Source organism: Carassius gibelio, chromosome B19 (assembly GCF_023724105.1).
Source record: "Carassius gibelio isolate Cgi1373 ecotype wild population from Czech Republic chromosome B19, carGib1.2-hapl.c, whole genome shotgun sequence".
NCBI classification, from domain to species: Eukaryota; Metazoa; Chordata; class Actinopteri; order Cypriniformes; family Cyprinidae; genus Carassius; species Carassius gibelio.
The window spans coordinates 14,288,358-14,355,559 of NC_068414.1; the positions used below are offsets into that span (position 1 = coordinate 14,288,358).

The window sequence follows — 67,202 nt, forward strand, 5'->3', positions numbered from 1 at the left end:
AACCCTTTAAGCTCCATCCCTTTGGTGACAGTTTTAATTTCAATGCTATTTTCAGCCCTGCATGGTCTGGAATGAAACGTGAGATCGCAAGCCATTTTTATCTGCCTGGTTTCATTCGGTTGGAGCGTGACGAATGTAAATCAACACGCTAATGCTTATTTTCTGTGTTCGCAGGAAGCGCAGAGGTGCAATAAACAGCAAGCAGCTGACGTATCTAGAGAAATATCGGCCCAAACAGAGACTGCGCTACAAACACCCGCACATTTTCAAGAACAAGTGCTGCATCATGTGACTGCCGTTCTGAACCGAGCTGAACCTGGCGGACTGGGCCACAACTGATGCACTTTGCTGATTTGCTATTAAAATACGAACTGATTCGGTCTGGATGAAAACCCCACTGGTGCCTAAAGTCCTCCTCACGCGGACTGTGGTGCGGATACTGCCATGGCTTTTCTAAAGTCTAAACGGCTAGATAAGACGAAGGCAACCTCTGACCTTTGACCCTGCACCGGGACTGACACCCTAATCTTGCCTCAAATGATCGTGATTGTCTGAAAGAGCCAGACGGTGTGATAATGTGAATCGTGGACAAAATTTGTGCTCTTTCTCACTCTCTTTTCTGTCCACCGCTTTCCTGCTCTGCTTGGCCAAGAGTGCGATTTTTAGACGACTGCGGTTCCTTTAACACGTTCAGTTTTCAGCACAAATCTTTTTACTGGTGACCTTTTCCATGATGCTTTTATGTCTTGTGAGCAAACGACGGTTAAATTGTACTAATGAAGGGCTCACGTGAAAGATATTTCTATTCGGGTGAGTGCCAGACACTGAACGGTTTCAACATGAAGTCTGATGGATTTAACAATGGAAATGCTTACTATGCGTGTTTATGTGCTTAAACTCAAACCTTGTGTTTGCTGAAATGATTTTAAGATGTAAGGACTGCAGGGCTCCCTGGAGGCGATATGTCTGATACTTGTCCATTCAGGTCAACAGAGATAAGATGGTGAAAAAAAATGGCTATATATAAATGAATAATGAGATGAGACTGTGGTTTAAAGTTGTTTTTCTCTGTTTTTTAAGAACACACCTCCAGCTGCATAATACAAATAAAGGCTGTTGCAATCATGTATCAGGACTGTTTTTGTCATGCGGTGACCTCATAATGTGTAACGAGTTCACTGTTCATATCAAAATATTGCCACATTGCCCTCTGCAGGACAGAGACTCAAACTGAATATTTCTACATGATTTCAATGACTAACATTTTTCTCGCACAGACAAAAGATAGTAAGACCTAAAATTATTAATATCAAGAGTAAAAAAAAAAAAAAATTAAATCTGAAACCGGGAGTTACATATTTTGTCTAAATGTTCTTCAAAAGCGCCAGCAGATGGCAATATTAAACCAGACTTGTCGAGCATTATCAGACTTACACACATTTTCCCAGATGTACACGTGCTCTATTTTTTGTTTTAATGTTTATGATACACAGACATAAGCATTGGAATATAATACATTTTTATTACAGGCCATAAAACACAACCAAATCTACTCAGTGGTGTGCTTCGATCAACTGATCAAAATACTTAAGTGCCCAACAATAAAGAGAGATTCATATCTTTATTTATCATTTTTATTATTCATATTTTTATTCATATATTTATTACAATATAAGCTTAAACAAAAATATACACTGATTAAGACATAGCTCTTCCTTAATATAACATTGGCTATTTGACTCTGGCGAAGCTTGAAATCACTAATATGGGTTAACCAATCTTTATATTTATATTCATCTTCCTATGTCTACAGGCCGGTGCTTCTGTTTTTCCAGAGTCTGTTCCTGATGCGTCCTCGCTTTTGTTTTAATTTTGTGACATTTCAATAATCTGTTCTTGGGTTCAGATACAAGCCATTATGTTGACACTGGCCATCATTATTGAATGTGACTGATCTTCAGGAAACTGCCTGGTGTGTTCCTGGTCGTGTGGTGCAGAGGTTTGGGGTGGATTTGAGGATGGCGTGCTGGACTGGCTCTGCTGGGTGAAGTTCGTGGTCCACGAGGAGGAGATGGACACAAATTGGAGCTGAACCGCACGGGTGTCACAGTGAGCAGAGGCAGTGATACATGCCTTTGCACAAATGATATGCCTGTCAGATGTAGGCCATGCACCGCGTTCACCTGAAGGCAGGACAACAACATGTTTTATATTATTATTTACATCAGCCATATAATTAATGTTGTTAACATTTTTACAACATGACAAACTAGTCTTAGACTCAATATCAATGCTTTAATGCCCCCTTGTCTAATTCCTACTGACCTGCTGGTATAAATGGGCCGTCCGTGCGATGCAGAGTTCTCGCGTCTCATCAGTGGAGGCTTGCTTGGCGTCCCAGATTTTGTTCACACTCTGCTGGAAACGGTCAAACTTGCAGAGCTGAGAATGGACTTTTTTGAACTCCAGTCCATCCCTTAAATTTCTGGTGGCCTTGAAATTTCCATCGAGCGTCTTCCTGTATAACAGATTAAAGATGCAATGAGCCAAAATTAGAATTTTTTAAGGGGAAAATTGTAAAATGATTTACCACAAAATATATAATCAAATAAACCATTAGCCAATGGAAGTTTTTCTAACCTTAATTGCTTCATTTGGACATGTTTGATGTATCTCCGTAAAAGACATCCAAGACGCAGCTCAACACTCTTAAGTGTCTGATTGACGGTTCCTCTGCACAGGTTGTACATTTCAGAGGAAATGTTGTTATTTTGAAAAGCTCGATCCAGCTGCTGGAGGTTGTTTTCTTGAGCTTTGATGTCAATTATGAACGATGGGTCTTTCATGCTAGCATGAAGCAGTTTGTCTCCGTCCTCCTCGCTGTTCTTCATGTACTGCTCCTCAATGCTGCCCGAGACTGCAGAATCATATTTGTGAGTCTCAGGTTTCTCAGACTTCTGAAGTGACGGCTTTACTTGAGTCTGAATTTTGGGCAGTTTCACAGACGAGGAAGGATGGGTGTGGACAGAAGACAGACTTTGACGTTCTACCGCTGACATAGCACAAACTTTTGTCTCCTCTACAGACTGTGAAATCTGAGGAAGAGCAAAAGATCTGACAAGGGATGGATGATGGAAGCTAGGAGGAAATGGACACTGAAGGTTTTTCTGAGCCATCGTCTCTTCAAATGATGTCTCTGTTCTCTCCATCGTCTCTGCATCAGCTTGTGTCTCTTCAGATGATTTGACATTTGCCTTTTGCTCTGTGGAAACTTTTGTCTCCTCGACAGATCGTGTGATCTTGGGGAAAGCAAAAGTCCTGGCAAGGCCAGGAGGAGACGGGTCATCAGCAGACGGACTCTGGAAGTCTTTTGGAGCTGTGTCTAATGTTATCACTGGTCTATCTAGTGGCAACACTTCAACATTTGTCTCCCGTACAAGCTCTTTGACCTGAGGGAAACCAAAATCATCTGCCTTGGGTTTCACAGGAAAGGCAGGCAATTTTTTCACCTTCTGCTGCTGACCTGCAGATCCACTTTGGTGCACAGGAGAAACTAAGACGTCTCTGTTCACATCTTGAACCACCTTTCTCGCTTTCTGAGGTGTCTTGAGAGTCTTAATTTCCAAGCAGTGATCTTGAAATGCCTTGTTGAGGTTTTCAATGGTCGCTGCTGATAGTTTTAGTGCCTTGCTTGTGGCTGGACTGCAGGAGGATGATTTGGTGATGCTATTCAAGGCGATGATCAGATTTGATGAGTACGTTGATGCAGCGGTTGAATTTGCCTTCAATTCTGCTACCGTGGGACAAGTCGGCAGAGACTGAATGCTTTTAACTACTTTGGCATCCAGATCTTTTCCTGGTTTACCTGAAAACCAACACATTTTACACTGTAAGCTACCTTGACACAGCATTTTAGATCACACTGCAACCAAAGTGATTTAGATATGCTTTTTAATGAATGATGGTGTGTGTGTACATTAACTTACATTTTGCCTTCACGGTCAGAACTTTTTTCGAGGCAACCTCCTGCATTTTTCTGAAGCTCTCTCGAAGGCGGCTCACATTGTTTGCCATATTGGCCTGGAACTCATCAATGATCTTCTGCAAGTCCTCCAGCCACTCCATGCTGAACATGGATTTCTCCACTTTTTCAATCTCCCATTCTAGCGATTCCTCTGCAAGAAGTAAAACATAAGTACCGTTAACTGTTAAGTAAAGTTAGATTATATTAAAAAGCAGATCAATATATGGCTTAGGGTTGCACAGTTTATCAAAATTAAACTGGAATCATTAAATGGCTTGTTGTCACTGTCAAATCTCTGTGATTTAAGGCTGTGATTTAATTAAATATATGCGCTGCTTGTCTCAAAGTCAAGTGCAGATCTCATCTCTGCATCTGATCCCAATTTGGGGCTTTAGAGTAAATCTGTAAATGCATTAGGCATCATTAATTTTTCCTGAAATGCTTGTCAACAAAAGAGAAGTTTTAAGGGCTTTCTACAGTTCTCCGTCAAAAAAAATAAGGTTAAGGGTCGATTGTTTAATGTTTGAAAATTAAGAAAAAAAGCCATGAATATTATAATTGATTTTATAGTTTTAAACACAAAAATTATGAATATTTCTTCTATTATTTTTATTTTATTATCAATTTTAAAATGTTACTTTTACTGGTTAATCAGTTTGTAATGCATTTAGGTACAACTGAATACCAATACATGCCTAAATATGAGTGTCTGATTCATTTGTATTCTTTTTTTATTATTTGAAGTTCTAGTTTTTTGTGAGGGCTTGAAGAATCAGGCCAATTAAAGACCATTAACTTGACCACTCTATTCGACTCATTGGTCTGAGTAGGCTACTGAACTACATGTGTATAAGTGTATAACTAAAACCAGATTACTAACGTATATAGTTAAATCGCTCCAGCAGTGACTGAAACTCCTCCTGGCGCTCTCGGGCTCTGTACTGAAGGTCCAGGAATTTGTTCATCAGCAGTTGATGTTTCACAAGCCTGTCAGTACAGTGACTGGAGGAAACATCCTCATCGGATGAGTCCAGAGATGTGTTCCTCAGCGACATCTCTGACATTTCATCCACAACTGAGGACGATGAAGATGATGATGAAAAAGATGTATTCTTGTTAAAAGTCATCTCTGATCCTAAAGGAGAACTCTTGTTCTACAGAGATTTTCAACAGTTCTCGTTTACACAGTTCTGAGAGAGATCGCTCTTGAGCCGTTTGATATTTTCAAACTGAATTTCTGGTCTTTTTTGAAAAGACGATTAAGCAAGATTTTCGTACTCGTTCAGACAGATATTCACTCAGTGATATTACTCGCATAACAAGCGACGATGAAATAAAATTTTCCAATTCCAAATCAGCTTTTATAGCGGCCCAAAGTGACGTCATCCACGAACATTCCATAGTGACGTGTCAGAGTTGCCCTGGCAACCATTGATTGCTCTTGAGTAAACATTAAATGTCTCCCCGCAGCCATTTTTGGGATTTTAAATTAATAGGAAAGTCTCTTTGTATTGTACGTTACACTTACAACGCAAACTTCATGAACAGCCAGGTAAATTAGTTCTTTTTACCTGTTTAATTTAAAGCGTGAAATAATTATGTTAATCTTAATGAGCAAGCATTAGACATCAGCGGACAGACGAGACATTATTAATATTGCAAATGTCGTTTTGAAATCTGAATACAGGGGCTTTATATGAGCATGATATAATTCGCTTTGTGTTATAACATGATTATGTTGTGTGCTAAATGTTATAATATACTTTGTTATTAGCATTAGCTACTATAACTTAATGTGCATCATTCAGAGCTAACAAAATTAAACAGTCTTTGAACTTTAATTAACACGTGACGCAACATTATAAAGAACGTAATTCCTATCCAAATGTAACGCTTTAGCTGTTGTTTCTCAGATTCTCCTGTGTGTGGACCTAAATATGAATTATTGCAATACTTGTTGTATAGGCCTTATTGTATTCGAATCGCATCTGTTAATAATCCCAGATATATGTCCATGGTTAACGTTTCATGCCAACAGAAATATTTTGTGTTAAGTAAATACCTGTGTCGTCTGTGTGCACACTTCGTTTACGACTCCCGCATCGCTTGTCCGCAAAAAGACATTATGCATAACGCGCGAACTCCGCGAAGAAACAATAATTTGCAGTCATATTTTCAAAAATATCCCTTCCCGCCTGTTTCGTGTCATTTTTGGTAAAGTTATCTGACGTTTGGAAAGTGTACAGTCGTGTTATTTGACTGAAGAGAACGGGCTGAATGCGCTCATGTGGCTGGGGCGAAATTACTTGACTCGAACCATGCGAACAGAACAGACGTTAGGTATTTTATATAAAGGTTTTATATAAGATATAGATGCAGTAGGCTATGCAACTGAAATATTTTATTTAGTTTTATTCCTTACATCAATTCTCATGTTGTCCAGCCGGCATTTCAACGTTGAAACAACGTCAGTACCAGGGTTGAATCAACGTTGAATTACCTTTCGATTCTGCAAATTGGATCAACGTTGAAATCGCGACGCTATTTCACCGCCTTAGCTGCATTACGGGTGAATGAGGGTCGTTCTGCAGACCTCGGATAAAAGCTGAAAGAGGTGTTGATTTTTAAGTTAATCAACGTGGATAACACGACGTTGTTTCACCGTCGTACCTTGCACCAGGTATAAAGACACAATTGTATGTTCAATTAGATCCTGGTTGGCATTTAGATCAACACGGTACAGGCAAGGCTAAAAATCAAAGGACTGGCAGCAATGGCTTTACAGTCAACTTAAAAAAAACTACCACATGCTCAAAATTGTAAAACCGCAAGTTTTATTTTGGAAACATACTGTATAAAACAGATGAAAATTATCCCAAACTTTATTATGCAGAGTATACATGGATGTATTGTTAAAAACATGTAGAACAATCCAAATACAATATTTAAGGGTTTTTGTAAAATGTTTTTGCATATAAATGCATATTTTTTGCAGCACTTGTAAAACACGTTTTAGTAATGTGTCTCATTACAAGAGACTTGTACATTTGTGCAGTGAAAATGTGCTGCAGTTTGAGAAGGGAACCTTCAACCAGTTGATTTCTAAAGGGAACCCCCCCCCCCCGACTATGTCTTCTTTACCGTGGGGAATGCAGAATGAGATTTCTACCGCAGGGGACTCTAAAATGTTAGAACCAGCAGCCTCGTGCATACAGTGTGGTTGTGCTTTGGGTGATCCTTGAAAGTGTCCCAGTGCTAGGTCCTTTCTGACGCTGTCCTCTCCACTCTCTCCCACTTGTGCACTTTCTGTACCGTCCTGTATGAACATTTACATTTAATCATTTAACAGATGATTTTATCCAAAGCGACTTACAAATGAGAACAATTGAAGCAATCAGGTCAACAAGAGAACAACAACAGGATAGAAGTGCCATGACAAGTCTCAGTTAGTCTAGTACAGAACGCATAGCCAGTTTTTATATATATATATATATATTAGGGGTGGTTAATCTGTCTGATTTCCCGATTCGATTCGATTACGATTATTGAAGTCCCGATTCGATTACAGTCGATTTTCGATTATTAACGATTCTCGATTAACGATTATTGATTTTCCATTTCACAACAGTAAGTAGTAAACAAACTGTGTAAATCATTACTAATAAATGGTAGAAACAAACCGAATGCATGTAGCGGTTGGGATTTTCAGTTTACTACATGCAGCAGGCACTCTGATTCCATGTATGGGGCACATATATATTATTCATATGACACACAAACACAAGTAGACAAGACCTTTTTAGTTCAAAATCTATGCCCCGTGTCACATCGCCTCTGCTTCTGCTATGAGCAGCGCGGCCAGATCTGCCTCGCGCACGCGCCGAGTGTGCACAGCTCGGACTACTGTCAGGGTCATTGCGACTCCCCACCTTGCCTCCTAACTGTCCTATGAATACTTCGACCTCGTCTAACATACCCAGAGGCATTAGACAAAGTTTCCACAACAATACTGTCACCGCGATTGCGGAGAGGTGCGGTCAGAAGACAAATATACATGTCTAGCGCGGAAAAAATCTCCCGCTTCGTCCCCGCAACACTAACACGCCTGCTAATTTCGCAATGAACACTCCGACCCCTGCAAACATTGTTCACACCTCTGACATTTGGCAAAGGACCATTTACATTGGGCAAAGGATTCACCGTTTGTGCTTGGTGTACTTTCACTTTCAATATCACCGTCATCTTCTGGATACAGATATTCCCCTTCAGAATCAGTGTCCGCGAATAGAAGTCCCAACACTTCATTGCGGGTTTATTGAAGCCTTATTGATGCCATTAGATAATAATAAAAATAATAATGATAATAATAATAATGTAATGCCAATACTCGCTGACGTTGACAACATTGGTCAGATAAAATGGCTCACTCTCACAGTAGCTCCGCTTTTTTTTCGCACTGATTCAATGCGCTCTCGAATATTTTGTTAAGGAGCATTACGTTTTTGTTGAGTCAGAGATTAAGTATTACATGTCTGCTATCTGGTGCAGGGGAGGTCGCGTGAAATGTGACACCCTATTTGACAAAATCGGCCGTTTTATTCAGTGCCGCATCTTGTCGAGTAAACTCGACCATGGCGCCAAGAGGGTTAGAGCTCCTGCCATGAAAACCAAAATAAATCCACACGCTTGCTTTGAGCCCAGACGGAGCTGGGTGGTTCGGTTGGTTGCTCGCTCCTGGTTTTTCCATTTTACACAACTTGCTAACTGGAACTGGGCGCGTTCGTGACGTTCAACTCCCGGTATAATTTTTTTTTACAAAATAAAATAATGCAAAAAAAAAAAAAAAAAAAAAAAAAAAAATCGATTTTTGAAAATGTAATAATCGATTCATACTCGTCCATAACATACTCGCGATTAATCAATAATCGATTTTTTTCACCACCCCTAATATATATATATATATATATATATATATATATATATATATATATATATATATATGAAAGACAAGAAAACAAGGAAAAGTGCTAGTATTAGTTGGTTAAGTTCTGGTGAAGAAGATGAGTCTTTAGATGTTTCTTGAAAATGAGTAAAGAGTCAAAGCTGTACAAATTGAGATTGGGAGGTCATTCAGCCAGTTGGGCACAATCCAGGAAAAGGTCCTTGAGAGTGATTTTGAACTTCTTTGGGATGGCACCACAAGGCGTCGTTCACTTGCAGAATGCAAACTTCTGGAGGGCAGATAAGATTGAACTAGTGAGTTTAGGTATGTTCACAATGTTTCACAATAACTTTGATATTGTGAAATATATTTAACTGAAAACTAAATACAAAATAAATCACACAATATTTTCACTTTACAGTTCAGCAACAGTGAGGTTGCAAACAAAGTGGACAACACTATTCATTAAACACTTATTTAATGTATTCAGATGAAAATGTACAATATTAACAAATTATTCACAAGCAGTGTTTTCAGAGCCCCCAGTTACACTGTTTTAATCAGAACACTAGCAATACAGTCATAGTAAAATAAGCAGTATTGGGAACTTTACTTTAAAAAAGTATAGTTATAGTTACTCACTACTTGTTCCAAAAAGTAACTGAGTTAGTAACTGGATTACTCTATAATAAAAGTAACTCGTTACCAGGGAAAGTAACTATTTGCGTTAGTGTAAAAAAAATAAAGTTGCTACATGTCAGAGAATTTGTACTTTTTTTTTTTTTTGCAGTTTTCACAAGTAAGTTGAAATGAGTAGAACAGACAGGTACATAACTTTCAATATTTATTGCACGTCAACAGACAGCAAGAGTTTTATCCTGCACTTAAAGCATTATCTTTGTAAGAAAAGTGTTTTTGGCCACTAGCTTTGTAGATGCGTGTCACACATTACATGTACACATTACATACACATTCTTGCCTTTGACCACAGTGAATTTGAAGTAGTGCTTATATCTTCACCTTGAAAATGCCAACTTTTCATCAGATTGCTCCTGACTCGCCATTTCGCCATCTCTGCTGCGAATCTCTGTGTAGCTGTTGCGTGTGTTGTGTGTGTGTGTTTGGCGCCGCTGGCGCAGCCGCGTGTGCCGGCATGTGTGTAAAAACACTGGCTCTGATTGGCTACCATGAAACACATGACTCTGCCTTAGCCAATCACAACTGCTTATCTCGTCATTAACCCACCTGCTCACTCGCTGTGTGAGCCAGGGGTCCGTTCGGATTGCATAGTTTATTAAATCAATGCATAGTAACGCACCGCATTTAACGTTCAGTAATGTTAACGGCGTTGTAACAACGGGAAAAGTAATTAGTTAGATTACCCCGTTACAGAAAAAATAACGTCGTTACCTAACGCCGTTCTTTTAAACGCCGTTATTCCAACACCGAAAATAAGTAAAATCAAATTCAGTAAATTTTTATTAAACTAAGCACAATCAAAAACCTATCACAAAAGATTAATGAATCTCTACCAGAAGTGACAGTGCAATGTAGCAGATGAACAATTTCTTACCAATGTTTCAAGAACAAGCTGGATCCTTGATGACTCTACAAGGGGAAAGAAGAACTCTACTGAAAAGTTCTTAAAAAGCAGGATTTCATATTATACCATTTCTTTAAACCATTGGTTCTCAAACTTTTTATACCAAATATCACTTCAGAAAATATTTGTTATTAAATACTAAGTTCCACCATAATGACCAACATTACATTTCAGCAGCTTAGTAGGCCTAACTATTCAGCTACAGCTCTACAGTTAAAAAAATTGGCAATTTTATTTATTCTATACACTTTGGTAAAGTGTCTGACAACAATTAATATAATTGTTGTCAGACACTTTACCAAAGTGTATAGAAGCCCAAGAAGCGAAACTCTGTTGTGTTATGGGTAACAGTCTGTAGATGGCGCTGCGGAGGCGCGGCCGCCATTATGGACTGAAAGCTGCTGAAATCGTTACACAATCAAACTGTGAAGAAGATGAGCAAGTGGTCAAAACGCAAGCAGTGTTCAGCAATCAGTTGCAAAAATGTAGCAGTCCACCAGAAGCGATCTGCCATTTCATCGATTTCCAAAGGATGCACAAAGGTAATAACTCATATAAGTGGAAATATTTTAATGATGTTGTGATTTAACTTGAATGTTGAACGTGAATGACAGCATTGTAAGCGTTGGTAAATCTGAATGAATGTTAGGCTAGGCTAGTGCATCTCTGTCAAGTTTGCCTTATAAACTAATGATTGACGTATTATTCGATCGCATTTATTTTGTAACAGAAGTTAATGCTATGATCTTCAATGATGTGTCTGACGGTCACGGTCTATCAGCAATAGAGCTCGGGCGTAGACGTCATGGAATGGTGCATTGTGGGTACGGCGGCCATTTTAGAGGCATCGCAAAGCAGGTTTGTAATAAGATAATAGCCAGTCTCCAGAAAAAGTTATAGAACGTGACAAAAAAAGTTGCCTATACCTATACGGACAAACTTAATAATGAAGCCAAACAGCGCTACTTAAAAAAAAAAGATGTTGTAGGCGGAATCGATCCCTATGAACACATGAAAGTTTACCAAGCCTCAGTTTCCCTGATAATTTCTCCTACCGGGTCTGTGGAGTGAGCGCTTACACCTCCGATCAATTTAAAAATGTCACTTTCACTTTTTAAAAAGTCACTGGAGGCTCACCTGCAGATCACAAATGGATCTGCAAATTAAACGTGGAGAAAACAACCTTTCTCACTAAGGAAATGTTAACATTAACCAAGCATCAGTGGTGACACATACACACACACTTATCAGATTCTGCGAGCTATGAAGCTTGTCTATGCGGGTTTGTTACACTTCAGGAGTAATTACTCACCTATACTTGCAAAAATCCACTGTTTTCCTCCGGTAGTTCTGTAATCCGGTATAATATTGACGAACATTCACCTCAGACACAACCCACCATTCACCAAAACAAGACGCTGAACTTCCTATTTTGAAGTTCGTTCCAGTTTTTTTATTTATTTTTTTTAAACAAGTTGTTCAAATTTGTTAAATACAGTCAGCACGAAAATATCAAAAAGCAAATTAAGTTCAGGATTGGGTCAAAAGAAAATGTTTAAACAAAAAATACAGACACTAAACTGACTCCCTTACTGGCCAAAAACTAGAGAAAGCGTAATGTGTTTGTGTCTGAGTTTGTGTGTGTGTATGTGAGAGAGAGAGAGAGACCATACACAACATGTCTCACCATAACTATGTATTATAATATTATCGAAAGTGATGGTTTCCCTCCGTACAGCGGCGGCCCAAGCCATCTGACGCCTCTTGGTGATTTCAGACACCTTGTGTTTTTTTTTCCAAGTAGGAAAATGTTGAAAACTAATAAGATTCACGAGGCGTTTGCCCTGTCGATCATGAAACCGATTACAGCAGTTCACAATACAGCAATACTGAACCATTTTCCAAAAAATAATCAAAATTAATGACCAAATGACCAACGTTACCTAATGCCTACTATACATCTACTTCTGTACCGCGACTCCCACAATGCATTGCGACGTGACGCAACGATCCCGACCTCTATTGCAAAGGTGCATTTGAGCAGTAGCATCAAATGTACTGTGGAAAATGACAACTAGAGTAAAGAGGCAATAGGTCTGAGATCAATGCATTTTTCAAAATGTTCATATTATATTATCTCCAGTCAAACCCAAGTGCATGGACATTAATGTTGTTACCAATTACCAGACAAATATGCAGACAGCCTAGTCTCTGCATAGCCTAGTCTCTGCATTTCTGCATGAAGTGCAGTGCTATTTTCTTGTTCAAAATAATTTTGACACTTGAAAACATTCATCATGTTTCATATATATACATTGCAGGTGTGCCAGGTGGGTCCAAAATCTAAGGAATGTATCCCTTCATGGCATACCTTTGGATCAGCTGCATCTGACCTACAGGGTGTGCAGTGCCCATTTCCACAGCAGCCAGTTCAAAAGACCATCTGATGGTCAAAGTTCTTTTTTAGTTCATGTGTTCATTTGCTAGATTATACACATATTTTGACTAATGCTTCCATTCTATGTCAGTGCCTCTTCTCTCACAAAAAGAATTTTTTTTTACTGTTTATAGTTCATGTGTACACTTGCTAGATTGCACATCTTTTTTTTGTACCTTTCCGTCTGTAATAGGACATTCACAGATGTGTGTGCACTTTCACTGAAGATGTTGAAAAACAAGTTGTTAATATTTTTGTGAAATTCTATGTAAAAGATGAACTGTCTTTAGAAATGCTCATTTATAATTTTATTTATTTATTTATTTATATATTTTTCCAAATCAAATATATGTTGATGTTCACTAATGTCAAAATCAACATTTGAATAAATCTTATTACTGTGTGTCTCCCTATATATATTATTTTATGAATTTCTGTTATTCACGTAACAAGGAAAATGCATAATAGAACATAAATATTGATAGATTAAAGGTTTGCAGTAATTTTATAATTGTATCTTTGCAAACCGTAAGTGGTAGGCTAATGAAGCCGATTCGATGGGGGACATACCCTAACGAAAAAGTACTATAGGAATCTTATAGTATTTTGGGACAAAATATTATAGTAATCTTATAGGAATACTAGGCCTATAGTTATTCGGGACATACTACAGAAGTACGATAAGACTACTATATAAATACTATAGCAGCTTAAAAATATCATAGAGGTATTACAGAACATCACAGAAGTATGTTATGTTCTGCAATACCTCTATAATATCCTAGAGCCGCTATAGTATTTCTATAGTAGTCTTATAGTACTTCTATAATAATATTTTGTCCCAAAATACTATTTTCCTAAGGGTAATTAGGCCATGCATAACCGACACATAGACGTATATTTTCTGTCATTTAACGTTGGTCATCCTCATTAATGTATTTTAAATTGTTTTCATATTTAGATATGATGGCCAGAAAAAATTAAGATATGTTAAGTTTTTGTTATGTTAAGTTTTTGAGTGCCATTGACTCGCATTATTTCTCAGCGTTTTTCTTCAGTTTTCAGTCCATAATGGCGGCCGCGCCGGTACGTCATGGGGGCAACTGTTGCTATGGAGCGTTCTATTGAGTTTCGCCTCTTGGGCTTCTATACTCTTTGACTTTACCATGGTAAATACAGTTTGAACAATAACACTACATTGTGCTTACGTACAGGTAAATTAAAAAAAAAAAGTTTAAATTAAAATGTAATTTTAAATGTAATTATGTAACAAAAGTTACAAAACTACTGTACATTAACTGTAACATACTTAAATTTGAAAAAAAAAACCTTACTCAAAGATTAAATTAAAATGTATTAACATTAATTAGTTTAATTTATTGATTCACCTGCCTAACAACTAGAGGGGGCCTGACACTTTGAGAACCATGACTTTAACAGGGTTTATGCAGGGTTATAAAAGGTAGTAAATTAAATTATGTCAAATTAAGGCCAGTAAAAAGTAGTAAAAAGTAGTAAACGTCATCTGACGAGGTAGTAAATTTTCGAAGCCCCATCTAACTGGGTCTATATCATGGGTGTCCAAACTACGGCCCGCGGGCCAACTGCGTCCCGCGGTCCAGTTTTTATTGGCCCGCAGCCTGGGTCCGAAATTAACACCCGCCAAGCGCCAAGTGCGGTTAGATTTTCCGTTTGGTGTGTAAATCTCAAAAGGCTATCTGCCACACTGGCGGGTGAATGTTCATCATACCAAAATAGTATTAAAAAAATATTACAATTGCCTTATGTAATGTTAAGATGCCTGGAAATTAGTTCAAATCTCCTGCGAATCTAGAGCGAGCGAGCGGGCAAAAGCGCGCATGCAAACCGTGTAGCGAGCGCACGGCAGAGAAGGAGAGACCTTGCGTGTGTGTGTGTGTCTCTCTCTCTCTCATGCAGTGGTGACGCGATCTGACTCGCGATATTTGCAGTAGTGAACACGCCGGAGAAAAATGCATTTCTTATGGATTAGCCTATAGCCTACTTTTATTTACGTGTATTTTTCGGACTATAAGTCGCACCTGAGTATAAGTCGCATCAGTCCAAAAATACGTCATGATGAGGAAAAAACATGTATAAGTCGCACTGGACTATAAGTCGCATTTATTTAGAACCAAGAACCAAGAGAAAACATTACCGTCTACAGCCGCGAGAGGGCGCTCTATGCTGCTCAGTGTAGACTACAGGAGCACTCAGCAGCATAGAGCGCCTTCTCGCGGCTGTAGATGGTAATGTTTTCTTTTGGTTCATGTCTCTTAGTTCATTTCTCTTGGTTCATGTCAAATTAATTTTGGTAAATAAGTCGGAGGACCAGCCAAACTATGAAAAAAAGTGTGACTTATAGCCCGGAAAATACGGTAGCTCACTCACTTGCCCTTACACACATGCACACTCACATACACGTACAGAACCTCTCCTGACTTTCTCTTTCTCGCTCTCTCTGGTTCTCTATCTTTCCCTCCCAGTGTTGAAATTAAGTTATATTGCCTCATTAAATTGTGATTAAATATGTTATTAATTAATTTTGGAAAGATATTTCATATCTTTACTTGTCACTTCACTTAACACTGCTACAGTTGAAGTTTGAAGCCGTGTTGGTAGTAAAAATATTGTGATGGTAGTAAAATAGGTGGTAAAAAGGTAGTAAATTAAATTTAAGAATCTCTGTATAAACCCTGTTTAAACAATCCTATTCATTTTCATTAAAGATGCTGTAGGGAACTTTTGTAAAAAAAAATATTTTTTACATATTTATTAAACCTGTCATTATGTCCTGACAATAGAATATGAGACAGATAATCTGTGGAAAAAAATCAAGCTCCTCTGGCTCCTCCCAGTGGTCCTATTGCCATTTGCAGAAACTCAATCGCTCCCGGTAAAAAAACAACCAGAGCTGCAGTCCGTAACTTTGTTTGTGTTCAAAATGTAGAAAAATATATATAATAAGCGAGTACACCATGAATCCATTTTCCAAACCGTGTTTTTAGCTTGTCCTGAATCACTAGGGTACACCTATAATAAGTGTTTATATTCTGACTATTTTAGATTGCTTTGGGGATACCGCGGCGGAGTTACCCAGTACCTTTGTGATTCTTCATAGACATAAACAGAGAGAAGTAGTTCCGGCTACGATGTTCTTCCGCAAGACGCAAGCAGTTCTGTTTATTAACCGCTAGAGCGTCAAAAGTTCCCTACCACAGCTTTAATTCGTTAAAATTGTACCGATATTTGCACTTATATGTTTCAGAAAACACTTTGATACTATTATAAGAATAAAAAACATATATAACACAGCATGGGATTCATATCAGGAAAATGTGGAAAAATCTCTAAAAGACAGATTAACAAATATAACGTTAACTTACCAGCATCACATTAGGTGAGCATCTAACTTGATCATCTGTGATAAAGCAACGCAAAAATACATGTTACATGTCCTTTAAGCTACCCATTTGTAAACTCAGGTTATACTTGACTATTTTCAAAAGATAATAAAGATAGCGATTTTCTTACCTCATTTTGTCATGTTTGCACCTCTCAGAACACCTGACCCTTCTTGTGTTCACCGTTTTTGTTCTCCATTGACATGTCACGACTCAAATTCGCTCAAAATAAAAAAATATTTACAGGAAAATATTAAATAAATTGGGACCGACCGAGCAGTCAGTTATAATCACCAGCAGCTCACACAGTCAGCCAAGACGACAATAACGGTCATATTTTAAATGTAGAAAGGCGCCAACCGATTCATTGTCCAGTTTCCTGAATGACAGCCAGATTAACCAATCATGATAGAAGTAATAAAATAAAACTACCAATGGGAGTTGTTTTCAGTGTGATAAAGCAGCGAAATGTATATAGTTTAATTGTTGTGATAATATTTAACATATACCTTTAGATTTTAGTATAGGTATCATGACTAAAATATTTAAAAATGCTATTAAAATAATAATAATCTTAAATAATTTAATATAAATAATTTAAAAGCTTGTTAATCCTTTTTCAACTATTTAGCATTAAACATTTTTAACGTTGTTTCATTAAAGCAACTGACCTTATTTCAACCATATTTCAATGTTGAAAGTTGGTCATGTGCTGGAAGTTTTTAAACCGTTCATCTTTAAACGTTGAATCAACGTTGTTTCAACGTTGAAACCACAACTGACCTTATTTCAACCATATTTCAACGATGAAGGTTGTTCATGTGCCGGCTGGGTCATGGGGCATTTCCTTTGACCAGCAGCAGTCGCGGAAAAAACCTATTTTGCCTAAATATCTTTTTTTTCATTTAGTACTGCCCTTCAGAGGCTACAGAAGATAGTTACATGTTTCTCATAAGACAAAATAACCCCCTTTTTTCTTTCTGTAGCATCGGTGAGCATTTTAACCTTATGTGCATATGAGTCCCTCAGTTGTCCTCAGTGTGAATTGATGGATCTCAAAATCATACAGTCACTTTTGGAAAATGTTCAGATATGCACAAGATGCTGGAAAACCAGAGAATGTGCAAGAGCAGGGGGATTTTTCTGAAGAAATATTTAAAATGAACAGTTCTTTTATGATGACACCACATGTAAATACTTGGTAACAGTACCTGGTTGAGTGCCCAGGTGGCAGTATCGTGCCTTAACTCTAACACCTGTCACACAAGAAGAAGAGGCAGCACTGGCAGCTACTCTGAGGAGAGCTGTGTTCATCAGAGTAAATTGTTATTATTTTACTAGTCATAGACTGGGAAATATTATATAACCTATTAACAGTGGTTTTCTGTGTTCATATACTTAACTAAAGGGTGATGGCCAGCGCCACAGCACAAGGTGGCCACCAGCCCAGCACCACAGCACAAGTTGTCCGCCGGTCCAGAGTCAAGGCACAAGATGACAGCCACAGCTGACCCTCCAGAGTCGAGTCAGGTTCCCGTTGACCTTCCAGAGTCGAGTCAGGTTCCAGAGTCGGGTCAGGTTACCGTTGACCCTCCAGAGTCGGGTCAGGTCACCGTTGACCCTCCAGAGTCGGGTCAGGTCACCGTTGACCCTCCAGAATCGAGTCAGGTCACCGTTGACCCTCCAGAGTCGGGTCAGGTTCCCGTTGACCCTCCAAAGACGAGTCAGGTTCCAGAGTCGGGTCAGGTCACCGTTGACCCTCCAGAGTCGGGTCAGGTCACCGTTGACCCTCCAGAGTCGAGTCAGGTCACCGTTGACCCTCCAGAGTCGGGTCAGGTTCCATTTGACCCTCCAGAGTCGAGTCAGGTTCCCGAGTCGGGTCAGGTCACCGTTGACCCTCCAGAGTCAGGTCAGGTCACCGTTGACCCTCCAGAGTCAGGTCAGGTCACCGTTGACCCTCCAGAGTCGGGTCAGGTCACCGTTGACACTCATGAGTTATGCACTACCACAGTTAGACCTCAGGAGTCAAGTCAAGTCACCAGTGTTCTTCATGGGCAAAGTCAAGTCACCGACTATCTTCATGGGCAAAGACAAGTCACCATTGATCTTCATGAACAAATGCAAGTCACCATTGATCTTCATGAACAAATGCAAGTCACCATTGATCTTCATGAGCAGAGTCAGTGATTATTTTTAAAGGGTGATTATTTTAATAAATACCACGTTTTCTTTACTCGTCTTATTTTTGTATTTGCAATCAATACGGCCTATGCATAGTAACACTTCATTTCTTTCTTTGTTCAAATCTATGAACAGTTACACGATTAAAACTAATCTTGAAAAACTGAGCGACCACATTGCTACATTAAACTCTGTAAAATGTTAAGTTGGTCACAGTGCCATGCACTTAATGCCTCATCTGTGGTCATTCTTCAATAAGGTTCATTAGTTAACATTAGTTAATTACATTAGTTAATATATATATATAAATAACATAAATAATAATGAACAATATTTCCACAGCATTTATTAATCTTAGTTCATGTTAATTTCAGCATTTACTAATGCATTGATAAAATCACAAGTTGAGTTTGTAAACATTAATGTACTATGAACATGAACATTGAACAACTCAAAGATTAATAAATTGTGTAATAAATGTATTGTTCATTGTTCATTCATGTTCGTTAATACATTAATGTTAACAAATGGCATCTTATTGTAAAGTGTTACCATTAATATTTATTCATCATACTGTTGAATGCCACAGCGCAAGATGGCCGCCAGCCCAGTGCCACAGCGCAAGATGTCCGCCAGCCCAGCGCCACAGCTCAAGATGGTCGCCAGCCCAGCGCCACAGCCACAGTTCCCGTTGACCCTCCAGAGTTGAGTCAGCTTCCCAAGTCGGGTCAGGTCACCGTTGACCCTCCAGAGTCGGGTCAGGTCACCGTTGACACCAGAGATGTGTAAAGTACTAGAGACCCAGACTTGAGTAAAAGTACAAGTGCTTTACCAAAAAAGTGACTTGAGTAGAAGTTGAAGTGCTCTTTAAGCACCACACTTAAGTTGAAGTACTAGAGTATTCAAAATTTTTTGAACTTAAGTATTGCAAGTAGTCTATTTTAAAATTTACTACTCAAGTACTGAAAGTAAAAGTACAAGTATTGTGTTATGTAGTTATTAAAGAAAGTAGTCAAAAGTTTGATAATATTGTTTTTATTATTTCAAATGATTAACCTAAAGGACACTCACAATTCCTTTGACTGTATCTTTTTGAAAAACAAAAAAACAGATTAAAGGGTTGGTTCGCCCAATTTGCTAAATTATGTAATTAATAACTTACCCTCATGTCATTATAAAACCGTAAGACCTCTGTTTATCTTCGGAACACAGTTTAAGATATTTTAGATTTAGTCCGAGAGCTCTCAGTCCCTCCATTGAAACTGTGTGTACGGTATACTGTCCATTAGGGCTGCACGATATTTGGAAAAAATTACATTGCGATATTTTATTTTTCTGCGATATATATTGCGATATTTTTTCTTACAAACAAAAATGGGGTAAGCACACTTACATTCTCATTTTAAATGATTTAAACATTGACACCATTGTGTCAATTCATTAATATGCGCGAGGGAGAGAGAGCAAGAGAGCGCTCATGTTGTTTGAAGACGGCTCGCTCTCTCTGTCTCTCTCGCGCGCGCTCTCTTTTTCTGTCTATTTCGCGCGCTCTCTCTCTCTCTCTCTCTGTAGCTATGTCAAAATTCAGGGTCTGCATCCTCCTTAGGATCCTTCCTACCCGGTTGAAAGAGGAGGGGTCCTCCGACGACCGCAAAAACCGGAAGTCGGTGTTTGTGAATTTGGACAGCCTACCCTTCTTTCAGTTCCCTCCCTTACGTCTATGTCCCTTACCCGTTTCTCTCCCCGGAGCTTTATAAACACTTCTGTCTGCTCTTTCGTCCTTAGAAGCGTTAAAAACAGCTTCAATCACTAACAAATAAGCTGTGTGTAAGGGGATATTCACACAGGCAGTAAGGAAGAAGCTAGTTTACGAAAGTAAACGTTTTTTTTTTTTACATATACACGTAATGTAAAAAAAAAAGAAAAAGCTTAACGCTAAAAGTGAAAGTGAAAGTGAAGTGAAAGTGACATTCAGCCAAGTATGGTGACCCATACTCAGAATTTGTGCTCTGCATTTAACCCATCCGAAATGCACACACACAGAGCAGTGAACACACACACACACACTGTGAGCACACACCCGGAGCAGTGGGCAGCCATTTATGCTGCGGCGCCCGGGGAGCAGTTGGGGGTTCGATGCCTTGCTCAAGGGCACCTAAGTAATGGTATTGAAGGTGGAGACAGAACTGTACATGCACTCCCCCCACCCACAATTCCGTCCGGCCCGAGACTAGAACCCACAACCCTTCAATTGGGAGTCCAACCCTCTAACCATTAGGCCACGACTTCCCCAACAAAACAAAACAAAATGCCTAACTAGAAAACCACTGAAAATATATATTTTTGAAAAGCCAGTTTTTAAAAAACATCGAAAATAATACTCCGCTACCGCTCGCTTCGTCCTGCCGAAAACAATTATGGGATAGGTAGGACGTGAAAGGATCCACCACACCCATCCTTCCAATTCGGGGAAAAGGAGGACGCATTCGTGGGCCGCATTTGAAGGATCCTACAAATTTGGACAGCCTTCGTCGCGGCGCTGTGACGTAACATCCTTCAAATGAGTCCTCCGAAGGATGTAGACCCTGAATTTGGACACAGCCTCTGTTTCTCTCGCGCGCGCGCTCTCTCTCTCTGTCTCTCTCGCGCGCGCTCTCTCTCTCTGTCTCTCTCGCGCGCGCTCTCTCTCTCTGTCTCTCTCGCGCGCGCTCTCTCTCTTTGTCTCTCTCGCGCATGCTCTTCTCTCTGTCTCTCTCGCGCTCTCTCTCTGCCCTGTTAAACTTGCATGTGGTTTTCAGTCCTGTCAATGATAAACTTTCACTCTATGAGTGTTAAGCTGTGCAATTAATCCGCGAATCACATTCGTCAAGGGCCGGGAAGCAGCTGGCCCGTACAGTTAATGAATAACAAATCAACTACGACAGCCTACATCGCACATCCTGCGATGTGACTATCGTGGATTCGTACATCGTGATATCGATGCTCAAACGACACATCGTGCAGCCCTACTGTCCATGTCCAGAAAGGTAAGAAAAACATCATAAAAGAAATCCATGTGACATCAGAGGGTCAGTTAGAATTTTTGAAGCATTGCAAATACATTTTGGTCCAAAAATAGCAAAAACTACGACTTTATTCATCATTGTCTTCTCTTCCGTGTCTGTCGTGAGAGAGAGTTCAAAACAAAGAAGTTTGTGATATCCAGTTCACGAACGAATCACTTGATGTAACCGGATATTTTTGAAACAGTTCACCAAATCGAACTGAATCGTTTTAAACGGTTCGCGTCTTCAATACGCATTGATCCACAAATGACTTAAGCTGTTAACTTAAGTAATTCATGCACTCAAACAGTTCACTGACTGAACTACTGTGAAGAGAGAACTGAAGATGAACACCAAACCGAGCCAGATAACGAACAACAGACTGACTCGTTCACGAGTGAAGAACCGTTTCTGTCAAACGCGTCTGATTCGTGAACCGAGGAGCTGATGATGCTGCGCATGTGTGATTCAGCATGAAGCAGACTGACATACAAGGCATCTGAATCGAACTGATTCTTTTGGTGATTGATTCTGAACTGATTCTGTGCTGGTGTTATGAGCGCGGGTAAACCGAAGGCTTGCAGTCAACGCCAATGGCGCCATTACGTCGAGCACAAAAGAACCGGTGAAATGTTTTCTTCAACCGGTTTACTGAATCGAACTGTCAGAAAGAACTACTGGTGATCCGAAAACCAATGCAATCGGTTTTCGTGAACGAGTCATTATCTGGCTCGGCTCAGTGTTCATCTCTCTCTTCACAGCAGTTCAGTCAGTACGCGCAGTCTACTTAATCGCTTGATTCGCTCAATGATGTGTCAGCTTCATCAAACCTGCCATCTACAGTTCTAGCAGTGGTAATGTTGGTTTGTAATGGAATGATTCGTAACATTTTTATAATTGTTACGAGTAATGATGCAGCACATAAAAAAAATATCGGAGTAAAAGTATTTAACAAATATATGTACTGAAGTAAAAGTGGAGGTAGGAGAAAAAAATAATACTCTAGTAAAGTACAGATACCGCCTTTTAGTACTTAAGTACAGTAGTGAAGTAGTTCTACTTCGTTACTATACATCTCTTCATGGGCAAAGGCAAGTCACCATTGATCTTCATGAACAAATGCAAGTCACCATTGATCTTCATGAGCAGAGTCAGGTCACCAATGATCTTCATTAGCAGAGTCAAGTCACCATTGATCTTCCTTAATCCAGTCTAAACACCACAGAACTACCAGAGTCTCTCCACGTCTCTGCGGAACTACCAGAGCCTCTCCACGTCTCTGCTGAACTACCAGAGCCTCTCCACGTCTCTGCTGAACTACCAGAGCCTCGTTACGTCTCAGCCGAACTCTCTGAGCGCTCGACTGATCCTGTCATGGCCACGGAGGCCACCCTTAACTTGTTCATGTTCTCTGTTTCAGACTTGCCTAACCAGACTTGCTCTCCTGTGTCATCGATCCCACTGTGGTGGTCTTCTGCGCCACCCTGGTGGGCATCTGTCTCGGCCGCACGGCTGTGGTGGTCTTCTGCGCCGCACGGCTGTGGTGGTCTTCTGCGCCGCCCTGGTGGGCTTCTGTCTCGATCGCACGAATGTGGTGGTCTTCTTCGCCGCCCTGGTGGGCTTCTGTCTCGACCGCATGGCTGTGGTGGTCTTCTGCGCTGCCCTGGTGGGTGTCTGTCTCGACCGCGAGGCTGCGGTGGTCTTCTGCGCCGCCCTGGTGGGCGTCTGTCTCGACCGCGAGGCTGTGGTGGTCTTCTGCGACGCCCTGGTGGGCGTCTGTCTCGACCGCGAGGCTGTGGTGGTCTTCTGCGCCGCCCTGGTGGGTGTCTGTCTCGACCACGAGGCTGCGGTGGTCTTCTGCGCCGCCCTGGTGGGCGTCTGTCTCGACCGCGAGGCTGTGGTGGTCTTCTGCGCCGCCCTGGTGGGCGTCTGTCTCGACCACGAGGCTGCGGTGGTCTTCTGCGCCGCCCTGGTGGGCGTCTGTCTCGACCGCGAGGCTGTGGTGGTCTTCTGCGCCGCCCTGGTGGGCTTCTGTCTCGGCCGCACGGCTGTGGTGGTCTTCTGCGCCGCCCTGGTGGGCTTCTGTCTCGATCGCACGAATGTGGTGGTCTTCTTCGCCGCCCTGGTGGGCTTCTGTCTCGACCGCGAGGCTGTGGTGGTCTTCTGCGCCGCCCTGGTGGGCGTCTGTCTCGACCGCGAGGCTGTGGTGGTCTTCTGCGCCGCCCTGGTGGGTGTCTGTCTCGACCGCGAGGCTGCGGTGGTCTTCTGCGCCGCCCTGGTGGGCGTCTGTCTCGACCGCGAGGCTGTGGTGGTCTTCTGCGCCGCCCTGGTGGGTGTCTGTCTCGACCGCGAGGCTGCAGTGGTCTTCTGCGCCGCCCTGGTGGGCGTCTGTCTCGACCGCGAGGCTGTGGTGGTCTTCTGCGCCGCCCTGGTGGGCTTCTGTCTCGACCGCATGGCTCCAATTCCACCTTGATCAACTCTGGATTCTTTCCCCTGTCAGTTCAGCCCTGGGCCACTGAACTTTCTGTTCCCTGCTGGACTTGTGTTTTGTTGTTGTTGTTTTTTTTTTTTTTTTCTCTGTTTCCCTCTATGGACCTGGCCCTCCCCCTGATCCTCCGCCGGTCCATCTCCCTCCTGGTCTCCTTGTTGCTGTTTCTTTTATTTTTATTTTTTTATTTTTTTTTGCACTTCTTGTCTCTGAATCCCTATATTACCTGGCCCTCCGACTTCCCCTGGTCCTCCGACTTCCCCTGGTCCTCCGACTTCTTGTCTCTGTTTCCCTATGTTACTTGGCCCTCTATCCCTCACCCCGGTCCTCTGCCGCTCCACCTCCCTCCTGGTCTCTGTGTTCCTTGGTCTGTTCTTGTGTTGGGGTTGAGCATCTGGTAGCTGCTCCGTGGAGGAGGGGGTAATGTCACGGTGTCTGGTCTCTGTTTCCACTAGTGGTTTCACTTCTCCATAGGCACCTCACCTCAGGCACTACAATTCCCACAAAGCCTTGTCCCTTCATCACAGTAATTGCACTCCTGTTAATTGCACTCAGGTGTCTTCACTTCATAGTCATTACCCTGCCTATATTAACCGGTCTGTTTCCGTTTGTTTCATAGAGTCCTTTCTTTCCGAATAGTTCCTATTCCTATTCCTGTTCCTATCCCTGTTTGTTTGTTTGTTTGGATTGATTTTTGGTTTTAACCCCCTTCTTGTTGGATTCTGAATTTGGATTACCCATTAAACTCACACTGCGTTTGGATCTCTCGTCTCCGGTGTTTCCCTGGGTTCCCGATCGTAACACTTATTTTGTTAAAATATTTGCATATTCTGCAAGTGGTATGTAAACTCATGATCACTAATGTGACCCTGGACCACAAAAACAGTCTAAAGTGTAATTTTTTTGACATAATATGATCTAAAAGCTGAATAAATAAGCTTTCCATTGATTTATGGTTCGTTAGGATCAGACAACATTTGTCCGAGAAACAACTATTTGTTTGAAAATCTGGAATTTGAGGATGCAACAACAACAAAAAAAAACGGAGAAAATCGCCATAAAGTTGTCCAAATTAAGTTCTTAGCAATGCACATTACTAATCAAAAATTATGTTTTTATATATTTACGGTAGGAAATTTACAAAATATATAGTGACTTTGGTGTTCACAGAGTTATATTAATTTATATTATCAATGTTTTTCAGAGTATTTTGAGGTTATACTAACACGTTATACTAACACGTGTTTCTCAAGGAAAGCTGTGGCAGTGCAAGGACTGCAAAATAACAGTTTTGATTAGTTCACAGGTTGTTGAAACACTATATAGGAAGAAATAACACCATAGCGTGCCTTTATAGCAAGAAAGTTAAGTTCTATGCTCAATGAACACTATCGATTCTTTGAATCGGAACCGCATTCAAGGCATGTTTCATTTATAGAGCTGGGTTGATTTGACGTTATCCTCTCTGTGATTATAAAGTTCATATTCTCCATATTTGTATCGTAACCTGTTTTTCCCCCCTAACTTTCACAGTGATAGACAAAGAAAATGACTTGGTTTGATGGGCCATCTTAACATTGTTGAGTAAAACGCAAAACCCCAATAAATTTGATCGTTGAGGATACCGTAGCTGCTCACTGGGAGGCAGAGCAATGGAACGGTAGACAGATGAAAGCGCGAAGCAAGAACAACATTGAGGAGAAGGTTGCGACTTTGTTCTTTACCATCCAGTTAAATAGTTGTTCACAGAGTTATGTAAATTTATCACTATTTTGAGATTTAGCGTTTTATAGGCAGTTTTACTAACTCGTGTTTCTCAAGACAAGCATGTGGCAGTGCAAGGACTGCAAAAATAACAGTCTCAACTAGATCACAGTTGTTGAAACACTATAGATTAGTGCATGGACATGGTCACAGTAATTATTTTCCGTGCACTTATTCCGAGTGTCCCTGTAGATTTAAAACCTGGAATGTGCTACACAGCCATCTCAATCGTAACCACACAAAGGAGTACACTGGGTTACCTGCAAGTGTAGCCACGTTCAATTGCCATGTGTGTTATTGCTGCGACATGCTGTCAGAACGAGAGTATTGTGGTCACATCCATAACCACCTAAGAAACAGTGAGACTGTGCCTTGTATGTTTGAGCACTGTTTTCTTCAGACAAATGCAAGGCATAAAGTATTCCGGCACCATGCCGGATCTCCGGCGTGTGGCCATGAGGGAAAAAAAATATTTGAGAGCCTGCAGGTTTAATATTTTCGAGCCAGTTTATTTCACCTACCAATCATATGAAAGGAACGCAGTTTTAACTAACGTTACAAGCCTATCAGAAGAAGAGAAGGGCGGGTCCTTGCAACAGAGTATGATTGACATCCATACGTGAATGTCACATTAGCGTAAGCGATGTCAGAGAAAAAAAAAATGGAGCTTTATGAAGCCTGGGGATGATGTCCTAGCAATAGATAAAGGACTCAAAAATAAAGCCGAACATGATTTGTCATTTAGAATTTCCCAGCCACTGGTCACCCTGTGCAAAAAACTGGCAGAAGACAAAAAAGCGTTAACTAGCCTGTCGGTTTCAAATCAACATGCGAGTTACATGAACACTCATGGCATTGCACTACAGTTCAAAAAATGTTTGTCTGAAAAGCTAAAAAAATGCATGTTCTCACTCAATGTTGATGAAGCAACAACCTTGAATATGGATAAAATACTCAATGTGCTTGTTCGCTTTTTTGATAATGAAAGCAACGGAGTAATAACACAACATCTGGCAAGCAGAAAAGTCAACATTGCCAATGCCCCAAACCTTATGCTGGAACTTAAAGATGTCATGCAGACTTATGGTCTTGAGTGGAGACAAGTTACCAGCATCCTCCTTGACAACTGTGCAGTCACGAGAGGAAAAAAGTCTGGCCTTGAAACTCAAGCAATGAAAGAGAACCCATACCTCCTTGACGTATCTGGAGACACTGTGCACATGGTTTCCAATGCTGCCAAGGCCCTCATGAGTCCGTTCAGCTCAGAAGTGGAAAATTTCTGCTCCAATGTCTATTATGATATTGAGAAGTCACCAAAACAGAAGGAGATTTTCTCAGAGTTTCAGAATCTGCTCCATCTTCCTTCCAAGAGCTTGATAAGACCAATTAGCAACAGATTTCTTCAGATGCTGGAGGTGTGCAACAGGCTGAATGAACTCATGGATGTACTGCTGGTGCATTACTACTATGTGCTGGATCCAAATGAGGAACACAAATACAGGTAATGCTAATCATTTTGTAGTATAAATTAAGTATTTTTTTTGATGTGCTAGCCATTTATATTGTAATATATTGCATGTAGAGTGATGTGCTAGTTTAGAGTGTGGTTAGGTTTTATGTAGGAATAAGCAATGAAAATAGCCACAGTGGTGTGTGTGTGTGCGTAAGTGTATATATGTGTGTGTGTTTGTGTGATACAGAAAGCTTCTTAACGAAGTGCTGACAAGATATGCACTAACAGTTGAGGAAAAGACCAGAGTAGAAATACTTCAACAAGAACAAGCCACAGTTTCCCGAATGGGAACACAAGTCAACCTTAACCGGAAGGCACGAATCTCTGTGCTCTTTACAGAGTTTGACCGATTCAAGGTCATGGTCGACATGTTCAGAGGTATCTTGTAGTAGGCTAACTTGTGTAGGCAAAAACTTTAGGCTAAATGTAATGAAAGTTAATAACAGTTGTTGTTGTTTTTACAAAGGGAACAGGCAGGTCTCTACTACAGCAATCATAACCAGCTTTAGAAGTTATACAAAGTTATATAGAAGTGTTCAAATAAATAGCAGTTTATTATTAAGAAGAAAGTGAATGAAGTGAAATTATTTTTAATCCGTATGTTATTTCCATACTTCAAATGTAATGGCAAGTTTAGACATTCAATTCCAAGGAAAAATATTAAAATACTTTAAGTCTGCATTTTTTTAGCAGGAAATGAAGAAAAGGAATATTTATCTTAAGAAAAAACAATGGCAGTGTTGAGAATGTTCTGTTTTTTCTTCAGCTGCAAACATTGACATACACTTAAAACATTTTAAAGATTTAACTGATGATAACATATGATTATGATCTGACAAAAACAAAGGTTATGCACCAAAATATTACTTCAGTAATTTAAAGTTAAGTTAAATCTTGAAAAATGTCAAGAAAAAAAAAAATGAAAAAAGTTTGTCAAGTGTTTGAGGTTGAAGAGAAAAATCTTAACACTGCGTATTTTATTATTTTTATTTATTTTTTGAAACAGTTTAATATTCAATTTCCTTTGCTTCCAGTAAAAAAAAAAAATAAGCACACCTGGTCAAATTCGTAAAAAAATGGATTTGGAGTCATTTTTCCATTAAATTTGATATATGGAAATAAAAGCTATTAAAAGTAATAATACTTTATTCACTTGTTTTTAAAACACACTGCTATTTATTTGAAATGTATGTAACTGTTGTCTTTAATTCTGTTTTCTTGTCGTGACAAGTTTTTTTTTAAGCATGTGAAAATGTCAAATCAAAGTAAAACTTTTTTATGTTTGCAGGTGTACATTCAACATTTCAGGGATTTTTGCAAAAAATGCAACATGAAAAACCAATGGCGCACTTGCTTCACGTGGAGATGGTGGCCCTAGTTCGAGAGCTCCTCAGCAAATTTATGAAGCCGGAAGCCATCCCACTAAGGGCAAAAGATATCATCAAGGTTGATGTCCGGAATAGAGATTTGCAACTATCAGACAAAAGGTTGTCTGTTGGAAGATACTGCAACTCTGCACTGAACAAGGCCCGTGTGGAGAGGAAGATATGGGTGAAAAACATTTACAACTCTCTCAGAGAAGGATTCATGAAGTCATCAGAGTTCCTTCTCAAAAACCTTCCTCTGGACAACAAGATAATCACCTCACTTTCTGCACTCACTCCCTCTCTGATTCAAGATGACTCCATCTGTGGGGCTTTTATCACATTAGGAGAGGCCTTGCCTAATGTGGTCGCACCAGAGGAGATTGGTCAACTAGAGGAAGAGATACGGGCGTACCAAATAGAGGTGGACCTGGTAACGTGTGCCCAGAACTACATTGAAGAGGAAGGCCGAGTTGATGTAGACTGGTGGAGCAGAGTTTTATCCATGAAAAATCCAGAGAGAGGTGTGAGATTTCCTATTCTTGGTCACTTGGTCAAAGCACTACTTAGCATTTTCACAGGCCCCCTGGTTAAGGGATCATTTAATCTCATGGATGATATTCTTGAAGCAGACAGATGCTCCATGAATGTGGAAACTTATGAGAGCCTTGCAATTGTAAAATCTACGATTAAAGCAAGGGAGTGGACCGCATCGACAATGACAATAGACCAACCATTAAGGTGGTCTTGCTTGTCATCTTATCAAACATATCAAAAACATCTGCAGAAAAAGAAAGAGGTACAACAGGCACAAAAGAAGAAAAGGCTATGTGAGGCAGCAAGGATTCGGCCATCAGAGATATCAAACAAACTCATACGGCAGGCCAGAAATATCACTGGATCACTCAAAGTCTCCTCTAGACGAGCCAAACACTCATCCTCCTCCGCTGGACCATCCAGACCCTCTTCAACCTCCTCTGGACCAGCCAGACCCTTAGCTTCCTCATCTGGACCATCCAGACCCTCTTCAACCTCCTCTGGACCAGCCAGACCCTCATCCTCCTCCGCTGGACCATCCAGACCCTCTTCAACCTCCTCTGGACCAGCCAGACCCTTAGCTTCCTCATCTGGACCATCCAGACCCTCTTCAACCTCCTCTGGACCAGCCAGACCCTCATCCTCCTCCTCTGGACCATCCAGACCCTCTTCAACCTCCTCTGGACCAGCCAGACCCTCCTCCTCTGTACCATCCAGAGCCTCAGCTTCCTCCTATGGACCAGCCAGATCCTTAGCTTCCTCCTCTGGACCAGCCAGACCCTAAGCTTCCTCCTCTGAATCAGCCAGACCCTCAGCCTCCTCCTCTGGACCATTCAGACCCTTTTCAACCTCCTATGGACCAGACAAAGTAACCTCTGGACCATCCAAACTCTCTCTGCCTCCCTCTGGACCAGCCGAAGCCTCTTCTGGACCAGCCAAACTCTTTCTCCCTCCCTCTGGACCAGCCAAAGTTTCATCCTTCTCTTCTAGACCAGACAAAACCTCTTCTGGACTAGCCAAACTCTTTCTCCCTCCCTCTGGACCAGCCAAAGCCTCATCTTTATCCTCTGAACCAGCCAGAACCTCAGCCTCCACTGTACCAGCTCCATCTTCTGGTCCAAATGTCTTAAAAAGAAAGAGTTTGCAGGACTTTGCTTACAACCCAGACAAAAAGAAAAAAAAAATAGTGATAACTGCCTTGATTTCAATTCTAATCTTTAGTTAAGCAGTTCAGTTTTTTAGCTCGTTGAGCACTTGTTATTTAAGCACTTTAAGCACTTGTTATTGTTTAGAAGAAAACACTTTATTTGACAGTACTTTTAAATAAATGGTGCAAAGCATAATCATTGAAGAGAGTCATATCTATCTCAGTCTCAGTTTACCAGTTTTTTAAGCACTATAAGCTCTTGTTACTGTATTTTTGTTATTATCGTCAATATTTGAAGTAAGTCAAAATAAAAAAAAAGTTCAGGCTCAGGATTTTTTTCCACTTTAACCCCTGCAAATGTGTATGGCACATTTAAGTCCCATGAGAATAGGAAGGACAATCCTTATTCTCTTCAGGACTTTAAAACAGGGGTCGTTAGAGAAAGTGGTAAAGTTACTCAGGAATTCAGTGAAGATCTATTACCAGCTGAAGAGGAGAATGAAGATGTTTCAGGTAGTGTGGAAATGGTCACAGAAGAACAAGGTTTGTCCAAGACCATAGAGCTAAAATTTGCATCCATTTTGTTAAAACTTGAAAATTATTTTCATGTTCCTAGTAACGTAGACAAACCATGTTCCGTACAAAACGATGTTCCGTACAGGTGACATTTTATTGCGATTGCAAAATAAATAATTACAGATCGTACATAAACTATATATCTGTGTCATCCTTATGTTTCTCTATTTCACCTCTGATCTAGACGGAGACCCATCCGCTGTTTGTTTCAGTAAGATTTTAGTAAGTTTGCTCGGTGTGCCCACTGCGCTTGAAAATGAACAGTGGGCAAGAAATATTTAAAAACTTCAGCTTGGGAGGGAAGACAACTAGAGCAGCGAAAATGTACATTTCTGTTCAATTTATTTTTCCCACAGTACTACAGCCTTTATGAAATTAATGTTATGTTTTCACAATTTGTTATATATATTATCTTTCGTTGAATAAATGCTTAGAAATGGAAATGTTTAAACCTCGGTTGCGGGCGATGACCACTTAGCGCCACCCTCACCTGAGACAGGCAGCAGAGATCTCTTACATTATGAAGCTTTCACATTGGTTTATTATTTTAATTTTTTATTAATCAGTGCAAATTATTTAGAAAGATATGGAAATTATGTTCACTAACCTTTCACATGGTTCATGCTTAAGTCACATGCCATAATTAATATCATTACACACTCATCCCTAACTCGCATGTGCCTTTTATTAAAGTAACAATTAACTTGAATTTAAACAAATAAAAAGGTACTCATCTTTCATATTCATTTAAATTATGCTTTCTTCAGTTAAAAGAAATAACCGGTTCACATTTGATCAGTTAGATGTCCATTTTCGCCGATAAAATCAAATCTACTCAGTGGTGTGCTTCGATCAATTGATCAAAATACTTAAGTGCCCAACAATAAAGAGAGATTCATATCTTTATTATTTATCATTTTTATTATTCATTTTTTCACACATTTATTACAATATAAGCTTAAACAAAAATATACACTGATTAAGACATAGCTCTTCCTTAATATAACATTGGCTATTTGACTCTGGCGAAGCTTGAAATCACTAATATGGGTTAACCAATCTTTATATTTATATTCATCTTCCTATGTCTACAGGCCGGTGCTTCTGTTTTTCCAGAGTCTGTTCCTGATGCGTCCTCGCTTTTGTTTTAATTTTGTGACATTTCAATAATCTGTTCTTGGGTTCAGATACAAGCCATTATGTTGACACTGGCCATCATTATTGAATGTGACTGATCTTCAGGAAACTGCCTGGTGTGTTCCTGGTCGTGTGGTGCAGAGGTTTGGGGTGGATTTGAGGATGGCGTGCTGGACTGGCTCTGCTGGGTGAAGTTCGTGGTCCACGAGGAGGAGATGGACACAAATTGGAGCTGAACCGCACGGGTGTCACAGTGAGCAGAGGCAGTGATACATGCCTTTGCACAAATGATATGCCTGTCAGATGTAGGCCATGCACCGCGTTCACCTGAAGGCAGGACAACAACATGTTTTATATTATTATTTACATCAGCCATATAATTAATGTTGTTAACATTTTTACAACATGACAAACTAGTCTTAGACTCAATATCAATGCTTTAATGCCCCCTTGTCTAATTCCTACTGACCTGCTGGTATAAATGGGCCGTCCGTGCGATGCAGAGTTCTCGCGTCTCATCAGTGGAGGCTTGCTTGGCGTCCCAGATTTTGTTCACACTCTGCTGGAAACGGTCAAACTTGCAGAGCTGAGAATGGACTTTTTTGAACTCCAGTCCATCCCTTAAATTTCTGGTGGCCTTGAAATTTCCATCGAGCGTCTTCCTGTATAACAGATTAAAGATGCAATGAGCCAAAATTTGAATTTTTTAAGGGGAAAATTGTAAAATGATTTACCACAAAATATATAATCAAATAAACCATTAGCCAATGGAAGTTTTTCTAACCTTAATTGCTTCATTTGGACATGTTTGATGTATCTCCGTAAAAGACATCCAAGACGCAGCTCAACACTCTTAAGTGTCTGATTGACGGTTCCTCTGCACAGGTTGTACATTTCAGAGGAAATGTTGTTATTTTGAAAAGCTCGATCCAGCTGCTGGAGGTTGTTTTCTTGAGCTTTGATGTCAATTATGAACGATGGGTCTTTCATGCTAGCATGAAGCAGTTTGTCTCCGTCCTCCTCGCTGTTCTTCATGTACTGCTCCTCAATGCTGCCCGAGACTGCGGAATCATATTTGTGAGTCTCAGGTTTCTCAGACTTCTGAAGTGACGGCTTTGCTTGAGTCTGAATTTTGGGCAGTTTTACAGACGAGGAAGGATGGGTGTGGACAGAAGACAGACTTTGACGTTCTACCGCTGACATAGCACAAACTTTTGTCTCCTCTACAGACTGTGAAATCTGAGAAAGAGCAAAAGATCTGACAAGGGATCGAGGACGGAAGCTATGAGGAAATGGACTTTGGTGGTCTTCCTGAACCATTGTCTCTTCAAATGGTGTCTCTGTTCTCTCCATTGTCTCCGTATCAACTTCTGGTTCCTCCACAGACTGCAAAATCTGAGGAAGAGCAGAAGATCTGACGGGGGATGGATGATGGAAGGCATGAGGAAATGGACTTTGGTGGTCTTCCTGAACCATTGTCTCTTCAAATGGTGTCTCTGTTCTCTCCATTGTCTCCGTATCAACTTCTGGTTCCTCCACAGACTGCAAAATCTGAGGAAGAGCAGAAGATCTGACGGGGGATGGATGATGGAAGGCATGAGGAAATGGACTTTGGTGGTCTTCCTGAACCATTGTCTCTTCAAATGGTGTCTCTGTTCTCTCTATTGTTTCCGTATCAACTTCTGGTTCCTCCACAGACTGCAAAATCTGAGGAAGAGCAGAAGATCTGACGGGGGACGGACGTTGGAAGCTAGGAGGAAATGGACACTTAAGGTTTTTCTGAGCCATCGTCTCTTCAAATGATGTCTCTGTTCTCTCCATCGTCTCTGCATCAGCTTGTGTCTCTTCAGATGATTTGACATTTGCCTTTTGCTCTGTGGAAACTTTTGTCTCCTCGACAGATCGTGTGATCTTGGGGAAAGCAAAAGTCCTGGCAAGGCCAGGAGGAGACGGGTCATCAGCAGACGGACTCTGGAGGTCTTTTGGAGCTGTGTCTAATGTTATCACTGGTCTATCTAGTGGCAACACTTCAACATTTGTCTCCCGTACAAGCTCTTTGACCTGAGGGAAACCAAAATCATCTGCCTTGGGTTTCACAGGAAAGGCAGGCAGTTTTTTCACCTTCTGCTGCTGACCTGCAGATCCACTTTGGTGCACGGGAGAAACTAAGACGTCTCTGTTCACATCTTGAACCACCTTGCTTTTTTTTTTAGGTGTCTTGAGAGTCTTAATTTCCAAGCAGTGATCTTGAAATGCCTTGTTGAGGTTTTCAATGGTCGCTGCTGATAGTTTTAGTGCCTTGCTTGTGGCTGGACTGCAGGAGGATGATTTGGTGATGCTATTCAAGGCGATGATCAGATTTGATGAGTACGTTGATGCAGCGGTTGAATTTGCCTTCAATTCTGCTACCGTGGGACAAGTCGGCAGAGACTGAATGCTTTTAACTACTTTGGCATCCAGATCTTTTCCTGGTTTACCTGAAAACCAACACATTTTACACTGTAAGCTACCTTGACACAGCATTTTAGATCACACTGCAACCAAAGTGATTCAGATATGCTTTTTAATGAATGATGGTGTGTGTGTACATTAACTTACCTTTTGCCTTCACGGTCAGAACTTTTTTCGAGGCAACCTCCTGCATTTTTCTGAAGCTCTCTCGAAGGCGGCTCACATTGTTTGCCATATTGGCCTGGAACTCATCAATGATCTTCTGCAAGTCCTCCAGCCACTCCATGCTGAACATGGATTTCTCCACTTTTTCAATCTCCCATTCTAGCGATTCCTCTGCAAGAAGTAAAACATAAGTACCGTTAACTGTTAAGTACAGTTAGATGACATTAAAAAGCAGATCAATATATGGCTTAGGGTTGCACAGTTTATCAAAATTAAACTGGAATCATTAAATGGCTTGTTGTCACTGTCAAATCTCTGTGATTTAAGGCTGTGATTTAATTAAATATATGCGCTGCTTGTCTCAAAGTCAAGTGCAGATCTCATCTCTGCATCTGATCCCAATTTGGGGCTTTAGAGTAAATCTGTAAATGCATTAGGCATCATTAATTTTTCCTGAAATGCTTGTCAACAAAAGAGAAGTTTTAAGGGCTTTCTACAGTTCTCCGTCCAAAAAATAAGGTTAAGGGTCGATTGTTTAATGTTTGGAAATTAAGAAAAAAAGCCATGAATATTATAATTGATTTTATAGTTTTAAACACAAAATTTATGAATATTTCTTCTATTATTTTTATTTTATTATCAATTTTAAAATGTTACTTTTACTGGTTAATCAGTTTGTAATGCATTTAGGTACAACTGAATACCAATACATGCCTAAATATGAGTGTCTGATTCATTTGTATTCTTTTTTTATTATTTGAAGTTCTAGTTTTTTGTGAGGGCTTGAAGAATCAGGCCAATTAAAGACCATTAACTTGACCACTCTATTCGACTCATTGGTCTGAGTAGGCTACTGAACTACATGTGTATAAGTGTATAACTAAAACCAGATTACTAACGTATATAGTTAAATCGCTCCAGCAGTGACTGAAACTCCTCCTGGCGCTCTCGGGCTCTGTACTGAAGGTCCAGGAATTTGTTCATCAGCAGTTGATGTTTCACAAGCCTGTCAGTACAGTGACTGGAGGAAACATCCTCATCGGATGAGTCCAGAGATGTGTTCCTCAGCGACATCTCTGACATTTCATCCACAACTGAGGACGATGAAGATGATGATGAAAAAGATGTATTCTTGTTAAAAGCCATCTCTGATCCTAAAGGAGAACTCTTGTTCTACAGAGATTTTCAACAGTTCTCGTTTACACAGTTCTGAGAGAGATCGCTCTTGAGCCGTTTGATATTTTCAAACTGAATTTCTGGTCTTTTTTGAAAAGACGATTAAGCAAGATTTTCGCACTCGTTCAGACAGATATTCACTCAGTGATATTACTCGCATAACAAGCGACGATGAAATAAAATTTTCCAATTCCAAATCAGCTTTTATAGCGGCCCAAAGTGACGTCATCCACGAACATTCCATAGTGACGTGTCAGAGTTGCCCTGGCAACCATTGATTGCTATTGAGTAAACAGTAAAGCTCTCCCCGAAGCCATTTTTGGGATTTTAAATTAATAGGAAAGGCTCTTTGTATTGTACGTTACACTTACAACGCAAACTTCATGAACAGCCAGGTAAATTAGTTCTTTAAAGTCGCGAATTTTACCTGTTTAATGTAAAGCGTGAAATAATTATATTAATCTTAATGAGCAAGCATTAGACATCAGCGGACAGACGAGACATTATTAATATTGCAAATGTCTGTTTGAAATCTGAATACAGGGGCTTTATATGAGCATGATATAATTCGCTTTGTGTTATAACATGATTATGTTGTGTGCTAAATGTTATAATATACTTTTTTATTAGCATTAGCTACTATAACTTAATGTGCATCATTCAGAGCTAACAAAATTAAACAGTCTTTGAACTTTAATTAACACGTGACGCAACATTATAAAGAACGTAATTCCTATCCAAATGTAACACTTTAGCTGTTGTTTCTCAGATTCTCCTGTGTGTGGACCTAAATATTAATTATTGCAATACTTGTTGTATAGGCCTTATTGTATTCGAATCGCATCTGTTAATAATCCCAGATATATGTCCATGGTTAACGTTTCATGCCAACAGAAATATTTTGTGTTAAGTAAATACCTGTGTCGTCTGTGTGCACACTTCGTTTACGACTCCCGCATCGCTTGTCCGCAAAAAGACATTATGCATAACGCGCGAACTCCGCGAAGAAACAATAATTTGCAGTCATATTTTCAAAAATGTCCCTTCCCGCCTGTATCGGGTCATTTTTGGTAAAGTTATCGGACGTTTGGAAAGTATAAAGTCGTGTTATTTGACTGAAGAGAACGGGCTGAATGCGCTCATGTTGCTGGGGCGAAATTGCTTGACTCGAACCATGCGAACAGAACAGACGTTAGGTATTTTATATAAAGGTTTTATACAAGATATAGATGCAGTAGGCTATGCAACTGAAATATTTTCTTTAGTCTTATATTTTAAATCAATTCTTCCTGTCCGTTGGGCGTTTCCTTTGACCAGCAGCAGTGGAGGAAAATGACAGAGAAGTGGAAAACTTTTGAGCAGAATGGAGATGTGTACATTTTACTTATTTTGCCTAAATATTTTTATTTATTTATTTAGTACTGCCCTTCAGAGGCTACAGAAGATAGTTACATTTTTCTCATAAGACAAAATGACCCCCTTTTTTTCTTTCTGTAGCATCGGTGAGCATTTGAACCTTATGTTCATTTGAGTCCCTCAGTTGTCCTCAGTGTGAATTGATGGATCTCAAAATCATAAAGTCACTTTTGCAAAATGTTCAGATATGCAGAAGATGCTGGAAAACCAGAGAACGTGCAAGAGCTGGGGGATTTTTCTGAAGAACAGAAGGCAGTTGAACTGCTCAGGACCAACGCAGGACTCATGAACAACTTGGATCATCCAGGAAACGACACAAAGTATTAAGATCGAAGGGTATGTAAACTTTTGAACGGGATCGTTTTTCTTTTTTCTTTTGGAGTACATATAAGCATCTGTTATGTGAAATAACTTATTCAGGATAGCATATAAAAAAAATAATATGCTATTTTCATGAACTCTCTTATTTTGTTAAAATTACTAACATATTTGCATATTCTGCAAGTGGTATGTAAAATCATGAGCACAAATGTGAACCTGGACCACAAAAAAAGTCTAAAATGAAATTTTTTTGACATAATTTAATCTAAAGATGAATAAATAAGCTTTCCATTGATTCATGGTTTATTCGGATCAGACAATATTTGGCAGAGAAACAACTATTTGAAAATCTGGAATCTGAGGATGCAAAAAAATAAAATAAAAAAATAAAAAATAAAAAACTGAGAAAATCGCCATAAACTTGTCCAAATGAAGTTCTTAGCAATGCACATTACTAATGAAAAATAAAGTTTTGATATATTTACGGTTGGAAATTTACAAAATATCTTCATGGAACATAATCTTTAGTTTTTTACCAAAATTAAAAATAACACCCAGCCAGTGAAACCTTACACTCAAAGGGCAAAACCTCAGCCCAGATCTGCACAACTAAAGTAAAGGCATAATTCGAAAATCCAAACTGTTAACAGTTTGAAAAATCAAGAATAATAACAGTTAATAAGAATTATTTCTAAATGCTGGACTGTTCTCATTTCACTCTGCATATGGAACCTGGAGATTTTTTTTAAACTTATTTCTTTAATCACACTCAAAAAAATTAACTTTAACTATTGTTAGTTTTAGCAACAGAACAGAAGACGGACGAAAGCGCGAAGAACGAAATACATTGAGGAGGAGAAGATGAGGATAGGTATTAATATTTCATAATTCTTTACCATCCTGTTAAATATCCCCAGGAAGAAGTGACTTGGGTGTTCACAGAGTTATGTTCATTTATACAATCGGTGATTGCAGAATAAATAATTACAGATCGTACATAAACTATATATCTGTGTCATCCTCATGTTTCTCTATTTCACCTCCGATCTAGACGGAGACCCATCCGCTGTTTGTTTCAGTAAGATTTTAGTAAGTTTGCTCGGTGCGCCCACTGCGCTTGAAAATGAACAGTGGGCAAGAAATATTTCAAAACTTCAGCTTGGGAGGGAAGACAACTAGAGCAGCGAAAATGTACATTTCTGTTTAATTTATGTTTCCCACAGTACTACAGCCTTTATGAAATGAATATTATGTTTTCACAATTTGTTATATATATTATCTTTCGTTGAATAAATGCTTAGAAATGGAAATGTTTAAACCTCGGTTGCGGGCGATGACCACTTAGCGCCACCCTCACCTGAGACAGGCAGCAGAGATCTCTTACATTATGAAGCTTTCACATTGGTTTATTATTTTAATTTTTTATTAATCAGTGCAAATTATTTAGAAAGATATGGAAATTATGTTCACTAACCTTTCACATGGTTCATGCTTAAGTCACATGCCATAATTAATATCATTACACACTCATCCCTAACTCGCATGTGCCTTTTATTAAAGTAACAATTAACTTGAATTTAAACAAATAAAAAGGTACTCATCTTTCATATTCATTTAAATTATGCTTTCTTCAGTTAAAAGAAATAACCGGTTCACATTTGATCAGTTAGATGTCCATTTTCGCCGATAAAATCAAATCTACTCAGTGGTGTGCTTCGATCAATTGATCAAAATACTTAAGTGCCCAACAATAAAGAGAGATTCATATCTTTATTATTTATCATTTTTATTATTCATTTTTTCACACATTTATTACAATATAAGCTTAAACAAAAATATACACTGATTAAGACATAGCTCTTCCTTAATATAACATTGGCTATTTGACTCTGGCGAAGCTTGAAATCACTAATATGGGTTAACCAATCTTTATATTTATATTCATCTTCCTATGTCTACAGGCCGGTGCTTCTGTTTTTCCAGAGTCTGTTCCTGATGCGTCCTCGCTTTTGTTTTAATTTTGTGACATTTCAATAATCTGTTCTTGGGTTCAGATACAAGCCATTATGTTGACACTGGCCATCATTATTGAATGTGACTGATCTTCAGGAAACTGCCTGGTGTGTTCCTGGTCGTGTGGTGCAGAGGTTTGGGGTGGATTTGAGGATGGCGTGCTGGACTGGCTCTGCTGGGTGAAGTTCGTGGTCCACGAGGAGGAGATGGACACAAATTGGAGCTGAACCGCACGGGTGTCACAGTGAGCAGAGGCAGTGATACATGCCTTTGCACAAATGATATGCCTGTCAGATGTAGGCCATGCACCGCGTTCACCTGAAGGCAGGACAACAACATGTTTTATATTATTATTTACATCAGCCATATAATTAATGTTGTTAACATTTTTACAACATGACAAACTAGTCTTAGACTCAATATCAATGCTTTAATGCCCCCTTGTCTAATTCCTACTGACCTGCTGGTATAAATGGGCCGTCCGTGCGATGCAGAGTTCTCGCGTCTCATCAGTGGAGGCTTGCTTGGCGTCCCAGATTTTGTTCACACTCTGCTGGAAACGGTCAAACTTGCAGAGCTGAGAATGGACTTTTTTGAACTCCAGTCCATCCCTTAAATTTCTGGTGGCCTTGAAATTTCCATCGAGCGTCTTCCTGTATAACAGATTAAAGATGCAATGAGCCAAAATTTGAATTTTTTAAGGGGAAAATTGTAAAATGATTTACCACAAAATATATAATCAAATAAACCATTAGCCAATGGAAGTTTTTCTAACCTTAATTGCTTCATTTGGACATGTTTGATGTATCTCCGTAAAAGACATCCAAGACGCAGCTCAACACTCTTAAGTGTCTGATTGACGGTTCCTCTGCACAGGTTGTACATTTCAGAGGAAATGTTGTTATTTTGAAAAGCTCGATCCAGCTGCTGGAGGTTGTTTTCTTGAGCTTTGATGTCAATTATGAACGATGGGTCTTTCATGCTAGCATGAAGCAGTTTGTCTCCGTCCTCCTCGCTGTTCTTCATGTACTGCTCCTCAATGCTGCCCGAGACTGCGGAATCATATTTGTGAGTCTCAGGTTTCTCAGACTTCTGAAGTGACGGCTTTGCTTGAGTCTGAATTTTGGGCAGTTTTACAGACGAGGAAGGATGGGTGTGGACAGAAGACAGACTTTGACGTTCTACCGCTGACATAGCACAAACTTTTGTCTCCTCTACAGACTGTGAAATCTGAGAAAGAGCAAAAGATCTGACAAGGGATCGAGGACGGAAGCTATGAGGAAATGGACTTTGGTGGTCTTCCTGAACCATTGTCTCTTCAAATGATGTCTCTGTTCTCTCCATTGTCTCCGTATCAACTTCTGGTTCCTCCACAGACTGCAAAATCTGAGGAAGAGCAGAAGATCTGACGGGGGATGGATGATGGAAGGCATGAGGAAATGGACTTTGGTGGTCTTCCTGAACCATTGTCTCTTCAAATGGTGTCTCTGTTCTCTCCATTGTCTCCGTATCAACTTCTGGTTCCTCCACAGACTGCAAAATCTGAGGAAGAGCAGAAGATCTGACGGGGGATGGATGATGGAAGGCATGAGGAAATGGACTTTGGTGGTCTTCCTGAACCATTGTCTCTTCAAATGGTGTCTCTGTTCTCTCTATTGTTTCCGTATCAACTTCTGGTTCCTCCACAGACTGCAAAATCTGAGGAAGAGCAGAAGATCTGACGGGGGACGGACGTTGGAAGCTAGGAGGAAATGGACACTTAAGGTTTTTCTGAGCCATCGTCTCTTCAAATGATGTCTCTGTTCTCTCCATCGTCTCTGCATCAGCTTGTGTCTCTTCAGATGATTTGACATTTGCCTTTTGCTCTGTGGAAACTTTTGTCTCCTCGACAGATCGTGTGATCTTGGGGAAAGCAAAAGTCCTGGCAAGGCCAGGAGGAGACGGGTCATCAGCAGACGGACTCTGGAGGTCTTTTGGAGCTGTGTCTAATGTTATCACTGGTCTATCTAGTGGCAACACTTCAACATTTGTCTCCCGTACAAGCTCTTTGACCTGAGGGAAACCAAAATCATCTGCCTTGGGTTTCACAGGAAAGGCAGGCAGTTTTTTCACCTTCTGCTGCTGACCTGCAGATCCACTTTGGTGCACGGGAGAAACTAAGAAGTCTCTGTTCACATCTTGAACCACCTTGCTTTTTTTTTTAGGTGTCTTGAGAGTCTTAATTTCCAAGCAGTGATCTTGAAATGCCTTGTTGAGGTTTTCAATGGTCGCTGCTGATAGTTTTAGTGCCTTGCTTGTGGCTGGACTGCAGGAGGATGATTTGGTGATGCTATTCAAGGCGATGATCAGATTTGATGAGTACGTTGATGCAGCGGTTGAATTTGCCTTCAATTCTGCTACCGTGGGACAAGTCGGCAGAGACTGAATGCTTTTAACTACTTTGGCATCCAGATCTTTTCCTGGTTTACCTGAAAACCAACACATTTTACACTGTAAGCTACCTTGACACAGCATTTTAGATCACACTGCAACCAAAGTGATTCAGATATGCTTTTTAATGAATGATGGTGTGTGTGTACATTAACTTACCTTTTGCCTTCACGGTCAGAACTTTTTTCGAGGCAACCTCCAGCATTTTTCTGAAGCTCTCTCGAAGGCGGCTCACATTGTTTGCCATATTGGCCTGGAACTCATCAATGATCTTCTGCAAGTCCTCCAGCCACTCCATGCTGAACATGGATTTCTCCACTTTTTCAATCTCCCATTCTAGCGATTCCTCTGCAAGAAGTAAAACATAAGTACCGTTAACTGTTAATTACAGTTAGATGATATTAAAAAGAAGATCAATATATGGCTTAGGGTTGCACAGTTTATCAAAATTAAACGGGAATCATTAAATGGCTTGTTGTCACTGTCAAATCTCTGTGTTTTAAGGCTGTGATTTAATTAAATATATGCGCTGCTTGTCTCAAAGTCAAGTGCAGATCTCATCTCTGCATCTGATCCCAATTTGGGGCTTTAGAGTAAATCTGTAAATGCATTAGGCATCATTAATTTTTCCTGAAATGCTTGTCAACAAAAGAGAAGTTTTAAGGGCTTTCTACAGTTCTCCGTCCAAAAAATAAGGTTAAGGGTCGATTGTTTAATGTTTGGAAATTAAGAAAAAAAGCCATGAATATTATAATTGATTTTATAGTTTTAAACACAAAATTTATGAATATTTCTTCTATTATTTTTATTTTATTATCAATTTTAAAATGTTACTTTTACTGGTTAATCAGTTTGTAATGCATTTAGGTACAACTGAATACCAATACATGCCTAAATATGAGTGTCTGATTCATTTGTATTCTTTTTTTATTATTTGAAGTTCTAGTTTTTTGTGAGGGCTTGAAGAATCAGGCCAATTAAAGACCATTAACTTGACCACTCTATTCGACTCATTGGTCTGAGTAGGCTACTGAACTACATGTGTATAAGTGTATAACTAAAACCAGATTACTAACGTATATAGTTAAATCGCTCCAGCAGTGACTGAAACTCCTCCTGGCGCTCTCGGGCTCTGTACTGAAGGTCCAGGAATTTGTTCATCAGCAGTTGATGTTTCACAAGCCTGTCAGTACAGTGACTGGAGGAAACATCCTCATCGGATGAGTCCAGAGATGTGTTCCTCAGCGACATCTCTGACATTTCATCCACAACTGAGGACGATGAAGATGATGATGATGAAAAAGATGTATTCTTGTTAAAAGCCATCTCTGATCCTAAAGGAGAACTCTTGTTCTACAGAGATTTTCAACAGTTCTCGTTTACACAGTTCTGAGAGAGATCGCTCTTGAGCCGTTTGATATTTTCAAACTGAATTTCTGGTCTTTTTTGAAAAGACGATTAAGCAAGATTTTCGTACTCGTTCAGACAGATATTCACTCAGTGATATTACTCGCATAACAAGCGACGATGAAATAAAATTTTCCAATTCCAAATCAGCTTTTATAGCGGCCCAAAGTGACGTCATCCACGAACATTCCATAGTGACGTGTCAGAGTTGCCCTGGCAACCATTGATTGCTACTGAGTAAACAGTAAAGCTCTCCCCGAAGCCATTTTTGGGATTTTAAATTAATAGGAAAGGCTCTTTGTATTGTACGTTACACTTACAACGCAAACTTCATGAACAGCCAGGTAAATTAGTTCTTTAAAGTCGCGAATTTTACCTGTTTAATGTAAAGCGTGAAATAATTATATTAATCTTAATGAGCAAGCATTAGACATCAGCGGACAGACGAGACATTATTAATATTGCAAATGTCTGTTTGAAATCTGAATACAGGGGCTTTATATGAGCATGATATAATTCGCTTTGTGTTATAACATGATTATGTTGTGTGCTAAATGTTATAATATACTTTTTTATTAGCATTAGCTACTATAACTTAATGTGCATCATTCAGAGCTAACAAAATTAAACAGTCTTTGAACTTTAATTAACACGTGACGCAACATTATAAAGAACGTAATTCCTATCCAAATGTAAAACTTTAGCTGTTGTTTCTCAGATTCTCCTGTGTGTGGACCTAAATATTAATTATTGCAATACTTGTTGTATAGGCCTTATTGTATTCGAATCGCATCTGTTAATAATCCCAGATATATGTCCATGGTTAACGTTTCATGCCAACAGAAATATTTTGTGTTAAGTAAATACCTGTGTCGTCTGTGTGCACACTTCGTTTACGACTCCCGCATCGCTTGTCCGCAAAAAGACATTATGCATAACGCGCGAACTCCGCGAAGAAACAATAATTTGCAGTCATATTTTCAAAAATGTCCCTTCCCGCCTGTATCGGGTCATTTTTGGTAAAGTTATCGGACGTTTGGAAAGTATAAAGTCGTGTTATTTGACTGAAGAGAACGGGCTGAATGCGCTCATGTTGCTGGGGCGAAATTGCTTGACTCGAACCCTGCGAACAGAACAGACGTTAGGTATTTTATATAAAGGTTTTATATAAGATATAGATGCAGTAGGCTATGCAACTGAAATATTTTCTTTAGTCTTATATTTTAAATCAATTCTTCCTGTCCGTTGGGCGTTTCCTTTGACCAGCAGCAGTGGAGGAAAATGACAGAGAAGTGGAAAACTTTTGAGCAGAATGGAGATGTGTACATTTTACTTATTTTGCCTAAATATTTTTATTTATTTATTTAGTACTGCCCTTCAGAGGCTACAGAAGATAGTTACATTTTTCTCATAAGACAAAATGACCCCCTTTTTTTCTTTCTGTAGCATCGGTGAGCATTTGAACCTTATGTTCATTTGAGTCCCTCAGTTGTCCTCAGTGTGAATTGATGGATCTCAAAATCATAAAGTCACTTTTGCAAAATGTTCAGATATGCAGAAGATGCTGGAAAACCAGAGAACGTGCAAGAGCTGGGGGATTTTTCTGAAGAACAGAAGGCAGTTGAACTGCTCAGGACCAACGCAGGACTCATGAACAACTTGGATCATCCAGGAAACGACACAAAGTATTAAGATCGAAGGGTATGTAAACTTTTGAACGGGATCGTTTTTCTTTTTTCTTTTGGAGTACATATAAGCATCTGTTATGTGAAATAACTTATTCAGGATAGCATATAAAAAAAATAATATGCTATTTTCATGAACTCTCTTATTTTGTTAAAATTACTAACATATTTGCATATTCTGCAAGTGGTATGTAAAATCATGAGCACAAATGTGAACCTGGACCACAAAAAAAGTCTAAAATGAATTTTTTTTGACATAATTTAATCTAAAGATGAATAAATAAGCTTTCCATTGATTCATGGTTTATTCGGATCAGACAATATTTGGCAGAGAAACAACTATTTGAAAATCTGGAATCTGAGGATGCAAAAAAATAAAATAAAAAAATAAAAAATAAAAAACTGAGAAAATCGCCATAAACTTGTCCAAATGAAGTTCTTAGCAATGCACATTACTAATGAAAAATAAAGTTTTGATATATTTACGGTTGGAAATTTACAAAATATCTTCATGGAACATAATCTTTAGTTTTTTACCAAAATTAAAAATAACACCCAGCCAGTGAAACCTTACACTCAAAGGGCAAAACCTCAGCCCAGATCTGCACAACTAAAGTAAAGGCATAATTCGAAAATCCAAACTGTTAACAGTTTGAAAAATCAAGAATAATAACAGTTAATAAGAATTATTTCTAAATGCTGGACTGTTCTCATTTCACTCTGCATATGGAACCTGGAGATTTTTTTTAAACTTATTTCTTTAATCACACTCAAAAAAATTAACTTTAACTATTGTTAGTTTTAGCAACAGAACAGAAGACGGACGAAAGCGCGAAGAACGAAATACATTGAGGAGGAGAAGATGAGGATAGGTATGAATATTTCATAATTCTTTACCATCCTGTTAAATATCCCCAGGAAGAAGTGACTTGGGTGTTCACAGAGTTATGTTCATTTATACAATCGGTGATTGCAGAATAAATAATTACAGATCGTACATAAACTATATATCTGTGTCATCCTCATGTTTCTCTATTTCACCTCCGATCTAGACGGAGACCCATCCGCTGTTTGTTTCAGTAAGATTTTAGTAAGTTTGCTCGGTGCGCCCACTGCGCTTGAAAATGAACTGTGGGCAAGAAATATTTCAAAACTTCAGCTTGGGAGGGAAGACAACTAGAGCAGCGAAAATGTACATTTCTGTTTAATTTATGTTTCCCACAGTACTACAGCCTTTATGAAATGAATATTATGTTTTCACAATTTGTTATATATATTATCTTTCGTTGAATAAATGCTTAGAAATGGAAATGTTTAAACCTCGGTTGCGGGCGATGACCACTTAGCGCCACCCTCACCTGAGACAGGCAGCAGAGATCTCTTACATTATGAAGCTTTCACATTGGTTTATTATTTTAATTTTTTATTAATCAGTGCAAATTATTTAGAAAGATATGGAAATTATGTTCACTAACCTTTCACATGGTTCATGCTTAAGTCACATGCCATAATTAATATCATTACACACTCATCCCTAACTCGCATGTGCCTTTTATTAAAGTAACAATTAACTTGAATTTAAACAAATAAAAAGGTACTCATCTTTCATATTCATTTAAATTATGCTTTCTTCAGTTAAAAGAAATAACCGGTTCACATTTGATCAGTTAGATGTCCATTTTCGCCGATAAAATCAAATCTACTCAGTGGTGTGCTTCGATCAATTGATCAAAATACTTAAGTGCCCAACAATAAAGAGAGATTCATATCTTTATTATTTATCATTTTTATTATTCATTTTTTCACACATTTATTACAATATAAGCTTAAACAAAAATATACACTGATTAAGACATAGCTCTTCCTTAATATAACATTGGCTATTTGACTCTGGCGAAGCTTGAAATCACTAATATGGGTTAACCAATCTTTATATTTATATTCATCTTCCTATGTCTACAGGCCGGTGCTTCTGTTTTTCCAGAGTCTGTTCCTGATGCGTCCTCGCTTTTGTTTTAATTTTGTGACATTTCAATAATCTGTTCTTGGGTTCAGATACAAGCCATTATGTTGACACTGGCCATCATTATTGAATGTGACTGATCTTCAGGAAACTGCCTGGTGTGTTCCTGGTCGTGTGGTGCAGAGGTTTGGGGTGGATTTGAGGATGGCGTGCTGGACTGGCTCTGCTGGGTGAAGTTCGTGGTCCACGAGGAGGAGATGGACACAAATTGGAGCTGAACCGCACGGGTGTCACAGTGAGCAGAGGCAGTGATACATGCCTTTGCACAAATGATATGCCTGTCAGATGTAGGCCATGCACCGCGTTCACCTGAAGGCAGGACAACAACATGTTTTATATTATTATTTACATCAGCCATATAATTAATGTTGTTAACATTTTTACAACATGACAAACTAGTCTTAGACTCAATATCAATGCTTTAATGCCCCCTTGTCTAATTCCTACTGACCTGCTGGTATAAATGGGCCGTCCGTGCGATGCAGAGTTCTCGCGTCTCATCAGTGGAGGCTTGCTTGGCGTCCCAGATTTTGTTCACACTCTGCTGGAAACGGTCAAACTTGCAGAGCTGAGAATGGACTTTTTTGAACTCCAGTCCATCCCTTAAATTTCTGGTGGCCTTGAAATTTCCATCGAGCGTCTTCCTGTATAACAGATTAAAGATGCAATGAGCCAAAATTAGAATTTTTTAAGGGGAAAATTGTAAAATGATTTACCACAAAATATATAATCAAATAAACCATTAGCCAATGGAAGTTTTTCTAACCTTAATTGCTTCATTTGGACATGTTTGATGTATCTCCGTAAAAGACATCCAAGACGCAGCTCAACACTCTTAAGTGTCTGATTGACGGTTCCTCTGCACAGGTTGTACATTTCAGAGGAAATGTTGTTATTTTGAAAAGCTCGATCCAGCTGCTGGAGGTTGTTTTCTTGAGCTTTGATGTCAATTATGAACGATGGGTCTTTCATGCTAGCATGAAGCAGTTTGTCTCCGTCCTCCTCGCTGTTCTTCATGTACTGCTCCTCAATGCTGCCCGAGACTGCGGAATCATATTTGTGAGTCTCAGGTTTCTCAGACTTCTGAAGTGACGGCTTTGCTTGAGTCTGAATTTTGGGCAGTTTTACAGACGAGGAAGGATGGGTGTGGACAGAAGACAGACTTTGACGTTCTACCGCTGACATAGCACAAACTTTTGTCTCCTCTACAGACTGTGAAATCTGAGAAAGAGCAAAAGATCTGACAAGGGATCGAGGACGGAAGCTATGAGGAAATGGACTTTGGTGGTCTTCCTGAACCATTGTCTCTTCAAATGGTGTCTCTGTTCTCTCCATTGTCTCCGTATCAACTTCTGGTTCCTCCACAGACTGCAAAATCTGAGGAAGAGCAGAAGATCTGACGGGGGATGGATGATGGAAGGCATGAGGAAATGGACTTTGGTGGTCTTCCTGAACCATTGTCTCTTCAAATGGTGTCTCTGTTCTCTCTATTGTTTCCGTATCAACTTCTGGTTCCTCCACAGACTGCAAAATCTGAGGAAGAGCAGAAGATCTGACGGGGGACGGACGTTGGAAGCTAGGAGGAAATGGACACTTAAGGTTTTTCTGAGCCATCGTCTCTTCAAATGATGTCTCTGTTCTCTCCATCGTCTCTGCATCAGCTTGTGTCTCTTCAGATGATTTGACATTTGCCTTTTGCTCTGTGGAAACTTTTGTCTCCTCGACAGATCGTGTGATCTTGGGGAAAGCAAAAGTCCTGGCAAGGCCAGGAGGAGACGGGTCATCAGCAGACGGACTCTGGAGGTCTTTTGGAGCTGTGTCTAATGTTATCACTGGTCTATCTAGTGGCAACACTTCAACATTTGTCTCCCGTACAAGCTCTTTGACCTGAGGGAAACCAAAATCATCTGCCTTGGGTTTCACAGGAAAGGCAGGCAGTTTTTTCACCTTCTGCTGCTGACCTGCAGATCCACTTTGGTGCACGGGAGAAACTAAGACGTCTCTGTTCACATCTTGAACCACCTTGCTTTTTTTTTTAGGTGTCTTGAGAGTCTTAATTTCCAAGCAGTGATCTTGAAATGCCTTGTTGAGGTTTTCAATGGTCGCTGCTGATAGTTTTAGTGCCTTGCTTGTGGCTGGACTGCAGGAGGATGATTTGGTGATGCTATTCAAGGCGATGATCAGATTTGATGAGTACGTTGATGCAGCGGTTGAATTTGCCTTCAATTCTGCTACCGTGGGACAAGTCGGCAGAGACTGAATGCTTTTAACTACTTTGGCATCCAGATCTTTTCCTGGTTTACCTGAAAACCAACACATTTTACACTGTAAGCTACCTTGACACAGCATTTTAGATCACACTGCAACCAAAGTGATTCAGATATGCTTTTTAATGAATGATGGTGTGTGTGTACATTAACTTACCTTTTGCCTTCACGGTCAGAACTTTTTTCGAGGCAACCTCCAGCATTTTTCTGAAGCTCTCTCGAAGGCGGCTCACATTGTTTGCCATATTGGCCTGGAACTCATCAATGATCTTCTGCAAGTCCTCCAGCCACTCCATGCTGAACATGGATTTCTCCACTTTTTCAATCTCCCATTCTAGCGATTCCTCTGCAAGAAGTAAAACATAAGTACCGTTAACTGTTAAGTACAGTTAGATGATATTAAAAAGAAGATCAATATATGGCTTAGGGTTGCACAGTTTATCAAAATTAAACTGGAATCATTAAATGGCTTGTTGTCACTGTCAAATCTCTGTGATTTAAGGCTGTGATTTAATTAAATATATGCGCTGCTTGTCTCAAAGTCAAGTGCAGATCTCATCTCTGTATCTGATCCCAATTTGGGGCTTTAGAGTAAATCTGTAAATGCATTAGGCATCATTAATTTTTCCTGAAATGCTTGTCAACAAAAGAGAAGTTTTAAGGGCTTTCTACAGTTCTCCGTCCAAAAAATAAGGTTAAGGGTCGATTGTTTAATGTTTGGAAATTAAGAAAAAAAGCCATGAATATTATAATTGATTTTATAGTTTTAAACACAAAATTTATGAATATTTCTTCTATTATTTTTATTTTATTATCAATTTTAAAATGTTACTTTTACTGGTTAATCAGTTTGTAATGCATTTAGGTACAACTGAATACCAATACATGCCTAAATATGAGTGTCTGATTCATTTGTATTCTTTTTTTATTATTTGAAGTTCTAGTTTTTTGTGAGGGCTTGAAGAATCAGGCCAATTAAAGACCATTAACTTGACCACTCTATTCGACTCATTGGTCTGAGTAGGCTACTGAACTACATGTGTATAAGTGTATAACTAAAACCAGATTACTAACGTATATAGTTAAATCGCTCCAGCAGTGACTGAAACTCCTCCTGGCGCTCTCGGGCTCTGTACTGAAGGTCCAGGAATTTGTTCATCAGCAGTTGATGTTTCACAAGCCTGTCAGTACAGTGACTGGAGGAAACATCCTCATCGGATGAGTCCAGAGATGTGTTCCTCAGCGACATCTCTGACATTTCATCCACAACTGAGGACGATGAAGATGATGATGAAAAAGATGTATTCTTGTTAAAAGCCATCTCTGATCCTAAAGGAGAACTCTTGTTCTACAGAGATTTTCAACAGTTCTCGTTTACACAGTTCTGAGAGAGATCGCTCTTGAGCCGTTTGATATTTTCAAACTGAATTTCTGGTCTTTTTTGAAAAGACGATTAAGCAAGATTTTCGTACTCGTTCAGACAGATATTCACTCAGTGATATTACTCGCATAACAAGCGACGATGAAATAAAATTTTCCAATTCCAAATCAGCTTTTATAGCGGCCCAAAGTGACGTCATCCACGAACATTCCATAGTGACGTGTCAGAGTTGCCCTGGCAACCATTGATTGCTACTGAGTAAACAGTAAAGCTCTCCCCGAAGCCATTTTTGGGATTTTAAATTAATAGGAAAGGCTCTTTGTATTGTACGTTACACTTACAACGCAAACTTCATGAACAGCCAGGTAAATTAGTTCTTTAAAGTCGCGAATTTTACCTGTTTAATGTAAAGCGTGAAATAATTATATTAATCTTAATGAGCAAGCATTAAACATCAGCGGACAGACGAGACATTATTAATATTACAAATGTCTGTTTGAAATCTGAATACAGGGGCTTTATATGAGCATGATATAATTCGCTTTGTGTTATAACATGATTATGTTGTGTGCTAAATGTTATAATATACTTTTTTATTAGCATTAGCTACTATAACTTAATGTGCATCATTCAGAGCTAACAAAATTAAACAGTCTTTGAACTTTAATTAACACGTGACGCAACATTATAAAGAACGTAATTCCTATCCAAATGTAACACTTTAGCTGTTGTTTCTCAGATTATCCTGTGTGTGGACCTAAATATTAATTATTGCAATACTTGTTGTATAGGCCTTATTGTATTCGAATCGCATCTGTTAATAATCCCAGATATATGTCCATGGTTAACGTTTCATGCCAACAGAAATATTTTGTGTTAAGTAAATACCTGTGTCGTCTGTGTGCACACTTCGTTTACGACTCCCGCATCGCTTGTCCGCAAAAAGACATTATGCATAACGCGCGAACTCCGCGAAGAAACAATAATTTGCAGTCATATTTTCAAAAATGTCCCTTCCCGCCTGTATCGGGTCATTTTTGGTAAAGTTATCGGACGTTTGGAAAGTATAAAGTCGTGTTATTTGACTGAAGAGAACGGGCTGAATGCGCTCATGTTGCTGGGGCGAAATTGCTTGACTCGAACCCTGCGAACAGAACAGACGTTAGGTATTTTATATAAAGGTTTTATATAAGATATAGATGCAGTAGGCTATGCAACTGAAATATTTTCTTTAGTCTTATATTTTAAATCAATTCTTCCTGTCCGTTGGGCGTTTCCTTTGACCAGCAGCAGTGGAGGAAAATGACAGAGAAGTGGAAAACTTTTGAGCAGAATGGAGATGTGTACATTTTACTTATTTTGCCTAAATATTTTTATTTATTTATTTAGTACTGCCCTTCAGAGGCTACAGAAGATAGTTACATTTTTCTCATAAGACAAAATGACCCCCTTTTTTTCTTTCTGTAGCATCGGTGAGCATTTGAACCTTATGTTCATTTGAGTCCCTCAGTTGTCCTCAGTGTGAATTGATGGATCTCAAAATCATAAAGTCACTTTTGCAAAATGTTCAGATATGCAGAAGATGCTGGAAAACCAGAGAACGTGCAAGAGCTGGGGGATTTTTCTGAAGAACAGAAGGCAGTTGAACTGCTCAGGACCAACGCAGGACTCATGAACAACTTGGATCATCCAGGAAACGACACAAAGTATTAAGATCTTTTTTCTTTTGGAGTACATATAAGCATCTGTTATGTGAAATAACTTATTCAGGATAGCATATAAAAAAAATAATATGCTATTTTCATGAACTCTCTTATTTTGTTAAAATTACTAACATATTTGCATATTCTGCAAGTGGTATGTAAAATCATGAGCACAAATGTGAACCTGGACCACAAAAAAAGTCTAAAATGAATTTTTTTTGACATAATTTAATCTAAAGATGAATAAATAAGCTTTCCATTGATTCATGGTTTATTCGGATCAGACAATATTTGGCAGAGAAACAACTATTTGAAAATCTGGAATCTGAGGATGCAAAAAAATAAAATAAAAAAATAAAAAATAAAAAACTGAGAAAATCGCCATAAACTTGTCCAAATGAAGTTCTTAGCAATGCACATTACTAATGAAAAATAAAGTTTTGATATATTTACGGTTGGAAATTTACAAAATATCTTCATGGAACATAATCTTTAGTTTTTTACCAAAATTAAAAATAACACCCAGCCAGTGAAACCTTACACTCAAAGGGCAAAACCTCAGCCCAGATCTGCACAACTAAAGTAAAGGCATAATTCGAAAATCCAAACTGTTAACAGTTTGAAAAATCAAGAATAATAACAGTTAATAAGAATTATTTCTAAATGCTGGACTGTTCTCATTTCACTCTGCATATGGAACCTGGAGATTTTTTTAAACTTATTTCTTTAATCACACTCAAAAAAATTAACTTTAACTATTGTTAGTTTTAGCAACAGAACAGAAGACGGACGAAAGCGCGAAGAACGAAATACATTGAGGAGGAGAAGATGAGGATAGGTATGAATATTTCATAATTCTTTACCATCCTGTTAAATATCCCCAGGAAGAAGTGACTTGGGTGTTCACAGAGTTATGTTCATTTATACAATCGGTGATTGCAGAATAAATAATTACAGATCGTACATAAACTATATATCTGTGTCATCCTCATGTTTCTCTATTTCACCTCCGATCTAGACGGAGACCCATCCGCTGTTTGTTTCAGTAAGATTTTAGTAAGTTTGCTCGGTGTGCCCACTGCGCTTGAAAATGAACAGTGGGCAAGAAATATTTCAAAACTTCAGCTTGGGAGGGAAGACAACTAGAGCAGCGAAAATGTACATTTCTGTTTAATTTAGGTTTCCCACAGTACTACAGCCTTTATGAAATGAATATTATGTTTTCACAATTTGTTTTATATATTATCTTTCGTTGAATAAATGCTTAGAAATGGAAATGTTTAAACCTCGGTTGCGGGCGATGACCACTTAGCGCCACCCTCACCTGAGACAGGCAGCAGAGATCTCTTACATTATGAAGCTTTCACATTGGTTTATTATTTTAATTTTTTATTAATCAGTGCAAATTATTTAGAAAGATATGGAAATTATGTTCACTAACCTTTCACATGGTGTCAGGTATTGGTAAGGGAGGAACTCAGGTGCAGACAGGGATTCTCAAACAAAGGGTTTATTACAAAAAGGGGAAAACAAAACCCACGAGGGGGAAAACACGGAGCAAGGTAAAGACTAAATAACTAAAACAGGACTGGACTGACAAGATAAACAAGGACTCTAAATACTAACTATAAACACTCAAGGTAATACAAGGACTTCAGCGGGTACAGCACAATCTCACACACAATCACAATTGTAGGACACAGTTGAGGTACAATCACAATGACAATGAACCGACGCAAGACAGAGCACACTAGGAGATCTAAATAGGGGTACTAATCAAGACACGACAGGTGTTACAGATAGGACAATCAAGACACGACTAGTTTAACAAGGGGGGCGGGGCAAGGGAACGAGACAACACAAGCACATGGCCCAAAGACAAGGCCATGCGCTTGTACACAAAACACGGGTCTGTCATGATCCTGCCTCAAGACTAGGAAAAATCAAGGACACGAGGGCAGAATCATGACAGAACCCCTCCCTTAAGGAGCGGCTTCCAGACGCTCCTCAAGGGAACATCAAACACGGGACACGACTGACATGACAGACTGGGACACCGACACAAACCAACAAGACATGACAAATAATAACAAAGGCAGACATGAATACACGACGGCAGGGTTAGGGTGACAAATCAAAAAAAACAAACAGGGAAGGGGAGGGGGCGGGACCACAAAGTTCATGGGGGACAGACCAGGGCGGGTGGGTGGGGTAGGAATCTTAGGAGGACAGGACGAAGGCTGACGACGGGGGGTACGGGCAGGTCTGGGTGGTGAGGGGCGGGGAGGGGTCTCGGGACAACTGACAGGGGACATGATAGGAGCAGACAAGGGACGCGGGGCAACACTTACGGGACGCGGGGCAAGACTTACGGGACGCGGGAAGACGACAGCTGGACACGGGGGGACAACATCTACTGGACACGGGACGACAACATCTACTGGACACGGGACATCTACGGGACATGGGGCAACATCTACTGGACACGGGGGGACAACAGGACACGGGACATCTACGGGACACGGGGCCACATCAACAGGATACATGACTTCATCAGCAGGACACGGGGCAACACTCACGGGACACGGGGAGACGACATCTACGGGACACGGGGAGACGACATCAGGACACTCGGGATTTCTGGGGACAGGGTCTGAGGACAAGACAGGACTGACGGGGACTTCTAGGATACGGACAAGACTAGACAAATAATCAGAAAAGGCTTTAGCCGCTAAGACAATTGGCATCTCCTTACGAGATGAGATACACTGAACTAAAGTCTTTGCTGCAGAGTCGGCCGCGGCACTCTCCTGCGCTCTCACGACTGCCGACTTGCATACTGCCCTCTTCTTTGCCGGCTCGGGCACGCCAGCGCTCACCGCTGCTGGCTCGGACACGCTCACCGCTGCTGGCTCGGGCACGCCAGCGCTCACCGCTGCTGGCACGGGCACGCCAGCTCTCACCGCTGCTGGCACGGGCACGCCAGCTCTCTCCGCTGCTGGCTCGGGCACGCTCACCGCTGCTGGCTCGGGCACGCTCACCGCTGCTGGGTCGGGCACGCCAGCGCTCTCCGCTGCTGGCACGGGCACGCCAGCGCTCTCCGCTGCTGGCACGGGCACGCCAGCGCTCTCCGCTGCTGGCACGGGCACGCCAGCGCTCTCCGCTGCTGGCACGGGCACGCCAGCGCTCTCCGCTGCTGGCACGGGAGGAGACAGGGTCACAGGACCGGCAGGCCCCCTCTTCCTCCTCTTCCTCCTTGGGCGCGGTGCAGAGGCCACAGCTGGGTCAGAGGCGGGTTGGGGGAGTTTGGTCTCGGGCAGGGCAGTCTCGGACGCCGAAGACTCAGAAGTTGACTCCCATGAAAACCGTCTCCCTCGTTTCATGGGGAGACTGCTGGCTGAGGAGGGCACCTCAGGACTCTGGGAGGGGCTTGCCTGACCCCCCAGGGTTGCCACGACCAGGACACGACCCTCCGGGATCGCCGGCAGCTGGGTAGGTGGGGACCTCTGGGGCTCCTCCTCTCGCCCGCTCGCTCCGGAACGACCTCCCCTGGTCCCCCGGAACACCACAAGGCGAGAGCCCTCAAAACAATCTCGCTCGCTGGCTGATGCCATCCAGCATTGCCTCCTGTCTGCTGAGTTCCTTGGTGGTCGGTTCATTCTGTCAGGTATTGGTAAGGGAGGAACTCAGGTGCAGACAGGGATTCTCAAACAAAGGGTTTATTACAAAAAGGGGAAAACAAAACCCACGAGGGGGAAAACACGGAGCAAGGTAAAGACTAAATAACTAAAACAGGACTGGACTGACAAGATAAACAAGGACTCTAAATACTAACTATAAACACTCAAGGTAATACAAGGACTTCAGCGGGTACAGCACAATCTCACACACAATCACAATTGTAGGACACAGTTGAGGTACAATCACAATGACAATGAACCGACGCAAGACAGAGCACACTAGGAGATCTAAATAGGGGTACTAATCAAGACACGACAGGTGTTACAGATAGGACAATCAAGACACGACTAGGTTAACAAGGGGGGCGGGGCAAGGGAACGAGACAACACAAGCACATGGCCCAAAGACAAGGCCATGCGCTTGTACACAAAACACGGGTCTGTCATGATCCTGCCTCAAGACTAGGAAAAATCAAGGACACGAGGGCAGAATCATGACACATGGTTCATGCTTAAGTCACATGCCATAATTAATATCATTACACACTCATGCCTAACTCCCATGTGCCTTTTATTAAAGTAACAATTAACTTGAATTTAAACAAATAAAAAGGTACTCATCTTTCATATTCATTTAAATTATGCTTTCTTCAGTTAAAAGAAATAACCGGTTCACATTTGATCAGTTAGATGTCCATTTTCGCCGATAAAATCAAATCTACTCAGTGGTGTGCTTCGATTAATTGATCAAAATACTTAAGTGCCCAACAATAAAGAGAGATTCATATCTTTATTATTTATCATTTTTATTATTCATTTTTTCACATATTTATTACAATATAAGCTTAAACAAAAATATACACTGATTAAGACATAGCTCTTCCTTAATATAACATTGGCTATTTGACTCTGGCGAAGCTTGAAATCACTAATATGGGTTAACCAATCTTTATATTTATATTCATCTTCCTATGTCTACAGGCCGGTGCTTCTGTTTTTCCAGAGTCTGTTCCTGATGCGTCCTCGCTTTTGTTTTAATTTTGTGACATTTCAATAATCTGTTCTTTGGTTCAGATACAAGCCATTATGTTGACACTGGCCATCATTATTGAATGTGACTGATCTTCAGGAAACTGCCTGGTGTGTTCCTGGTCGTGTGGTGCAGAGGTTTGGGGTGGATTTGAGGATGACGTGCTGGACTGGCTCTGCTGGGTGAAGTTCGTGGTCCACGAGGAGGAGATGGACACAAATTGGAGCTGAACCGCACGGGTGTCACAGTGAGCAGAGGCCTTTGCACAAATGATATGCCTGTCAGATGTAGGCCATGCACCGCGTTCACCTGAAGGCAGGACAACAACATGTTTTATATTATTATTTACATCAGCCATATAATTAATGTTGTTAACATTTTTACAACATGACAAACTAGTCTTAGACTCAATATCAATGCTTTAATGCCCCCTTGTCTAATTCATACTGACCTGCTGGTATAAATGGGCCGTCCGTGCGATGCAGAGTTCTCGCGTCTCATCAGTGGAGGCTTGCTTGGCGTCCCAGATTTTGTTCACACTCTGCTGGAAACGGTCAAACTTGCAGAGCTGAGAATGGACTTTTTTGAACTCCAGTCCATCCCTTAAATTTCTGGTGGCCTTGAAATTTCCATCGAGCGTCTTCCTGTATAACAGATTAAAGATGCAATGAGCCAAAATTAGAATTTTTTAAGGGGAAAATTGTAAAATGATTTTACACAAAATATATAATCAAATAAACCATTAGCCAATGGAAGTTTTTCTAACCTTAATTGCTTCATTTGGACATGTTTGATGTATCTCCGTAAAAGACATCCAAGACGCAGCTCAACACTCTTAAGTGTCTGATTGACGGTTCCTCTGCACAGGTTGTACATTTCAGAGGAAATGTTGTTATTTTGAAAAGCTCGATCCAGCTGCTGGAGGTTGTTTTCTTGAGCTTTGATGTCAATTATGAACGATGGGTCTTTCATGCTAGCATGAAGCAGTTTGTCTCCGTCCTCCTCGCTGTTCTTCATGTACTGCTCCTCAATGCTGCCCGAGACTGCAGAATCATATTTGTGAGTCTCAGGTTTCTCAGACTTCTGAAGTGACGGCTTTGCTTGAGTCTGAATTTTGGGCAGTTTTACAGACGAGGAAGGATGGGTGTGGACAGAAGACAGACTTTGACGTTCTACCGCTGACATAGCACAAACTTTTGTCTCCTCTACAGACTGTGAAATCTGAGAAAGAGCAAAAGATCTGACAAGGGATGGAGGACGGAAGCTATGAGGAAATGGACTTTGGTGGTCTTCTTGAACCATTGTCTCTTCAAATGGTGTCTCTGTTCTCTCCATTGTCTCCGTATCAACTTCTGGTTCCTCCACAGACTGCAAAATCTGAGGAAGAGCAGAAGATCTGACGGGGGATGGATGATGGAAGCTAGGAGGAAATGGACACTTAAGGTTTTTCTGAGCCATCGTCTCTTCAAATGATGTCTCTGTTCTCTCCATCGTCTCTGCATCAGCTTGTGTCTCTTCAGATGATTTGACATTTGCCTTTTGCTCTGTGGAAACTTTTGTCTCCTCGACAGATCGTGTGATCTTGGGGAAAGCAAAAGTCCTGGCAAGGCCAGGAGGAGACGGGTCATCAGCAGACGGACTCTGGAGGTCTTTTGGAGCTGTGTCTAATGTTATCACTGGTCTATCTAGTGGCAACACTTCAACATTTGTCTCCCGTACAAGCTCTTTGACCTGAGGGAAACCAAAATCATCTGCCTTGGGTTTCACAGGAAAGGCAGGCAGTTTTTTCACCTTCTGCTGCTGACCTGCAGATCCACTTTGGTGCACAGGAGAAACTAAGACGTCTCTGTTCACATCTTGAACCACCTTGCTTTTTTTTTTAGGTGTCTTGAGAGTCTTAATTTCCAAGCAGTGATCTTGAAATGCCTTGTTGAGGTTTTCAATGGTCGCTGCTGATAGTTTTAGTGCCTTGCTTATGGCTGGACTGCAGGAACATGATTTGGTGATGCTATTCAAGGCGATGATAAGATTTGATGAGTACGTTGATGCAGCGGTTGAATTTGCCTTCAATTCTGCTACCGTGGGACAAGTCGGCAGAGACTGAACGCTTTTAACTACTTTGGCATCCAGATCTTTTCCTGGTTTACCTGAAAACCAACACATTTTACACTGTAAGCTACCTTGACACAGCATTTTAGATCACACTGCAACCAAAGTGATTCAGATATGCTTTTTAATGAATGATGGTGTGTGTGTACATTAACTTACCTTTTGCCTTCACGGTCAGAACTTTTTTCGAGGCAACCTCCAGCATTTTTCTGAAGCTCTCTCGAAGGCGGCTCACATTGTTTGCCATATTGGCCTGAAACTCATCAATGATCTTCTGCAAGTCCTCCAGCCACTCCATGCTGACCATGGATTTCTCCACTTTCTCAATCTCCCATTCTAGCGATTCCTCTGCAAGAAGTAAAACATAAGTACCGTTAACTGTTAAGTACAGTTAGATGATATTAAAAAGAAGATCAATATATGGCTTAGGGTTGCACAGTTTATCAAAATGAAACTGGAATCATTAAATGGCTTGTTGTCACTGTCAAATCTCTGTGATTTAAGGCTGTGATTTAATTAAATATATGCGCTGCTTGTCTCAAAGTCAAGTGCAGATCTCATCTCTGCATCTGATCCCAATTTGGGGCTTTAGAGTAAATCTGTAAATGCATTAGGCATCATTAATTTTTCCTGAAATGCTTGTCAACAAAAGAGAAGTTTTAAGGGCTTTCTACAGTTCTCCGTCAAAAAAATAAGGTTAAGGGTCGATTGTTTAATGTTTGGAAATTAAGAAAAAAAGCCATGAATATTATAATTGATTTTATAGTTTCAAACAAAAATTATGAATATTTCTTCTATTATTTTTATTTTATTATAAATTTTTAAATTTTACTTTTACTGGTTAAACAGTTTGTAATGCATTTAGGTACAACTGAATACCAATACATGCCTAAATATGAGTGTCTGATTCATTTGTATTCTTTTTTTATTATTTGAAGTTCTAGTTTTTTGTGAGGGCTTGAAGAATCAGGCCAATTAAAGACCATTAACTTGACCACTCTATTCGACTCATTGGTCTGAGTAGGCTACTGAACTACATGTGTATAAGTGTATAACTAAAACCAGATTACTAACATATATAGTTAAATCGCTCCAGCTGTGACTGAAACTCCTCCTGGCGCTCTCGGGCTCTGTACTGAAGGTCCAGGAATTTGTTCATCAGCAGTTGATGTTTCACAAGCCTGTCAGTACAGTGACTGGAGGAAACATCCTCATCGGATGAGTCCAGAGATGTGTTCCTCAGCGACATCTCTGACATTTCATCCACAACTGAGGACGATGAAGATGATGATGAAAAAGATGTATTCTTGTTAAAAGTCATCTCTGATCCTAAAGGAGAACTCTTGTTCTACAGAGATTTTCAACAGTTCTCGTTTACACAGTTCTGAGAGAGATCTCTCTTGAGCCGTTTGATATTATCAAACTGAATTTCTGGTCTTTTTTGAAAAGACGATTAAGCAAGATTTTCGTACTCGTTCAGACAGATATTCACTAACTGATATTACTCGCATAACAAGCAACGATGAAATAAAAATTTTCAATTCCAAATCAGCTTTTATAGCGGCCCAGAGTGACGTCATCCACGAACATTCCATAGTGACGTGTAAGAGTTGCCCTGGCAACTATTGATTGCTCTTGAGTAAACAGTAAAGCTCTTCCCACCGCCATTTTTGGGATTTTAAATTAATAGGAAAGTCTCTTTGTATTGTACGTTACACTCGGGGGTTAAAGTGTGCTGGAACGTTCCGGCACGTCAGATAAATTAACACCAATGATCGAGTGATGGTAGGCTATAGTTAAAAAAATGTTGCTTGTGCACTGTCAAATCTGCAGCTCATCTGTCAAATTGCAGCCAGCCTAGTGCAGTCTTTACGCTTCCCGACGTGTGTTATGTTCTCAGTCACGGTTCTCCTGTCTGGTCTGAGGGCATCGCCGGTTCAACGCAAGTCGTGGTATTTACAGTTGCTGTTCTTGCCATAGCTAGTGGATGTTGCAGTGGAGTTAAAAGTCTAAGGTGAAGTAGGCAAATGTCAAATTTTCATAATTTAGACAGGGCAACAAACAAAAGTTAAAAAACGAGTAAGGCTCCGAGTTAGACTATTATTTGCAGTGCGGTATGGCTCTGTTCATCAGCTAGTCAATGAGGAATTCACCAAGGCTATTTTCGTAAACAAAAACTGAAACTAAGATTAAACTATAGGGCTTGGGCGTCGTGACGTCATTACTTGGCGTGGCCGCCACGTTGAATGCTTCCTTTACTGCCACTCGGACTACTGCGCAGTGTTTAGACATACTCCCTCTCATCCGTGTGTCTTAATTTGATGAATTAAAAATCTATTTGAACCATTTTCAACCGTTGCTGTATTGTGGGGTGTAATAGCGCAACACATAATAGCCATGGGGAAAATAGAATGAGAATGGATTAACTTTACACCGCTTTCCTGCTTGGAGGCGCAACTACAGAGACCATAACATCTGAATATTAATTTATATAGCTGAAGTCAACATTGAAAATAAGGGAAATTTCTCGAGTTACTCATCCAAAATACGGGAAATTTCAACATTCATCTTTTTATTGCTATCCCTCTGCTGACAGCAAAAATTCGTACTCTAAAACTGCTGCATTAACTAACCTTAAGCGATTTGTGAAGCTAGGTCTAACGTGACTTTAGTTACAGATTGGCGTGAAATCGTGCTCTCACAACAACCACGCTATCTTAAAAAGCCCAACATCACGCTAAGGTGGCTTTCAAGTAATCAAAACAATGCTTTGAAAACATCTGTTTCGCTGGAAGGACAAGGAGTAGCAACAGGACAACAACACAGAGACTTGACAGGTCTGATGGAGGGGCTAAAGGGATATTTTACAGGAAAATACTAAAACGGGAAGATAGCGGGAAAACAGCTCAAATACGTGAGAACCCCAGAAAAACGGGAGGGTGGACAGCCACTAACTACACTTTTAAAACACATTGTTAAAAGTTCATGTGTGAATGGTTGTTAGCACTAACGGTTACTAAACTAGCAGCTTAGAACGTTAGAGCGCAGCTTACCGGATTACTGTATACTGTTTTGCCGCTGTTCCGTTTCTATGATTTGCAGCTCCTGAACCCATCCATTTGTGAACTGTACATGAGACTTGACTTGTAGCTTCGGAACTATTCTGAAGTGTAGTCGCTCACAAAACAAACAAGGTAGCCGAAGATATCTGTAATGCAAACGTGCGGCAAAAAGTCTCCGTCGGTACTCCACTATTTGTTGGGAATTTCATATGGCTCCAAACCGTTAGTAGTGCCGATTTTGTCCACATACCGGTCCCTGGCATCCCTATTTAGCGTATCCCTATAAATCCCACAACCCTTTCGCGATTTTGACATCTTTTTTTCTTTCTACCAACTCTGCTCTTCTCGTTCAACTGGCTGTATGTTTACATTCGCGAAGCTGGCAACATGGCCGCCACGTCCCAGAATGCAACTTGGCGCCCAAGCCCTACTGGTCTTTTTTTTCGTAAACTGAAATAATAATAAATAAAAAAAATCACAATAAATGAAAAACTAAACTAAACTAACAACACTTACTGAAATAATATATTAATTAGCAAAAATCAATAAATGTTTTCGTTATTAATAAGCTCTTTACTGTGGCGGAAAATCTGGCCTGTGGCTGTTTAGGGAAATGCCTGTTCGCGCGTGAAGTTGCTCAGGAGATTAACCGCTCATTGAAGGACCATAACCCTGAACACATCGCTAACGTTGTTAGTCCTAAACTGCTTAACATAAAGGATGCGTCTGTGGCAGTGAAATGGAAAATAACAAGGGTTATGAGGCAGAAGTTGAACTCATAGCTGTCAACCTCCCGTTTTTTCCGGGTTTCTCACATATTTTAGCTCTTTTCCCGGTGTCTTCCCGTTTTAGTATTTTCCCGTAAAATATCCCGTATTTTTACACTCTGTGTTAACTCAGAACACGCAACTATCGGTGTCTTTGAATTGGCTTGCACTTGGGTTGCTAGACCTCCAGTAAAGCAGGTGGCAGTGTACAGTAGCTTAGTCTACCATCGAAGAAGACAGGTACAGCGGCGCCAGCGGGTGGGAGCAAGGGGCAAGGAACTCGACCGGAAGTTGAAGTCGGGTGTGGGCTGCCATCTTTTAGCAGAACTTCACTTGCGTTAGCATTCCCATTGACTCCCATTCATTTTGGCGTCACTTTGACAACGAATAACTTTACATCTGAGGCGTTTAAAGTCTCTGTTTGTCCATTATTTATTTCTAAAGATACACGACAATGTATAAAGGGCTCCATTACCTTCTATGTTACATTATGGCCCCGTATAAACAGTTTTTGTAAAAAATAGGCTAACGATTGCGTCATAACCACTTGGCTCTCTGTCGCATTACCGTACAGACAGGTGGAGAAGCTCGCAGGCAATTAACTTAATATGGCATACTGGCGTTACATTTTAAAATACTATACAAAATAATTAATCAGAATACTTACTCCTGCTCACTCACGACAAAGAACTCCCCGCTCAAGCTCGCCGTCTCTGCAAGCAGTTTGCACGCACAGCTACTAGAAGATTTACATCTGTCAGACAGGTTGCTGACGTCGTCAAGCTTCGTTTGAGTCTGCGCGTCAGAAACGGAAGTGCTAAAAAACGCTAAAACTGGGCTTCATTTGTCTCAATTGAGTTCCAATGGGGTCGCTGTGTCCATTTCTTTTACTGTCTATGGGTGGGAGCATAGACAGTAAAAGAAATGGACACAGCGACCCCATTGGAACTCAATTGAGACAAGCGAAGCTCATTTTTAGCGTTTTTTAGCACTTCCGTTTCTGACGCGTAGACTCAAACGAAGCTTGACGACGTCAGCAACCTGTCTGACAGATGTAAATCTTCTAAGTGGCTGTGCGTGCAAACTGCCATCGTTAAACTTGCAGAGACGGCGAGCTTGAGCGGGGAGTTCTTTGTCGTGAGTGAGCAGGAGTAAGTATTCTGATTAATTATTTTGTATAGTATTTTAAAATGTAACGCCAGTACGCCATATTAAGTTAATTGCCTGCGAGCTTCTCCTCCTGTCTGTACGGTAATGCGACAGAGAGACGAGTGGTTATGACGCAATCATTAGCCTATTTTTTACAAAAACTGTTTATACGGGGCCATAATGTAATATAGAAGGTAATGGAGCCCTTTATACATTGTCGTGTATCTTTAGAAATAAATAATGGACAAACTGAGTCTTTAAACGCCTCAGATGTAAAGTTATTCGCTGTCAAAGTGACGCCAAAATGAATGGGAGTCAATGGGAATGCTAACGCAAGTGAAGTTCTGCTAAAAGATGTCAGCCCCCACCCGACTTCAACTTCCAGTCGAGTTCCTTGCCCCCTGGGTGGGAGGGAGAGGGAAAAAGTGGCGGGAAGTGAACTTCGAGAGTAGAGTAGATGAGTGTCATGTGCGATGATGGATCAGGACACCGAATGCCAAAATCAACGAATTAATCACCAACCAAAACCGAGGACATTATGCCGATATTTGGGTAAATGGGAGTCCACCTTCCACTACCTGACAAGCAGCCATGTAGGTCCAAATTATGCCTACTGCAAAATTTGTCTTTGTCTGGAAAAACGACGTTTCACAGCACGAAATTATTATTAATATTAAATTATTATTAAAATTACCTTGTTCATAAATAAATCACTTTTAACATATCAATTGTTCTGTCGTTCTTTAATATATATTGTGTAGTTATAAACCCTTTAGACTGTTAATGATAAGTGCTTTTTTTTAGTTTGTGTTTAAGAATCGTGTAAAAAAAATCCCTTATTTTGGGGATGGATTCCGGGTAATCTCCCTTATTTTCAATGTTCAATGTTGACAGCTATGGTTGAACTTTAAACTTGAGCGCTGCACTTTTAGTTTCTTGTGCGAGACGCGGGTGCAACAGCAAAACAAATCCGTCAAGCACAAAAAAACAAAAAACAACCTTTATTGTAGCCTACTACTACTGTATGTTTGAGATGTCATATTTTCACGTAGGTTGACAGGCTGAAATGTGCTGTTATTATGTTTGTTTTTTACAGAACATTACTAATAATATTATCATCCATGGGCCCGTTCTTCGTACGTCGCTAACTCAGTTAGCTGGATTTGAATGTTGACGATTTGGCATGATCTTGGATCGTTTGGTTCTTCGAAACTCATCCCTGAGCTGCTGTCATAGCAACAGGTCCGTAAACTTAAACCTGCTCGGGAGCAGGCTTATTTCATGTAAACAGGATTAGATCGCTTCTTTTCAACCAGAACTGATACTCAAAATATGTCTGCTAGTACCACCGCTACTTTATTACAAGAGTATCGTACTGATCCAGGGACATAATTTAAAATAATAATAATTACAAAAATGTATTTTAAAATAATATAAAAATGCTGTGTAGTCCATAACAGCCTACTATAGATACAGTTTTACTCACTGAAATATTTATTTGTCAGAAAATTATTACTTCATAATTGTATTAAAGTCTTACACACATGCTATACAGATAATAGAGTCGTGCATTATTTTGAGTGATGACTGCTATTATAAGCACCGGCGGCGGCGGCGCCGGGGGGGGGGGGGGTCCTGGGGGGTCTCAAGACCCTGCCAAAAAACGCCTTGACCCCCCATTTGACCCCCCACCCTCTTCCTGATTATATACACATACATATATATATATATATATATATATATATATATATATATATATCCGGGATAAATATAAAAAAAATATCTTCAAACTACGCAGAATAATAATAAATACTAATTGTTTCGACATTTATTCGTACACTGAACGAGAATCGTTTCTGTCAGACGCGTCCGATTCGAGAACCGAGGAGCTGATGATACTGCGCATGTGTGATTCAGCGTGAAGCAGACTGACTCACAGCTCGTCTGAACCGAACTGATTCTTTTGATGATTGTATAGACAACAACTACAACAGTAATAAAAATATGAATCACTATATTCCAGTGTATCAGTTTTTTATGTTTTGTATCAATATTTAAGGTGGACTTATTGATTAGGTCCAACCCTTTAAAGTTTGAGCATATTGTTTGCAAAATGCAATTGATTAATTAATTAAAAACAAAGTAGTTGATATGCTGTGTTGTTTTTGTTGTTTAGTAGCAGTAATATGCAGTTATTAGCCGTGTGCACTGTATTTTTTGTTGGTTTTCATGAGACCCCCCTTGAAATGACCAGGACCCCCCATTGCCCCCCCCAATCAAAATTGTCTGGAGCCGCCACTGATTATAAGGCCGGTGACACACTGGCTGCGTGGCGTGAAATGGTGTTTTGGTGTTTTAATGGTGTTTTAAGACTCCATTTGTCCATTAATTATTTCTAAAGAAACATGAAAATGTATAAAAGGCTCCATTGCCTTGTATCTTATGTTATGTTCCCGTAGAAGCAGTTTTTGTAAAAAATAGGCTAACGATTGCGTCATAACCAGCGACTCTCTGTTGCACAGTAGAGAAATTACCGTATGGACAGGAGGAGAAGCTCGCAGACAATCTTTTACTGTCTATGAGGCTATCGGGGGGGATGTGGAGGCATGAAGTCAAGTGAGAGAATTAATCAGAATACTTACCAAAATGTGCTCCTGTTCCCAGATATATGTTCGTGGTTAACGTTTCAGGCCAACAGAAATATTTTGTGTTAAGTAAATACCTGTGTCGTCTGTGTGCTCACATCCTTAACGACTCCTGCATCGATTGTCCACAAAAAGACATTATG

General features: G+C 40.1%; 7 protein-coding genes and 2 long non-coding RNA genes across 11 annotated transcripts in view; 3 read left to right on the forward strand and 6 right to left on the reverse strand.

Moving 5' to 3' along the window:
* Positions 1-1,127, forward strand: part of LOC127979127 (protein tyrosine phosphatase type IVA 3-like) — a 34,057-nt gene extending 32,930 nt beyond the window's left edge. For all 3 annotated transcript variants that reach the window (XM_052584313.1, XM_052584314.1, XM_052584315.1), the window contains exon 6: positions 175-1,127. In XM_052584313.1, coding sequence (XP_052440273.1) covers positions 175-292 — 118 coding nt within the window. In that variant the 3' untranslated portion in view covers positions 293-1,127. The remainder of the gene's footprint in view (positions 1-174) is intronic.
* Positions 1,128-1,680: 553 nt separating this feature from the next.
* Positions 1,681-3,074, reverse strand: LOC127979686 (uncharacterized). The gene is made up of 3 exons (XM_052585286.1): positions 2,641-3,074; positions 2,326-2,518; positions 1,681-2,183 (listed from the first exon to the last, which is right to left on the reverse strand). The coding sequence occupies exons 1-3, from the start codon at positions 3,057-3,059 to the stop codon at positions 1,938-1,940; spliced, it is 858 nt and encodes a 285-aa protein (XP_052441246.1). The 5' UTR covers positions 3,060-3,074; the 3' UTR covers positions 1,681-1,937.
* A 7,797-nt stretch (positions 3,075-10,871) lies between these two features.
* Positions 10,872-13,120, forward strand: LOC127978531 (uncharacterized). The gene is made up of 2 exons (XR_008158538.1): positions 10,872-11,111; positions 12,891-13,120. It is a non-coding gene; the product is annotated as an uncharacterized LOC127978531 (long non-coding RNA).
* Positions 13,121-32,026: 18,906 nt separating this feature from the next.
* LOC127978947 (uncharacterized) lies at positions 32,027-34,070 on the reverse strand. Its single transcript, XM_052583970.1, has 3 exons — positions 32,964-34,070; positions 32,649-32,841; positions 32,027-32,506 (listed from the first exon to the last, which is right to left on the reverse strand). The coding sequence occupies exons 1-3, from the start codon at positions 33,998-34,000 to the stop codon at positions 32,261-32,263; spliced, it is 1,476 nt and encodes a 491-aa protein (XP_052439930.1). The 5' UTR covers positions 34,001-34,070; the 3' UTR covers positions 32,027-32,260.
* On the reverse strand, positions 34,026-36,531 carry LOC127979603 (uncharacterized). The gene is made up of 4 exons (XM_052585185.1): positions 35,695-36,531; positions 34,778-34,966; positions 34,150-34,656; positions 34,026-34,090 (listed from the first exon to the last, which is right to left on the reverse strand). Exons 1-4 carry the CDS (start codon positions 35,939-35,941, stop codon positions 34,026-34,028), a joined length of 1,008 nt encoding a protein of 335 aa, XP_052441145.1. The 5' UTR covers positions 35,942-36,531.
* A 3,028-nt stretch (positions 36,532-39,559) lies between these two features.
* LOC127978946 (uncharacterized) lies at positions 39,560-41,603 on the reverse strand. Its single transcript, XM_052583969.1, has 3 exons — positions 40,497-41,603; positions 40,182-40,374; positions 39,560-40,039 (listed from the first exon to the last, which is right to left on the reverse strand). Exons 1-3 carry the CDS (start codon positions 41,531-41,533, stop codon positions 39,794-39,796), a joined length of 1,476 nt encoding a protein of 491 aa, XP_052439929.1. The 5' UTR covers positions 41,534-41,603; the 3' UTR covers positions 39,560-39,793.
* Positions 41,604-43,445: 1,842 nt separating this feature from the next.
* On the forward strand, positions 43,446-47,469 carry LOC127978951 (uncharacterized). Its single transcript, XR_008158678.1, has 4 exons — positions 43,446-43,902; positions 45,109-45,259; positions 46,043-46,115; positions 47,354-47,469. It is a non-coding gene; the product is annotated as an uncharacterized LOC127978951 (long non-coding RNA).
* On the reverse strand, positions 47,091-48,983 carry LOC127978949 (uncharacterized). The gene is made up of 3 exons (XM_052583971.1): positions 48,033-48,983; positions 47,718-47,910; positions 47,091-47,575 (listed from the first exon to the last, which is right to left on the reverse strand). Exons 1-3 carry the CDS (start codon positions 48,911-48,913, stop codon positions 47,330-47,332), a joined length of 1,320 nt encoding a protein of 439 aa, XP_052439931.1. The 5' UTR covers positions 48,914-48,983; the 3' UTR covers positions 47,091-47,329.
* Positions 48,939-51,249, reverse strand: LOC127979604 (uncharacterized). The gene is made up of 4 exons (XM_052585186.1): positions 50,608-51,249; positions 49,691-49,879; positions 49,063-49,569; positions 48,939-49,003 (listed from the first exon to the last, which is right to left on the reverse strand). The coding sequence occupies exons 1-4, from the start codon at positions 50,852-50,854 to the stop codon at positions 48,939-48,941; spliced, it is 1,008 nt and encodes a 335-aa protein (XP_052441146.1). The 5' UTR covers positions 50,855-51,249.
* Between the last annotated feature and the right edge of the window lie 15,953 nt (positions 51,250-67,202).

What these genes read in the sequence shown, in the direction of transcription:
- LOC127978947 (XM_052583970.1), bottom strand. Translation starts at nt 34,000, where the DNA reads ATGGAGAGAACAGAGACATCATTTGAAGAGACGATGGCTCAGAAAAAC. An exon ending in GTCCAAATGAAGCAATTAAG is followed by an intron (nt 32,842 to 32,963) that starts GTTAGAAAAACT and finishes TCTGTTATACAG; the next exon opens with GAAGACGCTCGATGGAAATT. An exon ending in CGGCCCATTTATACCAGCAG is followed by an intron (nt 32,507 to 32,648) that starts GTCAGTAGGAAT and finishes TCCTGCCTTCAG; the next exon opens with GTGAACGCGGTGCATGGCCT.
- LOC127979604 (XM_052585186.1), bottom strand. Translation starts at nt 50,854, where the DNA reads ATGGCTTTTAACAAGAATACATCTTTTTCATCATCATCTTCATCGTCC. An exon ending in TCTGACCGTGAAGGCAAAAG is followed by an intron (nt 49,570 to 49,690) that starts GTAAGTTAATGT and finishes GTTGGTTTTCAG; the next exon opens with GTAAACCAGGAAAAGATCTG. An exon ending in AGCTCCAAAAGACCTCCAGA is followed by an intron (nt 49,004 to 49,062) that starts GTCCGTCTGCTG and finishes GCTTTCCCCAAG; the next exon opens with ATCACACGATCTGTCGAGGA.
- LOC127979603 (XM_052585185.1), bottom strand. Translation starts at nt 35,941, where the DNA reads ATGGCTTTTAACAAGAATACATCTTTTTCATCATCATCTTCATCGTCC. An exon ending in GGAGCGATTTAACTATATAC is followed by an intron (nt 34,967 to 35,694) that starts GTTAGTAATCTG and finishes TACTTCTTGCAG; the next exon opens with AGGAATCGCTAGAATGGGAG. An exon ending in TCTGACCGTGAAGGCAAAAG is followed by an intron (nt 34,657 to 34,777) that starts GTAAGTTAATGT and finishes GTTGGTTTTCAG; the next exon opens with GTAAACCAGGAAAAGATCTG.
- LOC127978946 (XM_052583969.1), bottom strand. Translation starts at nt 41,533, where the DNA reads ATGGAGAGAACAGAGACATCATTTGAAGAGACGATGGCTCAGAAAAAC. An exon ending in GTCCAAATGAAGCAATTAAG is followed by an intron (nt 40,375 to 40,496) that starts GTTAGAAAAACT and finishes TCTGTTATACAG; the next exon opens with GAAGACGCTCGATGGAAATT. An exon ending in CGGCCCATTTATACCAGCAG is followed by an intron (nt 40,040 to 40,181) that starts GTCAGTAGGAAT and finishes TCCTGCCTTCAG; the next exon opens with GTGAACGCGGTGCATGGCCT.
- LOC127979686 (XM_052585286.1), bottom strand. Translation starts at nt 3,059, where the DNA reads ATGTCAGCGGTAGAACGTCAAAGTCTGTCTTCTGTCCACACCCATCCT. An exon ending in GTCCAAATGAAGCAATTAAG is followed by an intron (nt 2,519 to 2,640) that starts GTTAGAAAAACT and finishes TCTGTTATACAG; the next exon opens with GAAGACGCTCGATGGAAATT. An exon ending in CGGCCCATTTATACCAGCAG is followed by an intron (nt 2,184 to 2,325) that starts GTCAGTAGGAAT and finishes TCCTGCCTTCAG; the next exon opens with GTGAACGCGGTGCATGGCCT.
- LOC127978949 (XM_052583971.1), bottom strand. Translation starts at nt 48,913, where the DNA reads ATGGAGAGAACAGAGACATCATTTGAAGAGACGATGGCTCAGAAAAAC. An exon ending in GTCCAAATGAAGCAATTAAG is followed by an intron (nt 47,911 to 48,032) that starts GTTAGAAAAACT and finishes TCTGTTATACAG; the next exon opens with GAAGACGCTCGATGGAAATT. An exon ending in CGGCCCATTTATACCAGCAG is followed by an intron (nt 47,576 to 47,717) that starts GTCAGTAGGAAT and finishes TCCTGCCTTCAG; the next exon opens with GTGAACGCGGTGCATGGCCT.